The 62,389-nt window shown below is 37.3% G+C and overlaps 9 protein-coding genes, 1 non-coding gene and 1 pseudogene across 24 annotated transcripts; 5 read left to right on the top strand and 6 right to left on the bottom strand.

Moving 5' to 3' along the window:
* The first annotated feature begins 3,559 nt into the window (after nt 1-3,559).
* LOC103927210 (aluminum-activated malate transporter 10) lies at nt 3,560-6,210 on the top strand. The gene is made up of 6 exons (XM_048564946.1): nt 3,560-3,899; nt 4,315-4,455; nt 4,580-4,908; nt 5,178-5,231; nt 5,317-5,472; nt 5,556-6,210. The coding sequence occupies exons 1-6, from the start codon at nt 3,560-3,562 to the stop codon at nt 6,042-6,044; spliced, it is 1,509 nt and encodes a 502-aa protein (XP_048420903.1). The 3' UTR covers nt 6,045-6,210.
* A 70-nt stretch (nt 6,211-6,280) lies between these two features.
* LOC103927197 (protein LEAD-SENSITIVE 1) lies at nt 6,281-9,024 on the bottom strand. 2 transcript variants are annotated; one of them, XM_048564947.1, is made up of 3 exons: nt 8,840-9,024; nt 8,482-8,636; nt 6,281-7,155 (listed from the first exon to the last, which is right to left on the bottom strand). In XM_048564947.1, the coding sequence occupies exons 2-3, from the start codon at nt 8,573-8,575 to the stop codon at nt 6,470-6,472; spliced, it is 780 nt and encodes a 259-aa protein (XP_048420904.1). In that variant the 5' UTR covers nt 8,576-8,636; nt 8,840-9,024; the 3' UTR covers nt 6,281-6,469. The 2 variants fall into 2 exon arrangements, with proteins under 2 accessions (XP_048420904.1, XP_009334367.1); XM_009336092.3 differs by lacking the exon at nt 8,840-9,024 and having other exon boundaries at nt 8,482-8,833.
* A 658-nt stretch (nt 9,025-9,682) lies between these two features.
* LOC103927198 (bifunctional fucokinase/fucose pyrophosphorylase) lies at nt 9,683-14,897 on the bottom strand. Its single transcript, XM_009336094.3, has 7 exons — nt 14,417-14,897; nt 13,827-14,118; nt 13,087-13,451; nt 12,591-12,717; nt 11,467-12,480; nt 10,552-11,285; nt 9,683-10,251 (listed from the first exon to the last, which is right to left on the bottom strand). Exons 1-7 carry the CDS (start codon nt 14,741-14,743, stop codon nt 9,853-9,855), a joined length of 3,258 nt encoding a protein of 1,085 aa, XP_009334369.2. The 5' UTR covers nt 14,744-14,897; the 3' UTR covers nt 9,683-9,852.
* Nucleotides 14,898-15,012: 115 nt separating this feature from the next.
* TRNAV-AAC lies at nt 15,013-15,086 on the bottom strand. Its single transcript has one exon. It is a non-coding gene; the product is annotated as a tRNA-Val (tRNA).
* A 3,904-nt stretch (nt 15,087-18,990) lies between these two features.
* On the top strand, nt 18,991-21,982 carry LOC103927211 (annotated as a pseudogene).
* Nucleotides 21,983-24,827: 2,845 nt separating this feature from the next.
* Nucleotides 24,828-26,494, top strand: LOC103927199 (protein yippee-like At4g27745). Of its 4 annotated transcripts, none has more exons than XM_048565754.1 (4): nt 24,828-24,884; nt 25,114-25,200; nt 25,279-25,401; nt 26,124-26,494. In XM_048565754.1, exons 3-4 carry the CDS (start codon nt 25,294-25,296, stop codon nt 26,349-26,351), a joined length of 336 nt encoding a protein of 111 aa, XP_048421711.1. In that variant the 5' UTR covers nt 24,828-24,884; nt 25,114-25,200; nt 25,279-25,293; the 3' UTR covers nt 26,352-26,494. The 4 variants fall into 4 exon arrangements, with proteins under 4 accessions (XP_048421711.1, XP_048421713.1, XP_048421712.1 ...); XM_009336095.2 differs by having other exon boundaries at nt 24,835-24,884; nt 25,279-25,386; XM_048565756.1 differs by having other exon boundaries at nt 25,114-25,386.
* Nucleotides 26,495-34,686: 8,192 nt separating this feature from the next.
* LOC103927200 (calcium-binding protein KIC) lies at nt 34,687-35,331 on the top strand. Its single transcript, XM_009336096.3, has one exon. The coding sequence runs from the start codon at nt 34,838-34,840 to the stop codon at nt 35,222-35,224; it is 387 nt and encodes a 128-aa protein (XP_009334371.1). The 5' UTR covers nt 34,687-34,837; the 3' UTR covers nt 35,225-35,331.
* Nucleotides 35,332-36,161: 830 nt separating this feature from the next.
* Nucleotides 36,162-38,690, bottom strand: LOC103927204 (serine/arginine-rich splicing factor RS31). Of its 6 annotated transcripts, none has more exons than XM_048565620.1 (6): nt 38,321-38,689; nt 37,528-38,006; nt 37,289-37,401; nt 36,913-37,143; nt 36,534-36,830; nt 36,162-36,425 (listed from the first exon to the last, which is right to left on the bottom strand). In XM_048565620.1, exons 2-6 carry the CDS (start codon nt 37,531-37,533, stop codon nt 36,404-36,406), a joined length of 669 nt encoding a protein of 222 aa, XP_048421577.1. In that variant the 5' UTR covers nt 37,534-38,006; nt 38,321-38,689; the 3' UTR covers nt 36,162-36,403. The 6 variants fall into 6 exon arrangements, with proteins under 6 accessions (XP_048421577.1, XP_048421575.1, XP_048421578.1 ...); XM_048565618.1 differs by having other exon boundaries at nt 37,528-38,254; nt 38,510-38,689; XM_048565621.1 differs by having other exon boundaries at nt 37,528-38,243; nt 38,510-38,689.
* A 3,514-nt stretch (nt 38,691-42,204) lies between these two features.
* On the top strand, nt 42,205-46,976 carry LOC103927202 (calcium-transporting ATPase, endoplasmic reticulum-type). 3 transcript variants are annotated; one of them, XM_009336100.3, is made up of 8 exons: nt 42,205-42,496; nt 43,107-44,655; nt 44,745-44,866; nt 44,952-45,230; nt 45,316-45,699; nt 45,783-45,892; nt 45,979-46,207; nt 46,303-46,976. In XM_009336100.3, the coding sequence occupies exons 2-8, from the start codon at nt 43,188-43,190 to the stop codon at nt 46,861-46,863; spliced, it is 3,153 nt and encodes a 1,050-aa protein (XP_009334375.2). In that variant the 5' UTR covers nt 42,205-42,496; nt 43,107-43,187; the 3' UTR covers nt 46,864-46,976. The 3 variants fall into 3 exon arrangements, with proteins under 3 accessions (XP_009334375.2, XP_009334377.2, XP_009334376.2); XM_009336102.3 differs by lacking the exon at nt 42,205-42,496 and adding an exon at nt 42,587-42,609; XM_009336101.3 differs by lacking the exon at nt 42,205-42,496 and adding an exon at nt 42,816-42,976.
* A 58-nt stretch (nt 46,977-47,034) lies between these two features.
* On the bottom strand, nt 47,035-53,842 carry LOC103927201 (U-box domain-containing protein 44). Its single transcript, XM_009336098.3, is given in 7 exon segments — nt 47,035-48,608; nt 49,285-49,430; nt 49,433-49,774; nt 50,444-50,747; nt 50,942-52,316; nt 52,951-53,065; nt 53,361-53,842. Coding segments are annotated over 5 exon segments (3,030 nt in total). The 5' UTR covers nt 52,181-52,316; nt 52,951-53,065; nt 53,361-53,842; the 3' UTR covers nt 47,035-47,609.
* Nucleotides 48,641-61,221, bottom strand: LOC125468867 (U-box domain-containing protein 44-like). 4 transcript variants are annotated; one of them, XM_048565449.1, is made up of 7 exons: nt 61,121-61,139; nt 60,716-60,781; nt 60,290-60,420; nt 58,297-59,671; nt 57,799-58,102; nt 56,640-57,130; nt 48,641-49,284 (listed from the first exon to the last, which is right to left on the bottom strand). In XM_048565449.1, exons 4-7 carry the CDS (start codon nt 59,533-59,535, stop codon nt 49,255-49,257), a joined length of 2,064 nt encoding a protein of 687 aa, XP_048421406.1. In that variant the 5' UTR covers nt 59,536-59,671; nt 60,290-60,420; nt 60,716-60,781; nt 61,121-61,139; the 3' UTR covers nt 48,641-49,254. The 4 variants fall into 4 exon arrangements, with proteins under 4 accessions (XP_048421406.1, XP_048421405.1, XP_048421407.1 ...); XM_048565448.1 differs by having other exon boundaries at nt 60,306-60,420; nt 60,716-61,221; XM_048565451.1 differs by lacking the exon at nt 48,641-49,284 and adding an exon at nt 55,693-55,921 and having other exon boundaries at nt 60,716-61,221.
* Between the last annotated feature and the right edge of the window lie 1,168 nt (nt 61,222-62,389).

Here is a 62,389-nt window from a genome sequence, read left to right as displayed (position 1 = left end):
TTTAGTATGTTAAAGACGAGAAGATCACTGAATTTTTTTTTGTAGATTTGATTCTTTAGTTGCTAATAGCTGCCATGGTAACTCTTTTGGTTTGGTGTTCAATTTTATTTGGATGAAAATTAGCCCTTTAGGAAATTTCCAAACTTTTTTTCTTAACCCTATAAAATAAACTTTATTGTTAATGTAATTCACGTGAATTTCAAACATACAAGTGTACAATAGCGCTCAATAGCTAATCAATTAATATACTAATAAGACGCTACAACTACTCAATGTTTTTTCATGATCTAAACTGTTTCATTTGAAGTCCTCACATACAATCATCATTAAAAATCACTCAAGTTAAGGTATCTAACAAGTGGATTGTTCTCATGTTAGCGTCATTCTCTTCAACTTCATGTGTCTCAAGTTCAAACTCTTTTTTTTCTTTTCTTCCTCTTGATAGCAAGTGGTGAGTTGTTATCAAGTAATAATATTGCTTGTGATAAAAACAATAAACAATAATTTTGATAAAACAATGAATATTCAAGATGACACTTACTATGACAAAGTATCTTAGAGTTTAACACAACGACTTCAATTTTCTGAAAATGATGTCAAATTTGTTGAATCAAAGCAAAATACAACAATTTTCAAGAGAGTATTTTTGCTCACATTCATAACTACTATGTATGTTTATCATACATATTATCACTTAACATGTGTCCTTTCAACTAACTATGGTTAACTTTAAATGTTTATTTTCCAATTTTGAAAAAAAATAGCTATGGTTAAGTGAAATGACACATGTTAGATGATGAGGTGTACAGTGAGCATACACCATAGTTTGTGGTGATGAACAAAAAAATGCACCTAATTTTCAAGAAACACGCTTGGATAATATCAAACGGCTTTATAAGAATACACACTAAGTGAGTAATAAATCAACCACATTCATCATACACATCCAAGATCCCCATAACTTTCCAAATATGCCAATTACCAAATCAACACACTGAAACGATCTCCGATAACTTTCATAATCCGCAGAGTTGTTGGAAGTTAAGTTAATGAAAGAAATGGGAAGAAAAAGCCCTTCTTTTCTGGAAATCTAAGAAAACAAGAAATTAGTTGCAAGATTAAATACTTGGGTTCTGTGTCACAATCAAATCATGAAAGGTGGTGTCCAAATAAATTGTTGACAGTCCCATTATCAATAGTTTGATAAAGACAAGGGCCAAGGCTCGAGCCAATTAACTCAAAGTGGATATTAGGCATGGGTAGGTTGTGGTTGGCTCAACTTTTTGTCAATAAAGTTTATAATTTGCCTTTTATTTACTTTCTTTTGCTTGGCAATGATAATGTGTATTAAAAATAGCTTTTTAGTTAAAATGATTACAAGATTAGCATAACGCTTTATTTTAGTTTTTGAGATTTGAATTGGTAGAAGTGGTTTTGAGTTTGTACATCATCAATCATTCTGATCATTCTATAAAAATTCTACTAAGTAAGGACCCAAATGATAAAAATACAACAATTTAATAAACAATGGGCCAAAATGATTTGACAAAAATTGAGGGTATTTTTGTCATTCTATCTTATTTAATGGATATTTTTCAATGAATAACCAAAATGATTGATGGTGGACAAACTTAGGAACCACTTTTATTGATTTCAAATCTCAATTACCAAAGTGTAGAGTTATATCAATTTAAAAGATCATTTTGACTAAAAAAAAAAAAAAAAAAGAAGTGCATAGTATTACCAAGCAAAATGCAGCCCAAGATGACGGCCCATTTCAACCAAAGGGGTAATTTCTCCTATCCTAGGCTAGCAAATTCAGTACTTCGTAATTTCTTGTGGATCCTTCACTTCTCCACATGGACATCTTGAGTGCCTCACGACTACTTTGACTTCTTAACCTACAGCTAATTCCAAACCCTTTTCTTTACTTACATAAGGGACTTGCCTGTTTAAGGAATGAATAAGATGGAAAGGGGAATCTCATCAGGTTTGTGCTTGCCACTAGATATTATCTGAATGGACGCCTTCTGGTAATAGAAACCCCATTTCGGTCTTCGTGAGGCCGGCCATTTGGGTGGAGGTGGAATGCTGGAATGCTCCCATCCCTACCGGTATCCTCATGTACATAGTGCTGCAAACCAAAATGCATCAAGTTTAAGGCTATTCAACCAAGGTAGCCATAAAGCTCTCTGACACGAGGAGAAAAACTTGAGCATGAATTAGTTTAGGCCTCCCATTAGCCCGTGTGATGTAAGTACAACCCTCGGTGCACGACATCATATAGTTCCAGCCATTATCAGTTGGTCAGTTCAAGCATGAGTCATGACCAATTGATTGATTGAGATGTCGTAAGGAAGTTTTTCTCGTAACATAAGAAACATGACCTACCAAATCTCCAAGTTTGGTTAGCATGTCATTGGACAAACTATTTGAAGTAGTGGCAACCTCCTCAATGACTTTGACAAGTTCAAGCATATTTAAGCTGGTTTGTTATACTTTAATGTTGGTTTAAGTTCATCATGCCTCTTGTATAAATAGGTACGAACATTTTTGGGAGGAAATATATTTTTATGAGTTGACTTTTAGAAATGATTGTATTCCATTGATTAGTTTCTTAACCAACAAGTAATAAATTAACTTTCATTCCCTAACTTTCTTTGTTGCATGAATGAAATAGTTTCTTACCAGATGAAACGGAAGAGAGCGAAGTACTAAGCATGTTGAATGATACAGCTCGTGGAGAGATTGTGGCCACAAAAGTTAAATGCCACGACATTTTGGCACGTTGATGTAGCACTAGCAGTCTAGCACACAGAAAATCCTATATTTACAATTATTTATCAGATGGTGGAATTGAAGGTGAAACCTTTCTCTTTCAGTATGAAGAGCTAAAGTACTATTAAGCTAAGAGTTCGTCGATCAAAGACGATTCAGACATAAAAATAAAAAAATAAAAAATAAAGAAAAAAAAATTGCTATATAGGCACTTCGACATAATATTTCCAATGATCAAAGATGACATGGATTGCTCTTGGCCTCTATTTATTAAACAATCTAAAAGCTGAAGATATAAAAGTTCTAATATGTTCCTAATGCGTTTTATGGTGTAGTGGATCAACTAAAATATTAGCCCTGCAATAGTACGTGTAGAATTAGGTCATGCTTTTTAGGGATTTTAGGTTTATGATCCAAACCCTAATGGTTAAGTTCATGTCCTCAATTTAAAACCTTTTGAACAACTAGCGGTTTCTGTACTTAAACATATTATCCATTTAATTGTCTAACAAGATAAAAGCACCAAGACATTGTTAATTCAAAACCATTAAGTTAAGCTTAATGGAGATGACGATACTAGTAACTGCTTACCAAATTTAGGCCATGTATTTTCAGTGCTTTCTGTAAGACCATTAATCTGTGTGCTCAAGGAATTGAAAGTTCTGGTGAATAATATATAAGGCACATGAAGCTTAATGATCGTATACGAAGGCAAACCACTAAGCGCTTCAATTTAGTCCGAACCGCCCTAATTCCGTTGTTCTTGTGAGCCCTAGCCAACATGGTGAGTGAAAAGGATGTGTTAGGGAGTGTCGAATGGGGAATCAATGTTGCTGATGGGACAAACAATGCATCTGTTCCAGAATCCGAGCTAGTCGACAAGGCGTTGCTAGGGTTGAAGGGTGTGGTTGGAGGATTGGTGCTGAAAGTTTGGAGGTTTTTAGTGAAGGCATGGAAGTTAGGAGTTGCTGAGCCCAGAAAGGCGATCCATGCTCTCAAAGTAGGGTTGGCTATTTCAGTTGTGTTGCTTTTTTACTACATGAGGTCTTTGTATGAAGGTGTAGGTGGGAACGCAATGTGGGCGGTTATGACTGTCGTGGTAGTTTTCGAATCAACTGTTGGTGAGTAAAACTGGAAAAAAAAAAACCAATTTTTTTTAGAGAACTTTAATTAAAAGCTTTCGGTACTATTCACTTTAATGAAAAATCACATTTTTACACTAAAAAGTCAATCGATATCATAGTACTATTCAATTTACCCTTTATTTTGTCCTTATCGTTAGAACTCAAAGTTTTCAAATCTTTTTCATTAGTTTTTCTTTTTGTTATTACCAAATGGGGAGTAATTTCTGGTCAACTCTCTTTACTTATGTCCCTTGATTCACCCTTAATAAAAAATAAAATAAAAAAAACGCTGGAAAAAGAGAGCTGTGCAGCGCGAAAAAACAGATGTGTGGAAATCTCTTACCGTACAAAATTTGCCACAGCATCAAGTTAAAGTGAAAAAAAACGTAACCAATTGGCCATTTCATTGCAGGTGCTACACTATACAAAAGCATAAATAGAGCAGCAGGAACTTTTCTTGCAGGATCACTTGGCTTGGGTGTCCATTGGATTTCTTGCAAGGCAGGACAAAATTTTGAGGCCATAATTATTGGAACCTCAGTTTTCCTCCTAGGTATGTGCATCTGTTGTTCTAAATTTCGGGTTCATAATCATTTCGCTGGTGTGTCGCTCGAGTTAAATTTACATTTTAAGCAGGCTCTAGTGAAACAATACTTATGTGGTGCTCACTTTTGCAGCTTCGGCAGCCACCTTCTCTCGGTTCATCCCACCTGTCAAATCGCGATTCGATTATGGTGCTCTCATCTTCATCCTCACCTTCACCTTAGTTTCGATTTCCGGATATCGCGTGGAAGAGTTGTTCGAGTTGGCTTACGACAGACTGCTCACCGTTGGCATTGGGACCTTCTTTTGCATTCTAATTAGCATTCTCTTTTATCCCAATTGGGCTGGTCAGCAGCTCCACTGTGTGATCTATAATAACCTGGAGAAATTGGCTGATTCCTTGGATGGTATATATCTCAAATTACAATACTTAAATGGCCTGTTTCGGACTGCTTCTGAAAAGGCTAAAAACATCTTCTACCAGCTAAAAGTTCTTTTGACAGCATTTGGTAGAAAAACTTAAAACCGCTTCTTGGTCATGGAAGCATTTTGTGGACAAGCACCTGCTAGATGCTTCTTAAAGAAGCACTCCGAAGTGCTTTTACAAGCAATATTTGGATTTACAGAAGCAGTCCTAAACAAGCTCTAATTATCGTTTTCTTTACCCCCTGCAGAATTTAAAGTATTAGTAATGACAATATTTTGCAGGATATGTGTTGGAGTACTTTAAAGACAATGAATGGGTATAAATGTGTGCTCGATTCAAAGGCAACAGAAGACAATATGGTATGCGATCGTGTTAGATGGGATCGATAGGCAACGAGATTGATTTGCTGATTTTTCTTTCCCCTGGGGGCATTCGATTTTGCAGGCTAAATTTGCAAGATGGGAGCCTGCACATGGAAGTTTCAACTTCAAACATCCATGGAAACAGTACCTCAAGATTGGCGCATCGATGCGCAGTTGTGCTTACTGCGTCGAGGCTCTCAGCGCTTGTATGGAGTCGGAAATTAAGGTTGGCGTTTTACACCTAACAAATTATCTCTGTTAAGATTATGTAGTTTTAAGTTGCATATTGTTTATGGGCAGATGCCGCCTGGAATCGGAAACCTAAAGAAGCATTTCAGCAATGCCTGTAAGACAACAAACAAACATTCTTCAGACATCTTGAGAGAACTGGCGAAAACAATTAAAACCATGAAAAAATCATCTGAGATTGACTCATTGGTTTGGGAAATGAACAAAGCAGTGCAGGAGCTTCAAAAATCTTTGAAATCTGTGCCTATCTGGCTTGTTTTACCGACATCAGAAGCTACCGACGATGATGGCAAAGGAGAGCCCATCGTAGCACCACTGGTGGAGGTTCTTCCGGTGACCACATTGGTGTCTTTGCTTATTGAAAATGCAGCAAGAATCAGTGGAATTGTTGATGCAGTCAATGAGCTTGCAGTCCAGGCAGATATGAAGCCTGCACCCCAAGGAAATAAAACGCAACACCAGACCGGTGACAAGCCCTCCGCAGGAGAGAAACTCCCATTCAACGGGAATGTCACTGTGACAGTCCCCCATGCCAATTGCGCGTTGCCGTATGGTACCTAAGATTATGAAGCCAATGGAGGCCCTTCGAAAAATCTGTGTTACAGTGTGCTGCTTCTATTAACTTTGTATATGTACAGAAAACAAGTCTGTTTGAACAGTTGATTTTGCGATTGCGATTTACCAATAATGCACATCTAATTTGAAACGTTCTCGATTTGGTTGAAATTTATTTTCCAATTTTCTTTCTCAATTTTAGAAAACAACGGATGGAAGAGTGCAAGATGACCATTTTGGAGTGAAAAATCAAATAGTAGCATCGATTACAGACACCAGATAAGTACTGCTTTCATTCATTCCATGCATGAATTATAAGACACTATTATGTGAGTTTCAAATGAGTTGTAAAACCCACATCAGTAATTCAGTCATTAACATCGACAAATGCTTATTCAACGGCACTGGACTTGCACAAGAACCATGTTCAATCACCTGGTAATCTGTGTAAGAGAGGAATCAGAATCATCGTCCTCAGTGACTTCCCCCTCATGGTCACTGCCCCAACCCAAGTTAACGGCCAAATCCTCCACGGCAACCTTGATCACATCAGTTCGAACGCCAATATCAGTTGCATACCTGCTCATACAGTACATCCCAGCTGTTACAGTAGCCACACCAACCGGGCTTGGCATCAACAACTTCAGAGGAGAAGAAAGAATGGCTGCCAATGGGGCACCAATAATAGAAGAAGCTTGACCACTACTTCCCACACCTTGCTTGTCTATTATCAAGAGACCGGTTTTGCAATACATAGCAAAATCCTCGCAGTTGTTTTGAAAAATATCGTAGTTGCCAAATCCATTTTGAAGAAGATACATGGCACGGTGGACAACCGTTTCTGATGGGTCGGATGCTGCAGTGGTGCATGTGCCGCCCCGTACTTTTGCAAGGAAAACTGAAGGGCTAACCCCATATTCAAAGCAGTAAAGAGATCCATTTTTCAGGAAGCAGTCCAGGCACGAGAGGACAACACCACTGTTGGGTTGCCGGAATCCACAGTCAGGAGTGGTGGGACAGGACATTGAATCATAAACATCAGATGATGATTCAGTGCTGGAGTTCAAATTTCGTTTGGGTCTAAAATGGACCACCTTGCTTCCCCCAAGATAAATACCTGCATCATGTCATTTTCAACACAGCTTGTGGTTAAACTCGATCCAAACATGAGAGTAACACGAGAGAGAAATAAGTTCAAAAGAACCAAGCACTGTATGATTTGAGCAAGATTTGACATTCAAAAATTGGACTTTATCTGACAGAATGAACAAAACTGAAAATTGCAATGGGAAGAACAAAATCGGGGGAAATAAATCGTTTAGCAGGTGCTAAAGATAATGACGAGAGAAAACTTTATGTTGAAGTAGGCACCCATTTTTCTACAACATTCCGTTACACAGGTTAAATCAAACCACCCAAATGTGAAGTTCACGGCACAGATGCAGACGTATTCTTCATATAATACTCCCAAGTACATTTTGCAAATCCATAGCATGTTGCAACTTGTGATGAGACATCTTAGTTAAATCAGAAGAAAAACTGTGTTTATTCTAGCAATCGGGGAACTTATATGACAACATTGATTTAGGAATTCAGTTTTCAAGTCCAAGTTACGGTTGAATACTGCAAGTCAGCAATGTTAATAGGTTACGAACAACAGAAAAAAGGAAGGGCAAAACACATTCTACTCCCTCAAGTTCAACAAGAGAAGGAACAAATACTTCAGTCGATTTCTGTTTTCCTGTGTTGAGCCATACAAACCATCCAATGAACAATATCCGAAACAGAAGTTAGTGCTTAAAACGATTTCATAAGCGAATTTGATGACTCAACAAGGTTAAGAAAAAGTGGAAAATTAAAAGAAGTGAACTTTGAAGCTCCTGGTGGCTATGGAATCATGTCTTGTACGGGTAAGAGAAACTAGTCATCTTTAATCATCATGCCGAAACAATCAGTAGAAATCAAGGGCAGAAAAATTCAGTCACATCACATCACAGAACGATTATCCGTGTAATCGAACGATTTGAAGAACAACTCAACAAATTCAAACAAAAAGTTAATGGTGATCTAAGCAATCAATTAGAAGAAAATTACTACTATCTGAACGGTAACAATTTTTTTTTATTTTGACTGCAAGAAGTCAACAGGTATTTGCTTTTTGCACTGGGAAGAGGCTTTAATCAAGGAATCAACAACCATAAACTTGCAGGCAAAGAAACTTGAAATTCAAGGAAACAAGATGCAATAATTCAGCTGAGAATCGAACCCAGAAATTAGAATTAAACAAACAAATGGAAGAAATACAGGAAACCCAGAGATCCCATCACTCCACGAACCCACATTGTGTATTCTTCAAGAAGAAAATATATAACCAAGAATTAATTAAATACCCAGAAAACTAAATGAAATAAAAACAAGGAAAAGAGAGGGAGGGAGAGAGAACCATGGTGAGAGTAGGCGAATACAGCTCTGTACGTGTAGATGTGGTCTCCTGGCTTGACCTCATTTCTCTCAACTCTGTTCGTCAGCAAACCCATCTCTCTATAGACTGCTTCTGCTTCTGGCCTTCTGCTTCTGCTTCTGGCTTTCTGCGGCTTTCTGCAATTACACCATAAGCAAAGCAAACCGCTTGCAACGTAAAAATTGACTCCACAAAAAAATGTAGATAGATTGACTGACTGGACTGACCCACAAACGGTAAAGGATGAAACTTGAAGAGTCTATGACTCTATATAAAAGATTACATTAAATTAAAAATTAATACAAAAATTAATGGGTGCGGCACAAAAGGATTGGCTCACCAAAGAAGCAGTTCAACGACCTTTACCAATTTTTATATAATTTATACAACATTAACATGAAATATTTTCGGATTTTAATTTTCTGGGTCATGAATAATCATGACCAACTTTGATGATGAAATTGAAATGGAGGATGATGACCTCCTTTATTTCCTTCCCTTGTTTTTCTTCCAAGTGGAATTTGCAAGAGACTTAAGGGAGGCTCCACTTCATAATTTAGTTCCTGTCGTTCTCTTTTTCTTTTGTCACCTTTCACTAATCAATTTCTTGTAACTTTGTGGGGTTTTTTTTTTCTTTTTCGAATTTTTGATGCTACAGTCACACAATCACATGGTGTTGTAACTTTACCCTTTTTTTGTGAAACGATAGATTTGTTAGATTAGAAAACCGACGGAGTTCAAACTCATGTCGTGGTTCAAGATCAACATTTATCTTTACCTCTGTGATAGAGAGCCACTTGCTGTTGTGGCTTGACTTACGAGTGAAAATTATTTTTCTATATATATTTATATTTATTTAGGTTAAAACTCTCATTACTTTATCACAATATTACCGTTACACTCAACAGTTTCTTGTTTTTAATTTGTTCCTTTAGCAACGCAATTAATGGGAACAAAAAAAAAAAAAAGAAAGGAAGGCCGAATGCTTTGGATTCTTTGCCATGATTTCACGCTATGCGTGTTTCATGTTCATGATTCGTTTTTGCCACTTGGCTTTCTTTTTTTTTCTCCTTTTTTTTTTCCCCTTTTCTCTTTTGCCGCTTGATAATAAGCTTAAATTTTAAATAAAAAAATACAAAGCATTTACAATGATTAAATGCATTGTAATATTACGATTTTTAAATGAACCGAATCATGAATTTATTCTATATTTATTTCCATACAAATAAAAATTTGAATTATTTTCAAATTAATACAACAACCGAAACTTATATCCAGTAATTATCGTACGTAATTCTAAATTAATATTAATATACATTAAAGAATGTTACAAGAAGCTAAGAATCAACCTAATCAATTATCTAAGAAGATGTTCCAGTTGTATACTTTGACGTCAAAATTGGAATCTTGTTCCAGCAAGTGCCTTAGTTCCTTTGCCTGCTTGGCATCCTTGGCAAGCAACAAGGCAAAGCCTCCGCCTCCAGCACCCACGAGCTTGTAGCCGGAGCAGTACGGGTGTGCAAATCTGAAGAGTTGATCCACAAACCCGTTACTGCAGTAAGGGTCGAGTTCTTGATGCAGCCTCCAAGCCTCTAGCATTATCTCCCCAAGGTCGTCTATGTCACAGTTCATCAACGCTTCTCTCCCAATCTTGGCCAGTTCAGCGAGGCGCTTGATGCTGGATACAAGAAGGTTGTCCCTTCGGAGGTAGCGGGTTACCACCTTTTGCAAGACTTGGTGTGCAAGTCGAACCTACACAAATATCACAAGTACATTATTTCATATACATGCAAATACAGACGTGTTTTCTTTGAGAACATGAGATGCATGAGCTTGGACATGAAGAATAAAGCAACATCATATTAGGGTCCAGTAACTAAAGTGCGTGTGTGTAGAACAAGACTCTGCAATCGTTAACTTGACCAGCAAGCTTCTACGCTTTTCACGATTGAACACACAATTATGTAATGCCATGTTTAATTGTTATTTACTTATTGCAGGCAAGAAGAATTATGCATTATCTAAAGTTGAAATTGAAAGGATGCCACGTACTTGACCGGTAAAAACCACAAGCAAGCGTTGCTGCAACTCTGAAATTAACGGTGGGGAAGCCAAGAGTGGGACGACTTGTAGTCGCAATGGGATACCAGGAAAACTTGAAGTACATTTAACACCCGGGTAGAGACCCCCAATCTGATCCTGCCAACCACCACCTGTCCCCATGAGCTGCTCTAATACAAGAACAAGTCTCGCAACATTTTCATTACTTTCATCTCCATCGGTAATCTGAAGAAGTCCCTTCACAACTGCAGCTGCTAAGATGCTTGAAGTCCCCAAGCCACTTCCACGAGGTACGCAAGCCCATGTCCTGATCTGCAGACCCCTGGATGCAAGAGCATTTTCGTGAATAATGCCAGTCACAAGCAGTGCGGATTTGACAAGCCGAAATGGATCATTGTCATCAAATGGTGTGGCAATTGAGGTTAGGTCCTTAATGTGTAACTCATTTCCAGCATCATCACTAATACAGACACCAGTTTTTTTCGTTGTCTCAATGATGGTGCCAATTGGAAGAGAACCTTCCAAACTAATTGCCATATTCAGAACACAACCAGCGCGCTCCAAGCTCCATGGAGGAGTGTCACTCCAACCCCCAACAAAATCCACACGAACTGGTAATTCAACCTTCACCTTTCTGGGGTGGAATGAATGATCCACACAGCCGTCGAAATCATTGTTCTTATGGGACAGAATAGAGATATCACTGGGAGCCTCATAGAGATGTTCTACAGACCATAGATTAAAAAAAAAAAAAAAAAAACGTTTTGTAAGTTTCTGGTCCTTCAAAGACCACAGAACGATCAGACAAGAAACATGAGTTCCAAAATGAGTAGTATCTTGATTTTAAAATGTCGATAAGATTACTAAGAATTATGCCATTATTGAGATACGAATAATTGACTCTACCTTCAAAACCATATTTTACAGCTGAAGCTGTTTCATCAGCAACAGCATTCCAAACTTTGTGCTCCAACTTACGTGCCATTGTTTCATTACTGCATGCTCGAAGAAGATCAACTTGAACCTGGAATGCTCGGCTTTTGGGAATAATCTTAGAGTTCTGCTCCAGCAGTCCGGGACAAAGACTTAGAAATTCCTCACATACTTTGACTCCTAAATCTTCCTTTTGCAGAACTTCTTCACACAATTGATATAAATTGCGGCCCAGCACCCCATAATTAATGCATGCTTTAGCAATTCCAGCTGCAAGGTCTGCTTGATGATCAATTGAACCATGACACATCTTTGAAAAATCAATTGATCTATGCAACTCCTCTAAACTGACACGAGGTGAACTTCTCCACAGAGAAAGCAAATGCTCAGAATTTTCATCACTCAAGCCCATCAACCACGATGCCAAAGTTAGCATCTCAAAGTAAGAAAGAATGGGGAATATTTTTGAATTCCACAAACACTTTTCATGAGTACCCATTGAGCTCCATAGATCATTTTCTTGGATTCCTAAGTCTTGCACGACCTTCCTCCAGGGTTTCCCACAAAAAGTGCCATCCTTAGAGAGTGAAGCCTTGGGGTTATCATGGAGGCCACAATATACTATGACTCTTCCAGTGTGTCCGACTAGAGGAACCTCCCAAAGACAATGGCGATCCGGAAGTATGAATCTAAATGAATTTTCTGCAGCACTACTATTTACTTCTGGAACATTAACACCAACAACTATGGACAGAGAACCAACTTGCATTCCACTCGGAATGGTTGAATCATATATAAGAGAATCTTCCCCAATCGAGACAGCAGGTGCAATTTTGCTAGAAAGAAGAACAGCGGATGCTGCAATGTCAGATAGAGTGCTTGCTGGGATAGAACACTGGTGTCTTCGACCGACCAGTCCCGAGGCAGCTCCACTCAGATGATCCAAAACCTCACTTGAAGTTCCAAAATGTAAGAACGACAAATCATCTGCAGTTAAAATCAAGAAGCAGAAATCATATAGGAACTAATAATCATATAAAAGAAAAAAAAATTGAAAATGTTAAATATATGGATAATCGCATCAAGGTAACACATACAAGCACAGTAGCTAAACATCTTCTGTTTTCCTAATCTGCTGACCAGTTCTTCGCCTGAAGGGCGCAGTCGCAACCAATCATGCTTTGCAGGTACCCAAGCTGCTACAAGATCTTCATATAAGCTCATCTGTGAAAAATATAAGGACATTATTAAAAAGGGTAATGGGCCCATCTATTTAAACCATATTTTGTAGACCATATGATGTGGTTGTTGATGATTGGATTATTACTTAACTATTGATTAACGTGCTTATTTCCTATTGGTGGCACATCACACAATTTGTAAATTTGGTCTTAAAAGTTGGTTTACCCAGCATTACTCTATTAAAAATTTAAAACCTTCCCAAAATCACTGAGAATTTCAAACTTGGAGAAACCGGTCCTATACATAGGATTTTACTGCAAAGCCTACAATAAGAATCCAGTTGAATTTATATCATAAACTATACATTTGCAGGACAACATGCAATGAAAGCTCATCGAAATAGTAACTTACCTCCTTTCTGGTCTTCAGAAGTTCTGAAATCATTGGTTGGCAGGAACATGCAAGTGTAACAAGCTCCTCCCACCCCTTACCTCTAACCGCTATTATTCCAGTGTCAAGAAGTGTTCTACCATCATCAAGAATTGCATTGTTCTTAACAAGTTTGTCTACGCTAGGTTTCTGTAAGAGATTATCAACAAAGCTGACAGGATAACCTTTTTCTACATTTCTACTCTTAGATGCCACAACAACACCATGGTTAGACGCAATATCAAGGGTGATGGGAACAGTTATGATACAGGATGTGTCCTCTGGAAGCACCATGTTGGAGGCATCAAAACATGGAAGTACGTCTCCAGTCATAGTAAATATTCCACCTGCAAAGAATGAAACATCATTTACACATGATGCTTGGAGAGATGAACTCAGTGACATTAACCACAAGATACTGTTAATGTCATTCTAACATGACAGAACAAAATGCAAACCAAAATAAACAAATTAATTACAAATTCAACTTTCGAACTCTCAGATGGCAATATTATCTATATTTCTTTCATGGAATCAAATGACCTTAGACACATTTCTCAACCCTGCCTGCTAAAGCACTCCTAAAAGAATTGGCCCCATATGATATAGTTAACTAGTGTTAAAAGATAGAATGTGAAAAGTTCATTGGACACCGACTACAAATTCTCATAACAAAGAGATGGCCAAGTCTCACTTATATTGCAATAGACAGAACAACCAACCTTCATTTTTAAAAGCTTGTCTTGCACAAGAAGCAATTGCAAGTATATGATCAAAAAGCAGCGGGACTGGCCCGTCAGGGTCATCAGCTGCCAGATACGGAAGTGGCAGGAAAACTTTCCCCATGGGATTTGCCCAGGGGACCCTTTTCGAATCACCACCAGCATGAAGCAATAATATATGCCTCTTGGCAATGAAGCTAACCATTTCCGAGAGATCATCATCCATTTCATTGCCACTTGCATTTCGACTTGACTCCGAGAACCCAAAACCGCCATTGCTTGTAGCTGCCACCTGCTTTTGAAATGAAACAGCTTACAGATACAAACAAAAAAACTAGCCCACATCACAATTAGTGAAATTTAGCCACTTGCTGATGACATTTAAGAGTAAAGTGGCCACCTTTCTTTTTCAATTCGCTGTAAATATAACAGATTACATACCCTTTTGCCTGTTTAGTGAAAATTAAGCTACCCAAATCATAATTAGTGAAAATTTAAGCTAACCCACATGGCAATTTCACAAAATTTTCGTAAATTTAATCACACATATCTACAATGCAAGCCAATTACCAAACTCAGAACAGTGTTACCTTTGAGTGTAGGCCCAACGTACGGTAATGCTTGGCGAGGGCGTGAATGGCGTGGAGAGTGGCGGCGCCGGAGCCGATGCGCTGGCCATGGGGGTCAGGCACAGCGAGTGTGATCGTGGAGGCGGCTATGCGGCCCACCCGCTTGGCGCGAGTGAGCTGCCACTCGTAGAGCTCGGCCTGCTCGGGGCTAGCCGCCGTCAATACGATGGCGTCCCAAGTGGGAACCCGGGTCGGGTGCCTTACCGACAGCCTGAGGTGGAACCATGATTTCCGGAGCACAGCTGCCGCGTCAGCCTTCTGTTTGGATCGCGAGAATTTGGTATCCATTTTCCGGGAATCTGAGAATCTGAGAGAAAGCTTGAGTGGTGAGACTTTCAGATGTTGAATCTCTCAGTACGCTGATACTGATGGACCAATCATTTAACAGAAAAGCCGAACAGGTGGTGTGATAATGTCGGGTCATCCGGCGGTGGGTCGTCGTCGATTTTTGTCGGTAAAACAGCTGATAGAACGTCGTTTTTGTTTGTCAGTGTACGACACGTCGTATAACGAATATTAAAAAGGGCAAAAATGTTGGATGAGGTGTAAAAAGGAAATGGCTTCGCCCGGGTTCGAACCGGAGACCTTCAGTGTGTTAGACTGACGTGATAACCAACTACACCACGAAACCCTTTTGTTAGTTTTGGTCAATTTATTAATTATAAACTGACATAAAATTATCAGTAACATTTAGGTTATGGGAAAGCACCAAAGTTCTATAACCATATATTTATTTAAGGAGTCTGAATTGCATGCTTGTTTTTCCAATAATGCTACCGTTGTTTTAGATCTTCATTTAATTATATTTCCATATCTTAATTTTCTAGTCATAACCTAAAATGTTTAATCTACTCCTCTCTCTATTCTCGAGTTTGAATTCTTTATTTGTAACTTAAACAAATTTATTAATGTGAAATATCAATTTGTCCCAAAAAAAAAAAAGAAAAAAAAAACTTTTGACCAATTAATTTTTATGTAAGTTTGAATAAAACATAGTATCAACATCGAAAAAAAAATTTAGTCACACAGTTAATTTTTTTATTTTTTTACCAAACAATATTAATTACATTAAGAGATGGAGGAGTAAGTCAAACCTCATAATAATATGATTTAAATTTACCTTTGGTTTCTGTTAATTTTTCATTATCTTCTATATCGTGTGTTGTTTAGAAGATAAATTGTAGATGGTTTTCATTATGAGATGTACCCTCTAGATGATGTCATTGGTCACTGCTATCAATTTTTTTTCTGTGGTACTATTCATACACAATTTTTACGTCTTACACATCCTTATTAATTTTCGAGTATCAGATCAAATAAATTCAAAAATCTCTCTATTAATTAATGAAATCATGTTTGTCAACCTAAAGAGAGTGAAAAGACTACTTAGTCTTCTATCACACAAAAAAAAAAAAATTGATGGGCAATAATGTAATTTCATAAGTCCAAATTTTACTGTTTTTTATTGAAGCCCCATCTACAGGTTGACACACCCCGACCGAAATCAAAGCGTGCTGGCCGTCACGTGAGAGTGATGTAGGCATGTGCACAGTGCGGAAGCAAAAGATAATAATAAAAGTACGAATGAATAAAAACCAAACTACTAAATAAACTAGTTAAAGTAACATACTAGTGTGAGGCTAAGTGGGATAAACATAATCAGAGCACAAAAAACCTAAGTGCAGTCCAGAAGAACGAATACTAATTACACAACACCTAAAGGTGATCCTACATTTGTGATGTCTATCAGAACCACCGTCAAGTCCTCGTGAACCACCAAAGCTGCTTTTAATTAGAACCTGGAGGAGTGCAAAACAGAAAGTGTGAGTGGGCAAAAACAAAGCTTTTCAAAATCATTTCATTATCAAAAGTTCTAACCCCTCGCCGTAAGACCTGTATAGTTTCCCAGAAAATAGAGTATACACATCAGAAATATGCCATGTCGAATGCCTCCACATAAACTGTAAGTAACTCAGGTAATGTCAATCAATGCAAGTAACATGTTAGCTGGAGTCACCTAACGTGACCTATACGGCTGAATCTAGAGCTCAAATCCCCAACTCGCTAACTATACCTGCACACGAGTCGGAACCACCTAAAGTGGTCTGTACGACAGGACTGGGTGTAAATAAATACGCTCAAGTGCTACGATCACGTGAAGACTAGACGAATAATCACGGGTCACCTACGAGTCGGAACCACCTATAATGGTCTGTATAACAGGACTGTGCACCTAACTTGGATCCAAGATGAGTGTGTAGTGCGGGAGGTGAACATCATGTGAAAGATTGTGCCCTACTCTGGGTGGGAGCACTAACACCGAGAGTGTAGGTTATGAGCTCTCTATGCATCTCACATAACCACTAATTCACAATCATAAACCATAAACTTACCTGGCACTTACCTGTGCGTCCGCAGCACTAAACATACATATATGCAACTACTAATGCATAAATAAATAGGCAAACGCTATGCATGGCATTTAAAACATATAAACATTCCATATCATTTTCTGGGAAAAAACCACAAGTATATAGGTATATACGGAAAACCAAAAGCCTACTCACTGGTATGTGGAAGGGTTGTAACCCCCTTGCCTCGAGTGACTGCGCTTGTCCTCAAGATGGGTCTCACCTATATGCGAAACAACTATAAAATCGTCAATTTAAACAACATAACCAAAACTAGGTAATAACTTCTTATACAATGCTCAAATGGGGTGTGTGAATACACCAACGTGATCTACTCAATCTCACGAACAACCCCATATTTTTAAAATAATTTTTCGAGGCTCCACGCGCCGGCGAGGGCACGGCCTTACGCGCCCCACGTGCGGCCAAAACTGACGGATTCCCTAACCACCGTTAGGGAATATTCAGTGAAAACTAACAGATTTCGTTAAAACTAACCTGATTGGTTAAAAATATTTCGTTAACTTAACGGAATATTCCCTTGTCTTCTCTGGCACTCCTCTGGTATCGTCGCCGTTGCCGAAAAATTGAAAAATTTTCAAATCTTAATATCTCACTCGTTTTTCAACCAAATTTCATGAAACCAGTACCAAATTGAAGCTCTTAACTTGTAGAACATTTCCTACCTGTTTAAAGCCCCAAAGATCACGAGATGTCGTCGGAGAAATTCAAGAAAAATCGGCTAAACTTGCAACTCACGATCCCGACGTCCAATTCCACCCAACGAACCACCCCGAGCTTCCTAAGGACCTCACTAAGCTTCCTAAAAGCTTAAATTTCCCTGAAAAATAATATTTCACGTGTGCATGAACAGTGACCAAATCGGAGATTCTTGGTTCGCCGTGAAATCAAAGGATTCCTTACCTGAATTTGGTATGGTTGAACTCGTATGATCCTCACGAACACAAGGGTACCATTCTCCATTTCAATCCATCACGTTAGCAAGGGTTTTGAGTCCCGTCCGTACAAGTGAGAAAGAGAGAGAGAGAGAGAGAGATACATGGGAGAAGATGATGTGGATGTGGGTGTGTGTGTGGTCTAGATGCAACCAACAAAACCACAATACAATCACCCCAAAATGGCAAATAACTACCAAGGGTAAAATCATCATTTCACACCTACGGTACAAATAATTGGGGACGGGCTGTCACACAGGTGATGTTAAAATACCTCTAATATTAAAAAAAAAAAAAAAAAAAAAACCCTCCCACTCCCCCCCCAAGTTCTCTCTCTCTCTCATTCTCATTTTCTAAAAAAATATGTTCATACACATAAAGTGTGTTGACAAATACTAATATTAATAGACAAAAGTTAAAAATACAGTGTGAATAGCACAAACTATTTTTCTACACAAATCTATTTATTTTATTTTTCTTAAAAAAAAAAGATATAAAACAGCAAAAAATGAACCATCCACACACGTGTGTGTTTTGAGCTTGAATTTCGCGCGTCCCCAAAAATGAGAATCCCCCGTCCCCGCTCTCTCTCTCTCTCTCTCTCAAATTCCAACCCCATTTTCTTCTCGCTTTTTTCTCCCATTTTTCCTCGGTTCAGATTTTACGGTCCCTCCATCTCTCAACCCCTCGCCCAACGATCGAGTTTTGCTCTGCCACCACCTTCGTCTTCTCCTTCTGGTCAATCCTAATGTCCGATCTCCACCGCCGCTTCTGACACCCTCTCCGCCACTTGGGTTCACTTCAGGGATGGCTTTCGCCAAGTGGGTCGCGATGATATTCGCGTAGAGAATGACAAAGCCGTGTTGCATGGAACTTGGGGTTTTGAACTCAGCCGGTTCATTGGTTCCATCCGCCGCCGTCGAATGCCGATTCTGCTTCCAGTCGGCATTCGATTTCTTCTGCATCGCTTCTGAAGCCTTCTATGAGCTGTTGCTGCGTCGTCGTTTTTTTTTTTTTTTTGACCCAATCAACGGCGTTTACTTTCTTTAGCTGAATGAGAGAAGAATACATTTTCCAAATTAGAAAATTTGACCCACTAAATTATTTGCTAGAAGAAAAAAATATATAAAAAAGAAAAGGTCCTTGTCTTTCTGGTGCGGTAGCTGTTTGGTTCTTGGCAGGAAATGAATTCAGGGGTCGGATTGGTATCGCCAGCAAGTAATGGGACGTTTCCAGTGGCGAAGCTCCTCGATGAAGAGGTCGATTTTGTAGAGAAGGACCCAAGCAATCGATATGTTCGGGTAAATATCACAACTTGCACATTTTGGATTGTGGAATAAGGATTGTGTTCAAGCTGCAATTTTTATATGGTTTCGATATGTTGAATTTCGTGTAGTAATGGATCACATTTTGATGGAAAGGTTCAATTTTGTTGAATAGATTGTACATTTTGTAACTTTGTTGCTTTTGTTTTAGTGACTGATTAATTTTGTTGTTTCAAATGAATTGGTATCAGATTGTATATGTGAGTGCAAGATTGTTCATCAGATTAAGCAGCTAGCTTTCGAGCCGATTTAGATAGGAAACAAATGAATTGTTATTTTTTGTTAGAACTGAGAAGATTGTGTTTCCCCTTCCGTTCAGTCTTTTATTTCTCCTTTAATTCATTTTTTTTTCTTATTTTCTGGTAACAGTACAATGAAATCTTGGGCAAGGGTGCCTTCAAGACTGTGTACGGTTCTGAGACCTTTCTCTTTGTAGTTTTTTTTTTTTTTTCCTTCACTTTTGTTTTCTGGATTTCGTTATTTTTAGGAACAAAAGTTTCGTTAAATTTAAGAATTATCATTAATTTTTTAAATTTTGGGTATCTCATTCATTATTTGCAGCTACAAGGCATTCGATGAAGTTGATGGAATAGAAGTGGCTTGGAGCCGGGTGAAGATTGATGCTGTCTTTCGATCACCAGAAGATTTGGAAAAATTGTATTCTGAAGTTCATCTTCTGAAATCACTGAAACATGAAAATATTATTAAGTTGTATAATTCATGGGTGGATGATCAGAAAAATACGATTAACATGATTACGGAGCTCTTCACATCTGGAAGCCTAAGGCAGTATGTTCTATTGATTCCTTCTCATTCTGTCTTTGTATCGTTTAACTGCATTATCTGAAATCAAACTAACTGCGCACGTTTTGGTTATTAGATATCGTAAGAAGCATAAAAATGTGGATACAAAGGCCATAAGGAACTGGGCAAGGCAGATTCTCCGAGGTTTAGCCTTTCTCCACAGTCATAGCCCCCCTATCATTCATAGAGACTTAAAATGTGACAATATTTTCATTAATGGAAATCATGGAGAAGTTAAAATCGGAGACCTTGGATTGGCAACTGTTATGCAGCAGCCTACTGCTCGCAGTGTGATTGGTAAGAAATCTATAACATCAGATGTTATCTCTTGGTTAAACCGTCTAAACAAGTACTGAAACTTTTTCTTTTCTCTACGTAAGGGACTCCCGAGTTTATGGCTCCAGAGCTCTATGAAGAGGAATATAATGAACTCGTTGACATATACTCCTTCGGAATGTGCATGTTAGAGATGATTACTTTTGAGTATCCATATAGTGAATGCAAAAGTCCTGCTCAAATATTTAAGAAGGTTACCTCTGTAAGTTGAGGAATCATCGGAATATCATCATTCCTTCTGCTGGCTGTTTAAAGTAGAATCACTTGGTTCCACAGGAATCTTATTTCTGGTATGTTCTTTTGCAGGGCATTAAACCTGCAGCCCTTGGGAAGGTGAATGACCCCCAAATCAAAGAGTTCATTGAAAAATGTCTGGTTCCAGCATCTGAGAGGGTATCAGCGAAAGAGTTGCTCAGAGATGCATTCCTTCAAGTTGACAATCCAAAGGAACCAATCCATGATCCCTTACGGTTGCCTAACCAGAGTCTAAAAGCAACAAATTTACCGAAGTCTGGGCCTTTATCCATGGACATAGATATTGACTACAAGCAGCTATCTATAACCACATGTACAGGAAGCAACAATGGGAGTCCACTGGTTCTGGAATTTCAAAGGACACATAAGAACAACGAGTTCAGGTTAAGTGGGATAAAAAATGACGACGATTCAGTATCATTGACCTTGCGTATAGCTGATGCATGTGGTAAGTATGCAAACTGGGAAATTGGATATACAATTATGTCTAGTATTGTTATTCCTGTCAGGAATGTAATAGCATGACTTTTCTGTATCTTACAGGTAAGGTGAGGAATATACATTTCTCTTTTACATTGCTAGTGATACTGCAGTGTCTGTGGCGAGCGAGATGGTTGAACAACTGGAATTAGCAGATCATGATGTGGCTTTCATTGCTGAGTTTATCGATTACTTGATAATGAAACTTCTACCTGGTTGGAAGCCCTCATCCGATTATCCATCAAGTGGACCAGCGAGTCTTTGTGGCGGATCCTTAGTCCGTAAAAATGGAAAACCATCATTGTCAAGCCTGTGGGGTTCAGTGCCATCTGGTGCTCCTGATGGTTTGATGGTAGAGCAAGGTGGCCGCTCCTGTGATAACCCTGATACCATCAATTTTAATGGTGGAATTACCTCTTATCCAAGCTTTGCTGATTTTGCCGATGAATCTGTTAATTGCAATACTTCTGAACTAGAGCCGAGGTATTCATATTTCGATGACAGCAAGTTACAGAGCGATTATGCTAGCAATGAAGGAGGAGGCTTCCCAGTGAATGGAATCATAAAGAAGTTGCAGTTTCAGTTGCATGGACACGATTCATCAAAAGATACGAGCTTGGCAAGCAGCTGTTATTCTCCATCTTTGGTAGATAATGATCTGGATGCCGATTCAAAGTTGGAACTCGAAATGATTGAGTCACAGTACCAGCGGTGGTTCCAGGAACTTTCAAGGATGAGGGAGAAAGCATTGGAAATGACCAGAAAGAGATGGTTAGAAAAGAAGAAAGTGGCTGTTGGCTAATTTAGAGCCCTACTGAACCCAATTTTTTTCCATAACTCGTTTCCCTTGTATATTGTTGACTGGTAACTCTATCTAAGCGTCGACGTGATGTTTAACCCTTGGATCGGATGCGGCTCACTTTTTTCAGCAGTCGCGATCATTCTCGGGACTAAATTTTATGCTGATATCCTGTTACTTTTGTTTGTTGAGTATGAATAGATTACCGGATTTGCTAATGCATCCTCAGCTTCTTTTTGCAGATCGATGATCACAGCTGATAACATAATGCTTCGGTTTTGGGCGCATTCTTGTAGTCGTCCAGGGTAAAAGATGGGCTGTATCATCTCTTTTTTAATCTTAACCTGCGAGCGCAAAACGAAAATCAGCTCTCACATTACGCATACCCTTCAAAACCTCGGCAAAAACTCCATTTCCTAAAGCCTCTAACCACAAATCTCCCCCGCTCTCTGCAATTATTTTCGATTTCGAGGTGTCATCACATTGTGTGTGCTTATAAACAACCACCAACAATTCACACTGGTTATTCAATGTGGATTTCAGAGGTTTTTAAAAAACTTTTTAAGTGACAGATTTCAAGGGATTGTATAATCCTTGCAACTTTTTAACGATTCTTATGGATTTTGTTTAAAGATTTGAAAGGATTCTTATGGACTTTGATTAATTATTTGAATAGATTTTGAGACTCTCTTCTCATTTAAAAATTATTCTTTAAATAAAAAATAAGTAAATTTTTTTTTTAGTACATCGATATTTTTACACTAAGGGGAGAGAGAGTTTGGTTAAATCACACAATGGGTAGCCTAATTTGGTATCAAATTCCCCATCCGCGAGATTCGAACCTAAAGCCTCTCACTTCCAAGTGAAGAAGAAGATTCAAAACAATTCTAAGGGTAGATAAAATGGTTGGGTTGAGGGCTTCTTGTGTATATTCAAGTCAACATAATGAACTGACATGTTTGGAATTGAGACCATGATATATCATATAATAATACCAAGTAAAAAGAAGAGAAGAGGACAATTGAGTAGTTAAGAAATTGTATAATGGTCAAATTGAATCGAATTCTATAAACCAAAAGAATAATTTGATTAAAAGAGAATAGAAAGCAGGCCAGGTGAGAGATCTCATTCAGGTCACCTTGGTGGCGTTGGGTGGGTGGGGGGCTGAGATGCCAGAAGGAAGAAAGGATGGATTTCTCAAAGAAAATTGAGAGTAATAAAGAAAGCTCGAGTTGCAGAGTAAAGAGAGAGAAAGAAAGTGAGGGGGTTGAAAAGAAATCCTACGGGTGGAGATAGGATTTTGTTATGCTTACCATCCATTCTCAAATCTTACAAAATCTCTCATTGAATGAAATTTATCAAAATCTATGAATATTTGAATACTTATAATGAAACAAATCAAAAGGGTACCCACTTTTCATCATAAATCCAAACAAAATAAAAATTGAGAGAAGGAAAGAAGCTCATTTACATAACTAGGAAGACCGAAGACCCACTGAATCAGATAGTGAGAGAACCCAATTTTAGGGCTCAAAACCCTAAGAAAATAAAAAAAAATTAAACTAAATATTACAAAATTAACATAGGAGAAACAATGAGATTAGGGTTTGGAGACGAACAGTTAAGGGAGAAGCTTAAAGAAACCACTTTGCAAGCGAGACGCTAGGGTTAAGGTTTAAAGGTGTTGTTCTGTAAGACAGAAAGAGTGGCAGAGTAAGGTAAATATGGAAGTGCATGAGAGCAATTTGGTACGAAGGCGCCTCCCCATTTTTTAAAAAATTGACTGACCCAATACCCGATCTCATGTGAATTAAATTTTTTAGCTACTAGGGCTAGTGCGTGGGCGTGCGTTCCGACTAAAATAAAAAATAATGTTAGAAATCTTACCGTTGGCCGTGTGCCCATTTTTGAGCTATTGGATTTCAATTTTTTTGAAATCCAACGGTCCAGATTAATTAATTTAATAAAAATTTATAAAAATTATAAAAGTTGTTTAAAAATACAGAAAAAATAAAACGAAATATTTTTTTTTATATAAATACCTATCCATCTTTCACAAAAATTGTACTTTCAGATAATGACACGTGATGTGACAAGATTGACTAAAAATCCTATCCAAAATTTAAAATTAAATTATTTTTTATTATTTTATAAAAAAAATTAATAGTATTTAAATACATATTGACTAGGTTATTCAGTTTAGAGGTGGAGATGCACTTAGGCAGTTACTATTCACTGCACTCAATTAGTATTCATTTGGGTGAATTGAATTGACTCTTGACTAGGGGTTTTTAGAGGTGGAGTTGCTCTTATACAATATCACTTTTCTTATACAATACTAGTATATGTCCACACACAAAGAGGGTATGAATTTTTTTTTATTATTTATTATTTTTAAAATTGAAAGAGAAAGGAAGAGAGTGAGAGAGAACGGTAGGTAAAGACTTGAATAAAAAATAAGCAAAATTTTGTTTTATGAAATTATATTACTTGCCCTTAACTTTTTGTTGTGATAGACGACTAAATGGTCTTTTTCACCCTCTTTTAGTTGATAATGAGAGTTTTATTAATATGTAGTTTAGATACTGAATAATTAAATAATAAACGGCCTATTTAGTCTCTAAATTATATTTGAATACAAATTAAGTTCCTAAAAAAATTGTCAATCCCTTCGTACTATAAGAATCAATGCTCTAATATCTAATTTTTCATTAATTGAAGTCACTTTAACAATCAATAACATTATTTTGTTGCCCAAAACCTAACATTGCATATACAGGGTTAACACCCTCATATATACAACGTTACCTTGGGCATAAAGGAACAAAGGCCTGGAGTACAGGTAAAAGAATTACACATATTTCAGCCTGGCCGCCCTTTTTTAACTTATGGCCTCATCAGATTTCTTTAGCTACCAAAATGTGGCGTGTCTCATGAGAATCGTGACTGCATCACTAAAAAATTAAAACCCCAAAACCCTACCTACCTATATATATTGTCTGGAGGAGAAAATTGAAATAGTCTTGCTTTTTGCTGTTTTTCTTTTGGTGGGTGGGCATTCAGGTAAGAAACAACAATGCTTGACCGGTATCATTATTTCTTCCAGATTCTTCATTTTAATTAAGGATGGATTGGGACGCAACAGATATTAAAAGCCTACTTAATTAACAATCCTGTCTTAATCATCGCATTTGTTTATCCAATATATCTTGTTTGGATTCCCTCCTCATTTGATAATTCTATATTATATATTTCATCTCAATAATTGATGTCTGCTTCAATGGTTTTGTAGTAGTTCAATTGGGTGATTGCTTGGAGAAGATGATCAGCTTTGGCTTGGTGCCGGTGGTTAATATCAAGCTTAATTAGCAGTTAATTGGTATGTGACTTTAATTTCTTCCTGTTTTTGTAATTTTCTTGCAGCAATTAAATTAAAGTGATATATATTGCTGTTAAGCAAATCCTCCAATCAATGGCTGATTTAGCTGGGCCAAGGCTGTATGGCTGCTACAAGTGCCAGAATCATGTTTGCTGTCATGATGATATTGTCTCTAAAGCTTTTCAGGTGATCCAAGCACATGTGATTTCTCCTCCATATCTCTATTTACTATTATGCAGTTTACAGCAATTGTTCTGGCAATTGGGTCATTGCATCAGATTTAATAGTGTGTCATTGCATTGAAAATCTGGTCTGGAGTGTTATATTTGATTATACAGAACATGAAGTTTCAGTTATGGAAATGTTTTTATTTGCCATAATAGTATACTATGTTATGTTATCCGACTATTAATTGATTAGACGGATTCAATAGTACATAATTGATATGTCATGTCTTCAGGCTACCAATGAGCAGATGCATTATTAGTTAAATGCCTTTCGTTGATTCGTGAATTCTTGTTTAAATATACAGTTCAAAGAGAGAAACTTATCTACAACAGAGAAGTCATTGTGACGGTATCTCAAATCAATCACGTATGTACTAGACTGTGGTAAAGTTAAAACGCATGACAGTACCCAAATGATGTATATACCACAATGATTTCCATATTGTAGGCAAGTCCTAATAGCCGGATAAGGCAACACAAATGATAAGAGTGGGTGGAGAAATGAGTCATGATTAGGTTAGGTCTGGAGTATAATTCTTCATGTTGTGAAAAAAATAGAAAAAGATAAAAACAATAGTGTGACAAGAAAGCATCATCTCATATAATTTAAACACTATATATGGAGTACTTTGCAAATATTTGAAGATCTTTGTGCCATATATGTATACATATATATGATATGCTTTGCTTTGTTAGGCAAGCCGTGGCAGGGCCTTTCTGTTCTCCCATGCAACGAACGTGGTCGTAGGGCCTAAAGAGGATCGGCATCTGATCACAGGTCTCCACACAGTTGCTGATGTACACTGCTGTGATTGTGGGGAGGTGTTAGGCTGGAAATATGTCAAGGCTTATGAGGAATTGCAGAAGTACAAAGAAGGAAAATTCGTTCTTGAAAAATTTAAGATTGTTAAGATCAATTGGTAGCATATGTACTCATCAGTTCGGGTTGTGGAATTTGTTGTGATTGATTGTTCATAAGTTTCTATTCGTCTTGTACAAAGAAACTCTTAATTTCCAATTCGGATATGGTGGTATCCTTTTGTGAATAATAATAATGTTGACCTTTATTCATGAACGAAAATTTTATTTGTCAGACGATTTGATATATAAGTCAATTTGTAATCATGTTGACTTTTTATTCAAATCTGGTGTCGCCAACCCTAGCTTCGACCATGGTTGGTTATACATTCTCCTTTTCCTCTCTATCTCCACTTCCTCTCTGTCTCCTCTTCCTTCTTTCGGTTGTGTTTTCCCATGCTCTCCATATCGATTTGTCCTTTTCTTCTTATTCCACTAGCGTCCCTCTTCCTTGTTCATCCATACTCTGATCTGCAATCATGCTTTACTGAGATAAACCGTAGAGCTTCGGTGCTTGCACAGATTTGATGTTCTGAACACCACCACCTTCTTTCTAATTGCCTTTGCTGGCAGTGTTGCTTGTGGGTTTCCACATGCCAAACCGACTATCGAGGTGATCAAGCTCGGGTCAGGTAATATTAATAGTGCTCAAACTCAGAAAAAGCTCATAACCGCAAGCTCAAGCTCGAATCAAATAATTGTTTCAAGTTCTAGTTGGGCTCGACTCTAACTTTCAAGTTCAAACTCGGCTTGGCTTGTAAAACTAAATTTGAACTTTTATATGGCTTTGCTCAACTCAGTTCTCTGAACAAGCTTGAACAGTTCGACTTAATTTTTATTAACACCTAAAATAATAAACTTCATTTTCAGAATTTAGCCCAATGATATTTTCTTTTTTTCTTTCAGTTTCGGATTCATCAAATCGGTCCTTTATCTATTGACTGACTCATCAATGCTGCCTCTACCATCCAATTTCGTTAAGAATTTCATTAATTGGCTGACTTGTCATGCATATGGGCCAACAAGCCAATAGTGTTGTGTCATGTGGGTGTATATAAAATATCCATTCCTTCAATAATTTTTTTTGAAGAAAGTACAATATTTATTGAACATTGAAATACGTACAAATCAAGGATATGATGCTTACAGGGGGCAATAAAAACCTTACCGGAGCTTTCAATAAAGACCTAAAATCACAGTGGTTAAAAGAATTATCAAAACAAATTCAAATAAAAGAAAAAAAAATCGGTTGATAAATGAATTTCAATTTGTTTACTACTACTTATCAAATCTTGCTCTATAATCATATAGAGAGCTTAGGCAAAAACACAAAATACATTTCATATAACTTCATTTAAAAATTCAGCCATGATCCTAATAAACTTGTTACTTAACCAAGTTAAAAACAACACTGCCATCAACTATAAAAACTATAAACTGATTTAAGATCAGTAAAGACTAATTTTTGATTATGTAATATCAGTTTCACAGTTTATGCACTTCTACAAGATCAATTTTAAATTTTTTTTGTACTTCTGTAAGATCAGTTTTAAAATTTTCTTGCACTTCTACAAGATCAGTTTCATAGTTCATGCACTTCTACAAGATCATTTTTAAAATTTATTGTACTTCAACAAGATCAGTTTCAAAATTTATGCACTTTTGCAAGATCAATTCCAAAACTCTAACAATTATGCAAGATTAGTTTAAAAATTCTTGCACTTCTACAAAATCAGTTTTAAAATTTTAGCAATTTTGCAAATTCAGTTTTAAAATTCAAGCAATTCTACGAAATCAATTTCAAAATTCTTGTACTTATTCAAGATAAGTTTCAAAATTTTAGCAATTCTGCAATATCAATTTCAAAATTCAGTAATTTTGTAAGATTAATTTTCAAAATTCATGCATTTTTGTAAGATTTAGTTTCAAATTTTCAACCCTTCTGCAAGATCAATTCAAAATTCATGCATCCAAATCATCAAAACCTCAAAATCAAATACGTGCACAAATACTAAAATCAAAAGGAAAAAAACACTCATAAATCTAGGAAAGAACACTCATAAATCTAGGGAACATAATAAAGAAGAAGATGAGAGAGAAGTATGAAAAGAGGAAGAGGGGAGAGATAGAAGTGAGAGGTAGGAGGGAGGAAGAGGGGAAAAAGAGAGAGAGAGAGAGAGAGAGAGAAGTGCCGAAGAAAAAAAGGAGAGAGATAGGTAAACACTAATCTTTCAAACATAGTGAGATATAATTGTAAATACAAAGACATTAGAAAAACAACCATAACATTACCTGCCACATGGATATGTTTTGTCCCTCTATGAAGTAAATCAAAAGCTTTATCTCTCCAAAATATAGTCTTGCAAGTTGGTTCTATGTATAATTTCTCATAAAATGGAAGAAATATAAGATTAATTACATAAAAATTAAACACTGTATTATCAACAAGAAGTAGAAAATTTTCTGATTTGAATTTTTGTGAAATCCCTTTTTTTCTTAGCAAACCTCCTCATGACACTCACCTTGGTGCTCTATTATCAGTGACCCTGTAACTTCGGGTGAAAGGGGTGTTCTCTTATCTTATGACAATATCATCACCTTGCCTCCTGCCCCACCTGCATCGACCTCGAGTCCCATCACCACCACCCACCATGACAAAATTCCACTCCTTTATCTCTCTCGATCAAAAGCCTAAGATTGCGAAAGGGCATGGGTACTGGCCTGGTAGGGCAATGGGGATTTAGATAGGGGAAGACCCATCGCTCTACGACAACGACATTCTCGAGGTTGGCTAAGTTGAGGTTGGTACTTAGGTTGATTTGGCAGTCAATTACCAGAAGAGAAGTGTTACAACGGTGTGAGACGTGGGACGTGGTAGGTGGTAGACTAGTAATGGTGGGACTTGAGGTTTACACTGACGGTGAGGTTTGTGGCTAAGATGGTTTATTTTGTTGAAGATGATGCATTTGGTTTTTACATTAAAGGGTTGTATTCAATTAAGAATTTAAAGGATTTTGAAGGGGTTATAAATTCTTTGAGTTTAATAGAGTTTCATAGACTCCATGTGAATTTTTAGTGAAATCATTCAAAAGCTTATGGAAAAAGACCTGATTTCCTAGAGCCTAAAATGCACTATAAAATCCCTCCAAATCAATTAATATCTTTTAAAATACTTTAAAATCAAATTTTAATTAAATACATATGGAGTTTTATAAACTACTTTAAAATCCGAAATGAATACAATCGGATGCTTAGCTACTAGTAGTATCCGAGCCAAATCTTAACCAAGTAGATCTTGCAACTTTCTTGTGTTCCCTATTTTGGCATTAGAATGTTTTGACCCTTGAATGGATTTCTTGATTCGACATTGAGCCGACCCCACTTTCCTCTCCCATGACAAAAACTTGTTTCCCAAGTTCGAACTCCCATTTTATCATTGATGACGACTCTATTCAACGCTAGCAACCGCATTTAATTCTTTCCGCCATTTTTTTCAATTTTCTTACATTCTAGCTGAAGGATAGACTTTACCTTTACTTAAGGAAGGACAACAATACTACTACACACTTCCGTGCTCGTAGGTTAACTTCCCTTATGCATCTAGTCACTTCACTAATGTGAATAGGTTAGGTTATAAAGGGGGGTGGGTTGGTTATATCTCTTATTTGCGTTCTTCTTCAAACCTTTTGGCAAGATAGTTGGAATTCACGCTGATATAGCGTGTGTGCCACCAGTGCTTTGTCTTTGAAAAGGCAGAATATTGTTATATAATTCGCTGTTTCAAAATATGTTGTCTGTCCTAACTAGATGTCGTGGGGCAATAAGGGGTACTTTATCTAAACTAGGCAGGATAATTTCGCTAACTTTCCTGCTCTGATAACAATGTTTCTATTCAACGGGAGTGGTTATTGGAAATAATTTATTGTGTCCATCGTTTGGGCTTATAATAAATTAAAAGTTGCTTTTGCTACTCAGCCTAGGACCTTTAGTATTGTTCAAGGACGTGTCGTAGGATAATGACTAGGAGGATTTAAAAGGCATTATGGCGTTAAGATTGCGAAGGTTTAGCTAAGACTTAGCTCAGGTCCCCACTACCACCCCCCATCCGAAGGAAAATGTCATTTGGTGCCAAAACTTATTTGTTTCTAAATGGATTTGTTTCAACAACATATCTTAAGCGTTTGGACATAGGATTTATGGCCTTTAGTTGCGCGTGCTCTACCTCTGTCTGTAGTAAGCGCTCTCAACTTCTGTTCATGGTGGGGGTGGATGGCCTTCATCATTTCTAGGGAGGCTAGGTCGGTCATGACTTCGTTGAATGACCTTTTAATTAGGTTGTAGTCGGCCCTTTGGAGTAGGGTGGGTTGTGCTATCTAAAAGCTTTCCATGCAAATAGTTCTCTTTGGAAGAATCGGGATGAGGCAGAGTCCGTTTGAAAAAAAAAAAAAAAAGTGCATGTACATTCGCAAGGCTTGGCTTACTGTAGAATTTTATAATCTACTTTGAAATCTTGATTGAATAGTGAATAACCTTGGATTTCTATGGATTCATATAAAATCTTGATTGAATGCATATGCATTCGTAAACTCTTTTAAAATCATTTAAATTCCTAATTGAATACCCTTCTAAGTTATTTCATCTTATTTTTCAATTATTATTTATTTTTGGTGAACCAATGGGGCACTATATTATTGACTTTGTGGCCCATATGCATGACAAGTCAGCTAACTAATGAAATTCTTAACAGAATTGGATTGTAGGGACAACATTAATGATTAAGTCAATAGATAAAAGATCAATTTGATGAGTTTAAAACTTAAATGACCAAATTGATGACTTTGCAATATATAAGACTTTATTTGTGATAAAAACCCTTAGAAAGAATGAAGCTTCTATAAAAAGGGTTTGAGCCAACCTTTTTTTAACACAAAACCACAGGACCAAAATACTCGTATACCAACCTTATAAACATTAAAAACACGGGCTACTAAGCCCAACCCGCAATAAAATACTTTTAGCCATAATTACCCGAACGGTATATGTGAGCAACTGGAAGGAAATAAAACACGTCCTTTCATATCTGTTCGGCAGCTTATTAGAAGCTCTTATCAGCCATTTCCAAGAGAGAAGGTAGGAGTCTGCAATTTATCAACTCATATGAGGAAGTGGAAAGTGTTGAAGGGACTGGCTTAAGCATCGGTCACAATACTTACGGTTTTACTTGCGCCGATGTAGGCTGTGGTGCCAAATGTGGTGCTTGATCATCAACTTCCACATGACACGCGACTGAAACTAAGCTTCCAAGAACCACACTTGCGGATGGTGAGATAGCAGCAAAATACAACTTCGAAACAAACAAATTGGCTGGGGAATAGGAAATTGTAAATTTCTACTTTCTACTTTTTATTACCTGATTTTGATTGAATTGTTTATTTCGAAGATATAAGTGGCCTTTGTACTACTGTTTTACGAGATATTTTTTAATGTACGGAACACGAAGTCATACGTCATGTGTTATTATACAAGTGAAGAATTTTTTTTTTTCAAGTATGACGCATGTATTTGTATTCCAGAAATATTGAAACTTTTTTTTTTTGTTTTTTTCAATGGTTTTTATTAAACAAAAATAGGTGGATACATGACATTATTTAACTGGAGAGGAACTCCAGCTCAGTTAATGTACCTGTGACCTAGAAAAATTTCTAGGAAAGTGGATGGACCACTTTCGAGATAAGTGGACCCGGTTTTACAAGAGGAAGATGGAGTCCGACCCTTGACGCATTTTAGCCACTGGACAATGTATTTTAAGCCCTTCATAGGTTTTTTTTTTAGTCTTGGATAAATTACTTTGTTTGGGCTTGTTTTATTGGGTTGGTTTGATAATATGTTTTGTCTTAACTATTAAATAAAGTTATTACATGATTTTTGGTTAAAATTCAAAGTTTTAAAGTATTTTTCATTAGTTTTCTTAGAAAAAGAATAATAAACATGCACAAATAAAATAGAGAATGAAATCCTTAGAATGGTAAACATGCAAAAAATATGTCAACTATAAGCATATTTTATGTGGCTCCAAATGATGTTCTTGTGGATCATTTCATACTCTATTGTTCGTCAATTAGCATTAGAAGTCCACAACGTTAGCAGGTACATGGTGCGTTTGTTACATAGGATTATCTCAGACTGGATTAGTTACAGGGATTAAGCTGGACTGGCTTAGACTAGACTAAACTTGACTAACTTAGTGAAACGTTTGATGCAGTGTCGAACTAAAAAACTGGATAAAATAACAAATTATATTATTATATTATTTAATATATATATATATATATATCTAATAATATTTTATTATTAATTCAACTTTTTTGGGAGTTTTAACGAAAAGCCCACGGTACTGTTCACTTTAACGAAAAACCATATTTTTACACTAAAAAGTCAATCCTGATACTATTCACTTTACCCTTTATTTTGTCCTTATCATTAAAACTCAAAGTTTTCAAGCCCTTTTCATTAGTTTTCCTCTTTTTTTTTTCCCTAAAAATTCGAACACACACTTCTACCTCTCTCTAGAGAGTTCTTTACTTTTGTTCCTCTTTGGTTCCGTCCCCAATACTTCCTTTCCTCCCATCTTTTTCCTACAAAAAAGCTTCAAAACCAAGTTTCCTGCAAAATCGTCCCCAAAGCTACCTTCTCCTCCCTCTCTGTCTCTTAATCTCTCTTCGTCCCCAACTCTCTCCCCTTCTCTATCCATTTCTCTTTGGAATTTTCTAGAGAAAAGGGAACCTTTATGGGAATTTTCGAAAATAAGGTAGAATTTTTCTATTGAGATTGTTGATGTTCATTTTTTTTTTTTCGGATTTTGGTGGTTGGATTTTGAGATTTAGGTTGTGAGTGGGTTTGGGTTTCAAATCTGGGCATAGGAGGGCAAATGGAGTTGCCCAGAAGCATGCTTGCAGACTTGCAACTTTCATACAACATGCAGACAGTTTTGAAAACGCGACTAGCAATCCCATAGTTTTTGAGGGGTTTCGCTAAGACCAGCTAATCCCATGGTTAGTCAAGGTGAGTGAAGATTAGTGCCATTAAAGTTAGTCCAACGGGTATTAAACACTGGGACTGGACTAACTCTTAGTCCAGTTCAATCCAGTAAGAGTTAGCGAGGGATAACAAACGCCCCCACAATGTTTTATCTTACGTTCACAATTAGAGATCAACTCTTGCCATTTCATTTTCTAAATCGACATGCTCATCTCTTTCAAAATTAGAGTTCGACTTTCGCACTCTTCTTCGATAAATAAATAAATAAATAAATAAATAAAACCTGCTCACGTCCCACCTTCCCACGTTTATCATTCTTACCGCCCTACAGCTGTGGGTTGTGCTAAATGCTTATTCTCTCAATTGGCTTACTAGTGGGGAAAAATAAATAAATAAATAAAATCGGACGGCAGATATTTTTTATTGACAGATCAAACAAAGTCGAAGAATCCAAACAAATCAAATTGATAAGAGAGAAAAGGAAGCTTCGTAGAAGCCAAGCTCACGGACAATTTAAGCTATTCTCTCATTTTTCAAGATTACGTTTTAGCCACATAGGTCCCCTCTTCCCCCCACAACAAAGAACCTTCCTAGAAAGTTCGAATAAAAAAAATATATTTAAACCTCATAAAATTAAAATTTACAAATAGAAATCAAGATCAGTGATCACGTTGTAGATCAAATTGTTGCACCACATCTGACTTTGGAATTTCAAACACTTTTAGGCCGTTCACATGTCTTGTTCCTTGATAAATCAACCGTCCATTTGATCTACTTTCAACATCAAGGTTGCAAACATTTTTGTGTGTGATCGGTACATTGTCATGTGGTGTTATTGTTTACTCATATTTTTAAATATTTTTTTCTTAACCTTGTGATGTTTTTCATTCTGTTTTACAAATTTACACCTTTAGGTCCGGTTTTATAAGAGTTAGGTTTCATGTCCCCCCTAGTTTCTTTGTATCTTTGTCATTTTTGTTTATAAACGGCTAAGGTTTATGCCTTCATTCTTTTTCATGTATTTTTTAATTTGTTTTTGTTGTATTATGAGATATTAGGTTTATGTTTTCCTAACTAAATATACATTTTTTTCGATATCAATAAAATTCTCTCATACCGTTAAGGTTTTCTGAAAAAACAAAACTCATATTTTTAAATATAACATATTTTCATTCATATTATAACGTATAAATTAGTAACATCACGTGACAGTGTTACAATTAGACGAAGACATTTTTTTTCCAATTTGGGTGGATAGGGCATCATCAAGGCAATAACTAACCAAATGGGTGGCTAAGATTGAGATAGAGTCGTAGCCTAGGCATCTTGCAAATTAATATCAATAAATTTCACACACCAATGATGCATTTTGTATTGATTGTAAACTCCCACAAAACAAAAGAGGCCTTAAGCCAAAACATTATATATATTCTTCCAATCCCCATAGCTCTGCAAAAGTCCTCTTGTTATGTGTTGTTGTATCGCATTTTCCACTACACATTAAAATACAAACCATGGAAAACAAGGGCACCACCTCAAGGAAGTCCACAGAACCAACTGAATACCAAGACTTGCTGCCAGTCATGGCGGAGAAGCTGGACGTGGAGACGTTTGTGTCCGAGTTATGTGGAGGTTTCCGGCTTCTGGCGGACCCCGAACGGGGGCTGATCACGTCGGAGAGCCTGAAGAAGAATTCAGCGCTTCTCGGGATGGAGGGGATGAGCAAGGAGGATGCTGAAGGAATGGTTAGGGAAGGAGATCTTGATGGAGATGGTGCACTGGGTGAGACTGAGTTTTGTATACTGATGGTGAGGCTTAGTCCTGGGATTATGGAAGATGCTGAGACATGGCTTGAGAAAGCACTTGATCAAGAACTCAACAAGTCTTCTGATCATCTTTGATGTTGTAGAATTCCAGTGCTTTTTATATCTCAATTGCAGAATGACATGTTTTTCCAATATATGTCCTGGATATTTGATCACTTATGTCGATTGGTGTATTGTTTAAATTTAATTTCGATCCGTTAAACGATTGGAAATTAATGTCTCATCATTTTAGCTAATTTCTGTTATTTATTTATTTTTTATTTTTTTATGAAACTTGGCAAGGCTGCAGGGCACTGTTAATAATGTTTTATTAAAATTGTTAGATTGGATTACATAGTGTAATTAAGAGGACAAGATCATGATTAAGGGATAGTTGTCCCATTTGCCATCTCATAATTTATAATCTAATGAGACCAATGGACCGGTCATTGCAACTTGGGATGCTTGGCTGGATCACAAGGAGCAAACAGTGACAAAATAATTTCTTATACTTGTCTTGATGCTTATGAATCGATGTATTTGTTCTTATGTAAAATTAATAGATCCGAGTGGTTACGAGCACTTGTTCATGCACATTAAGTTATGTATTCGATTTTCACATACTCTGATATTCATTTGTCTGTTACAATTTATATACAGTTTATTATCGCTTTCGTTTGTCCAGCGTACGAATCTCTTGAGTGCAAAAGGCGCAGGGTTGGCATAGGGGTCCAGAGGGAAAAGCCGAAGTTATGACTTGTGTGGCATTTGCGCGCGATTCTTTTGTGTATGCAGAGACATCACGTGGCAAATATCTATTGAACTGTTGGTATAACACATGACAAGCATTTGCTGGAACTAGAGACGCCATCGGGGCTACATATTAGCTGCAAAAGAGAATCACTCCATTTGCACATGGTGGAAGAAGTGCTCAGAATGCAACGAAGCTTCCTACCAGTTACTGAGTCACGTCCATCAAATATCTGATTTGGTACAGACAACCTAGTTCAACTTTCCAAAACTGAACTAGATATTGCCCAAATCCAAACATTTCTCCATACGAGGGGATAAATTACAGATGCGAGATGAGTCAAGACAATGTGTTCGAGCAGAAATCTAACCAAATTCTTATTATTTCAACCCTAGAGATCAACTTGAACTTCATAATAACATGAGCTTGAACGAAGTACTATCGTTTCATCCTCTACAGATGTACCTAAAAGCTATATAGCGAAACTAATGATAAGCCCACTACTGCATCAGATGACTTCAAGTTCATCTTTGGATAGGCGAACAACTGCAAACAGTAAATGATAAATCACAAACTGAAATGGTATAACATCAACCTCACAAGCAATTGAAATCTCTGCATATAGAGAATGAACAGCGTGGTATGAAAGCATACCTGCAGTATCTGCCGTATTCAGTACTCGCATTCCTTCCATGTTCAGGACTCCTGCGCCTGTCATACACTGGACCGTTGTACCTGTCATAAACTGGGCTGCGAGGATGGCCATAATCAGGACTTGGACGCCTGCGATAACCATGACTTGGTGATTTCCAATAAGGACTATCACCATGTATACCATAGCTGCCCCCTCTAGGAGGGCTATCACAGTAGCGATCACCTCTCTCGACATCATCTCTCTCACTATCGTCTCTCAGAGCGTACTCCACACCGACAACCCTGTCTAGTATCTTGCTGCAAAAATGATATAATTTTGCCTCAGTTTCTCAGCGTTCTAGTCAAATGAGTTGAGTAAGAAAACAAACATATTACTAACCTCAAGTTTGTAGCCTGAAGAGCTTCAGTAGCTTCTTCCTGTGTGTCAAACTGCACAAATGCAAAGTTCCAACGAATTCTGACATGAAGCACCTTCCCATAAGGCTCAAAGTGCCTTTCAATATCACGAACTTTGGTGTAGGACGGGATCACAGATGATAACAAACAAACTTTTAGTCGGGCTCTGGTTTGCCAGTGATTTAGACCCATCATGATGGCGACCACGTTCACCCTGATAAATTAAATTGTTAATACGTTATAGGTTAAGATCTTAAGACCCGATACATATACTACCAAAAAATACACTGTATGACTTGTGAGTTGATATAGAAAAAAATACAATGAGAGAGATTATAAAAAATAAAAGATAATCGTACCTTAGCCCATTCCACAGATAGCCTGCACCTGTCATATCCAAGTGGCCTATTATCGAGGTGAAAGATAGCTTCTTCAGCATCCTGTTCATCCTCAAATTAGACAAAAGCAAAACCTGAAACAGAGGAAAAAATCAGACGCAGAAAAGAACAAAGGAAGCATCAGCATATAACTCACTCATAAGCGAGTACATCAACCTCATATATCTTTACCCTGGCACAAACTAAAGTAAATACAACACCTCCATTTACGCGAGGGACTTGACGGATATAAGGTGGTAGAGGCGTTGCTTGAAGAACTAAATCATGATGGTAGCATACTAAAGGTTTTAATCCAAAGTTTCAGGTCTGAATCATTGCTAAGAATGCTTCGCCATTCAGAGAGCACAAATTCCGTAATGGAAGGCATGGCACGACAGAATCAAAGATCCCCATTATCAGTGATTGAAGGCATGGCCAGATTTCATTAATCCCCTATGAATAGTGGTGGACTTGTGGTAGGCATGGCAAAAGAAATGATCCCACTCGGACAATTCTTGTGAAATGGCAACGTTATGCGACGAAGTGGGTGAGTGACGGATGATCGAGTGAAGAAAACGCAGAATGTTGCTATCTGTGAATGGAGTGTAGAGAAGCAGGCAACCAGGACGGTTTCCTCAATTGAAATCTGGAAGTGATGTTGGCAAGAAGCACAGTTCATTTTCCTTTAGTATACAAGTTCCTGCGCCAAAAGCAACACTTCAAAACCTGGTCCAAGAAATTGCAAACTCGCGGCTGCCACTTCCTTTCCTCCAGGAAAAGAAGCACTGGATATCCAAACTACAAAAGTAGCCATACATCCATAACCAACAAGCTCAAGTTTTACACCAAACTCTACTCTTCTGTTTATCAGAACAAATGATTAGATACAACCATGCCAGGCAAACGGAGCGGCCGGTCCCGAATCAAACAGACACACCTGAACGTTCTCTGAATCGATGAATCATAGGAAGAAACAAAAAGGGTAAATGCAGATAAAATAAAAATCAAACACACCCGTAAAACCACAACAGGAGCAATTCATTACATGAAATCTTGAATGATCCATAGCCAGCAGACACACAATCCCATAGGACAAAATCACTAACTCGACAAATCAAACCCAACAAAAAGATATTGAATCTTTAACATAAATCATCAAATTCTACCCTATAAACAAGTCAAAACAAGTCAATGGTGGCGTACCAGACTTCATATCGACACGCTCGACCCTCCCGTATTTAGAGAACAACCGGTCCAGCTCCGATTGCCGAGTTTGCCGACGAAAACTGGCCTCATTGTTGCCATTTTCGTGCAAATTGCACCGAAACAAACAGTCCAAAAAATCCCCAATTGATACAGGAATAGTCAGAAGATAGAGAGGGTAAGGTTGGGCTTTCATTTTCAAACGAATCCCATCTAACCGAGGACCGTTTAATCGCATATACCGTCCGATTGTCCGACTTTTCGTGCTAAGTGAATTGGGTTGCTGACTAATCACTGGGCTACTCAACTTTTATTTTGGTGGCCTGCTGACTGCTGAGGCTTCATTTGGGCTACTAGCCTACTACTATCAAATAAATAATGTTATTAGGAGTTTTCTTCTCTCGGTCACTTTGTGATGAAGAATTTATGATACCCACCGTTAGATTATATAGTGGTTGGAATTATAACATCAAAACACATTAATTTATTGTCCACTTTTGATATAAAATTTAAGGGGGATAGGAACATCTCTGAATGAAATGTTAAAAGGTCCTCATCAATACTAACAGTAAAAAAAAAACAACATTAGTGTTTTCTAATCGAAATACCAATTTTTATGTGGCAATGACGTGGGTTGACAGCAAAGGTGGTTGGGATTATAACATTAAAAATACATTAATTTATCGTCCCTTTTGATATCAAATATAAGGATGGATAATATTACATTTCCTGGTTACACTGATGATCAATAGAATATTTAAGATGTTATTAAGCTTTTAATAGTGGCTTAGGTGAATTTGATTTTTATATACACAAAAAGTTCGTATACAAGATGTAGGCTATTTGATTTTGATTTGTAATACCATAGTTGTTGTGGTGTGAGTTTAATAAATATATATATTTTTTTTTGTTCAAATTGTTATTATTCAATTGATGGATACAAGTTGAGAATACAATATAAATATAATTGCAAGAGTAGTTTGAACTTAAAAAAAAAAGTTTCAAAATCAAATGTACCGATGAACTTTGTCTTCGTCGCTTCGATATATATTGCCAAAATTTAGCCACCAAATCAACAAATCATGCAACTCTAGTCCTACTCGCTGTTTGGGATGTAGTTCAAGATATCCCATGCATACATATATACATACATATATACATATATACATATATATATATATATATGAAAACTAATTAACTCCTAAGACTAACTCTAACCCATGGCCTAAAACCTATAATTTCCCTTCTATTTCCCCTAATCCATTCCAACCCTAGTTCTAATTGAAGTTAGAACCTAAAACTTGAAAAAATGCCAGATTCTGGCCAGTATTGAACCCAAAAAATGGTGTGGGCCCCACTAGCGAGAGTGAAACTTAGTGCTTGAACGCCAGACGAGGGGTTGCAACATACGCACGAGAGCGATGCGCCAAACGGACATACCGGCATTGTGACATCCCACATCGCCCAGGGGAGTGATCCTTAAATGTATATTTCCATCCCTACCTAGCACGAGGCCTTTTGGGAGCTCACTGGCTTCGGGTTCCGTAGGAACTTCGACGTTAAGCGAGATCGAATATAATCAAATCTAACGGTAAAAAAAAAGATCTAACGGTCCAAATTTAAATCCAATGGCTAAAACAATTAAAAAAAATTATTTAACTCAAAATTCACCCAAAAACTCTATAAATATCTATGTATTTGTTCAAACATCCACACGAAACTCTATCATGTGTTTTGTATGTGATTCATATGTATAATGTGTGTCTTGTGTGTATCATGTATTTTGTGTTTATACATCTCTATCAAGATTTTCATATTCTTCCATAGTGTTTCATGAGTTTTATGTATCGATTTAGTGATTTTTGAATATTTATCGGAATTTAAATACTTTTAGGTTAAAATGTTCATAAAATTAATTTAGGGTAGTCTACATAATTTTTTTTTAAAAAAATAGCCTAAATTCATTCTTTAATAATATGAGGCTAAAATGTTATGCCAAAAGGGTTGAAACAAAAATTGTTTATAAGTTAAAACCTAAATTTTCCGGGCTAAAGATGTTTGGTTTCAAGCCAAGGGTTGACGATGATCTAAGTTGTATTTGTGACATATTTACTTCAAGACTCTTGGTTCTAGTCGCATCTTGTGGTGGCCGTATTGGAGTTTAAAATCTTTTGCATTCGGTGCGAATCATCTCTAGATCAAGAAATTAATGATCACCAGAGAATATATACCCATCTGACAACTCTTGTACTTAGTTGTTCTTTTTAACAATAAAAGATTGAGCACAATTTCCTTAATTATTTTAAACCTTCAAATCAACTCAGCTCTAAAAAATAATTGAAATGGTTACCAGAATGACTGATAGATAGGTACTGAAACTTCGAAGGATACTTTGGCGATTCCAACAATTAACAAAACCTCACCATAAAAGACAGATGTGCTAACCCTAAGCACCCCAAAAGAGAAACAAAACAATATTGTGATCGTGGAAGCAGCCACACCAATGCATGCATGCACCTACCAACAAATGACTAACAAAACAAGTTCATGTATATTAGCTTGCTTGGGCAACACACTTCCTTATGTTTACTACTCAAGGCAAAATGTCTTAATCTTGCTTAAAACCAAATTAAAATAAAATAAAAATAATTATGATGATAAATTGACTAACAGAGGTAGTGGATGAAGCAGGTGAAGGGAGGAAGTTTCCAGGAAGAACTTTTGTTTGAATCAATGGGTTTACTTTCCTTTGCTTTCCACAACACAAACATTAAACAATTGGAAACGATATGATTAAATATAAAAGGCAGTTGCAGAACAAGCAAAGCAAATGCGATCATTGATTTGTACATCGCATGGTCTTCTTTAACTCTTTACCAGCCTAGCACCCCTGTCCCCATAACACACCAGACACCTTCGAAATTCTCTTCTTTTTTTACAACTTGTCCCTTTTTTTCTTTTTAATTAGTGGGCACCAATGAAACTTGAACAACATTTGAATGTAGTCATTGAATATCATATGTTTCTACCACCTCTAACTATAAATCCGTACATGTTTTGTACGTATATAAGTTAGTGTTTTTGGTCAAAATGGTTACTGAGATTGACATAATTTTTCACATTGGTTCTTGATACTGAAAATCGATAGACGGATCCAGTTGGAGAAACGGTATTGCATATGACTAGTCTAACAAAAATAATGACAGATTCAATTGGAGATAGTTTTTTTAACATTCTGCCTTCAACTTAACTTTATGAACTATCTTGACAATAAATCGTTTCAGTTATCAAGAGTTTCAATTGCCTCGTAAACGATTGGATCACAAAAATTGCAAACAGGAAATAAAACATAATCCCATAAAAAGGGACACCGTTCATCAAGATTAGTTAAGAGATTAACTAAAAACAAAACTATCCTGCTTTGAATTAACAGTTGAACTTTGTTTGTTTCTTGATTTTTTTTTTTTTTTTTTTCTTCCTTTAGAAAACACAAAAGCAAAAAGAAATGTAAGGACATATTCTTCTACGGCTGTACGCGTACGGCAAACAAAGTTAGCCACAAGTCACAAATCACCAATAAAATATGAGGGCAAAAAAGTCAAACTAAGTGGGTCCCAGGCGTAAATAGTCCCAACCCACAAGGGTATAATCGTAAACAACGGTTCATATTCGGGAGCACTACCTCTCCTGTTCCGAAAATTCAGAAAACTTAACAGTTAAACTGACCAAAGACCAACTTGAGCGAAAGCAAAAGATTCCAAAATTCTTTCCAAAAAGGCAGAGAGAGACCAGACCAGTCCACTTATCCCAAAATTCAAAAGACCATTGAATCTCCCTTGGTTTGTTTGACAAGTTTAATTTAGTTTTCTGTTGTGCACTTGGGGCCTTGCATTGCTTTGTGCCCAAGTCAGAAGCCAGAAGCCAGAAGCCAGAAGCAGCCGACAGCTTTTGGTGTTTTCATGTCTTCTACATGTTCTTCTTTAAAGGGTCAGTTCTTTTTTACTTCAATTATGCTCCATTCAGTTCAAATTTTACTTCTTTTTGTTGGTTTTTTTTTCATTCTATACAAGTAAAATTGAACTCGGACCTCGGATGCAAGGGTGAATGCTCTTAACTAAGGTAGCTATAGCTTTTAAGTCTGTTGCAGTTTTTTTAAATTCGAGTACGCTCCAGAGTTCAAATAATTCATCTTTTTGTTGTTTTGTGTTGTGGGTTTTGGAGATAATTGGCAGATGTTCTGTGGTTTATAAGTTTGTAACTGCTTTTTTCTTGTGTTTTTTGGTTATCTTTTTGTTTTTATCTCTCTCTCTCTCTCTCTCTCTAAACTTCTCTCTCTCTAAACTGCTACTTTGAGTCATTTCTACCCTTCATTTGAAGAATTAGTAAAATAGAAAGACATATTTGGGCTTGTAGCAGAGAAAAAGAGTGTACAAGTTCTCAATTCCTTCTCAAAGTTCAATTTTCTTGGTAACTTCATTTTTCAAAATCTGATTCATGACATCATATATGTTTGAATTTTGAATTGATGGCCTGTTGAAATTTACCGTTTTTCTTTTTCTGGTAAAAATTTCTTACATGTTTTCGAATTGCTCTGCAGGTGTCTGACATGGGTTTAGGAGACTTTTAACCAAGATTTTTCGTCTGGAGGTGAAATTCGAGCTCCGAAATTGAAGCATCAATGGAAGAAAAGCCGTTCCCGGCATGGTCATGGTCAATTGAGCAGTGCTTGAAGGAGTTACATGTGAAGCTAGATAAGGGTCTGAGCACTTATGAGGTTGAGAAGCGGCGCGAAAGGCATGGCTGGAATGAGCTTGCCAAAGAGAAGGGGAAGCCGTTATGGCGGCTTGTACTCGAGCAGTTCGACGACACATTAGTGAAAATACTTCTGGTTGCGGCCTTCATATCTTTTGTTTTGGCTTTCATGGGTGGAGGTGAGTCAGGGGACTCCGGGTTCGAAGCCTATGTGGAACCGTTTGTGATAGTTTTAATTCTAGTCCTCAATGCCATTGTTGGAGTTTGGCAAGAGAGTAATGCTGAAAAAGCGCTCGAAGCGCTTAAGCAGATGCAGAGCGTGTCCGCTAAGGTTTTGAGAGACGGGTATTTGGTGCCGGATTTACCTGCAAGGGAACTTGTTCCGGGTGACATTGTTGAGTTGCGCGTTGGAGACAAAGTCCCTGCTGATATGAGAGTGGTGGTTTTAAAGACTTCGACTTTGAGAGTTGAGCAGAGTTCATTGACTGGAGAGGCCATGCCGGTGTTGAAAAACACTGATCCGATATCCATGGATGACTGTGACTTGCAGGCTAAAGAGAATATGGTTTTTTCGGGCACAACAGTCGTCAATGGAAGCTGTCTTTGTGTTGTGATTAGCACTGGCATGAACACTGAGATTGGGAAAATCCAGAAGCAAATACATGAGGCTTCTTTGGAAGAAGATGACACCCCTTTGAAGAAGAAGCTGGATGAATTTGGAAGCCGGTTCACGACTGCAATTGGGTTTGTTTGCCTCATTGTTTGGGTTATGAACTACAAAAACTTCCTATCTTGGGATCTCGTCGATGGATGGCCAACGAATGTTAGGTTTTCGTTCGAGAGATGCACGTACTATTTCAAGATCGCTGTTGCACTTGCTGTGGCTGCAATCCCAGAAGGTCTTCCTGCTGTTATCACAACTTGCTTAGCTCTTGGGACAAGGAAAATGGCACAAAAGAATGCGATTGTGAGGAAGCTTCCGAGCGTAGAAACCTTAGGATGCACAACTGTGATTTGTTCGGACAAAACGGGGACCTTGACAACAAACCAGATGTCTGTGACAGAGTTCTTCACTTTGGGTGGAAAAACCACTGCTTCGCGAACAATTCGTGTTGAAGGCACAACTTATGATCCCAAGGATGGCGGAATTGTTGATTGGAGTTGCTTTAACATGGATGTTAACATGCAGGCCATGGCAGAAATATGTGCTGTTTGCAATGATGCTGGCATTTATTTTGATGGCCAGCTCTTCAGGTCTACAGGTTTGCCTACTGAGGCAGCTCTCAAGGTTTTGGTCGAAAAGATGGGAGTTCCAGACGCCAAAGCGAGGAACAAAATTCGTGACATGCAGCTCGCTGCAAGCTACTTAATTGACAGCACGGCAGCGAAATTAGGTTAGCAGAAAGCCATATATTCTTATGTTCTTCCTATGATCTTAGCTGCTGTCAATGGATTAGGTTTTTAACTGTCAATTTTTCTACAGGGTGTTGCGAGTGGTGGACAAAAAGATCGAAAAGGGTTGCCACGCTAGAATTTGATCGTGTCCGAAAGTCTATGAGTGTTATTGTCCGGGAGCCAACTGGGCGTAATCGACTTCTTGTCAAGGTACATGTCATTGCTGTCTGCAACTTGATTTGAGTTTGCTGTTGCAGCATGTTTTCATGCTTGATGTATCTGGTGCGATTGGCAGGGTGCCGTTGAGAGCTTACTGGAGCGCACATTCCATGTGCAACTTGCTGATGGATCCCTCGTTCCAATCGACGAAACCTGTAAACAGCTATTGCTCTCGAGACTCCAAGAGATGAGCTCGAAGGGATTGCGGTGCTTGGGATTTGCATACAAGGAGGAGTTGGGAGAGTTCTCAGATTATTCTTCCGCAAGTCATCCTGCTCACAAGAAGTTGTTTGATCCGGCCTGCTACTCCTCCATCGAAAGTGACTTAATTTTTGTAGGCATTGTTGGGTTAAGAGTACGTATACCGCACAAACCTTTCGCTGATTGATTTCTAAAGTTGAAATTTTCTAAGATTTCCATTTGTAACTGTGTTTGTACAGGACCCGCCTCGCGATGAAGTTGGCAAAGCGATCGAAGATTGTAGAGAAGCTGGAATTAAAGTTATGGTGATAACTGGAGATAATAAGTCCACGGCTGAGGCAATCTGTCAAGAAATCAGATTGTTCTCTAAAGACGAGGATCTGAAAGGGAGAAGCTTTACAGGAAAAGATTTCATGGTTCTTCCGAAATCACAACAAATGGAAGTTTTATCGAAACCAGGAGGGAAGGTTTTCTCTCGTGCCGAGCCTAGGCATAAGCAAGAAATAGTAAGGATGCTGAAAGAGATGGGGGAGATTGTTGCAATGACCGGAGATGGAGTGAACGATGCACCAGCACTCAAACTCGCTGACATTGGAATCGCCATGGGAATTACGGGGACTGAGGTAACAGAGACTCTCTCTTAACCAACTGCCGCTTATACCTCTTGCTAACTTAAAGGCCTAAGCTTTCATGTTTTATAACTCAGGTGGCGAAAGAAGCTTCGGATATGGTTTTGGCAGATGATAATTTCAGTACTATTGTTTCCGCTGTTGCAGAAGGCCGGGCCATTTACACTAATATGAAAGCTTTCATCAGGTACATCTCCTTGTTCAAAATCCTTCCTCCCACGTTTACCGTTTTCTTCCCTTGAGTAAGCACTTTATCAATATGTCAATTTGCAGGTACATGATATCTTCAAACGTCGGAGAAGTTATATCCATATTCTTGACCGCTGCGTTGGGAATACCAGAATGTATGATACCTGTGCAGCTTCTGTGGGTAAATCTGGTTACCGATGGACCGCCAGCAACAGCTCTCGGTTTTAACCCAGCTGACATTCATATTATGAAGAAACCACCTCGGAAAAGCAATGATCCTCTTATGAGTTCTTGGGTTCTCTTCCGTTACTTGGTAAGTATGAACGGAATGGTAATCTGTCTTACTTCAAATTCGAACTTCAACATGCCACTCATATGCTTAAGTACTAACCTGTTCAAAAAATGCAGGTAATTGGATCCTACGTAGGCATCGCAACCGTTGGCATCTTTGTCTTGTGGTATACTCAGGCTTCCTTCATGGGCATCACTCTTGTGAGTGACGGACACACACTCGTTGAAGTGTCTCAACTTCGCAACTGGGGCGACTGCCCCTCATGGTCAAACTTCACAGCGGCTCCATTCACGGTTAGTGGGGGTCGGACAATCACTTTTTCCGACCCCTGTGACTATTTCTCTGTTGGGAAAGTGAAGGCAATGACTCTGTCCCTCTCTGTACTGGTGGCCATTGAGATGTTCAATTCCCTCAATGCTCTCTCTGAAGACATCAGCTTGGTGAAAATGCCACCTTGGAGGAACCCTTGGCTTCTGGTTGCCATGTCGGTCTCATTTGGGCTTCACTGCCTCATCCTCTACATCCCGTTTCTGGCAGATGTCTTCGGTGTTGTTCCGTTGAGCCTGAATGAGTGGCTTCTCGTAATTTTGATCTCCGCGCCAGTGATACTTATCGACGAGGTTCTTAAATTAGTAGGGAGGAGGAGATGGAGAGCAAAGAAGGAGAAGACAGCATGATAGAACGAGTCAATTCACTGTTGATTAGAATTCTCTGATGATTATATTTGTGTACCTAAGGTTTGTTTTATGTCAAACTAAAGGCATTAATCACCATTTATTCATTAATCAAATTAGAAATTAGAAATCAAATTCGAAAAAACGAAAACAGAAATGAAACAAGAACTTAAATGGATTCAAAGGGCACAATTTACTCGAAAATTTTACTGCAAATTTTTTTAACATTTCCTATGTATACACAAGAAAGAATCCACATCCTATAGTAGAAAAAAGAATTCAATTTTTTGTCCAAAAAAATGACCTCAGCTTCCCTTACCAGGCAACCGGTGGTGCCTTGCAATGATCTCTCTTCTCCCTACGCCAACATACAAAGCAAGCTTCAAATACACAAGCGGAAACCAACTTCCGGCAGTACCTTATGTATGACAGAAACGAACTTCCTACTGCTCCAACAGCTTAGTTTCTATGCAAGAGCAGCTGAATTTTAATTGTCATTTCGCATCTTGAGACTGCAACCCCACGTCAAGACAAATTAAATTGCATCCCTCCGATCACACGTCACTGAAAGTTAGATAATGGCATACTGACCAGAGAGCCATGCTCTGCACTCTAATATGAAGGGCCCCATGTCTAGCTATGCATGGCCAGCCCCGTGTTTTTAGTAGTCATTGTGAAGTTGAAGCATAAGGGTGAGTTAATGCTTGATCTTCAAATCAATGACACGTAGCTGAAACCACGAAGCTCCTTCAGAAATAAGAAGACTGATCATGAAGCACGTTCAGGTGAGCAAGTATTCTGGCTGCCATAGATTTCACACTACCACTTCCACGCTGAGTTAAGTCGACTAAAGGCATCTGAGCTGAGCCTCCAAACTTCTGTTTAAACTCCAGCAACCGGAACATTCTTTCTAGAGCATATAAGGCTTTCTCTTGCAATCTAGGGTTTGGGTGAACAAGAAATTTTATTATAGGTGGGATGGCATTTGCATCTGTAAGCACCTTACTACCCATCTGCAGTCTCTCACCTTCGATTAAAGTTAATAGTGCATCTAAAGAAGCCTCACAAGCTCCGGGATCAGGTTCCCCAAGAATCCTAACCAGTGGCCCCACTGCACCAGCCTCCACAAGGCAAAATGATGAAACAATGCCACAGATTCCTCCATGAACAGGGCATCCAGTTTCTGGTGGGGCCGAGAAGCAGCAGAATCCTTTGCGGTTAGGTAAAGACCGGCTCAAACGTGGTGAACTCTTTGAAAATCGAGAAAGAGATATGGCTGCACGTTCCTTTGTCAATGAAGTTCCAGACTCCAGCAAATGTACGAACAACGGTATAATGCCAGTTTCAGCTGCACTCTTTTGCCATTCCAAGTTTGTTGGAGCAGTGAACCGACAAATGGCTCCAACAGCATTCTCTGTCAACTGATTTCTATGGGGACCATTCTCCTTGCTATTCTGGAGAAAACTGAGTATGACAGGTAGTGCCCCAGCATCCATAAGCCACTGTGTGATCTCGGTGTTTTCGGGAAGGTTAGAGATAATGCCCATTGCATAAGCGACCTCCTCTTCGTCATCAGAAGTTTTGATGATCTTGATTATAGTCTCAATGCACTTCTGATTCACATGCTCCAGGATGGTGGTGACTTCACTGTTGCCTTCTACTAAGCAAGAGAACAGCTTTACAGCACTTGCTCGTAGGTTTAGGTCATCATGCTCGCACAACTGAACCAATACTTGTACAGCTGAGGACTGTAAAGGTAACCACATCAGTGAAAAGCTTATATAACGCTTGTGAAGCAGAAGCTGTGTAAATCAAGTTAGCATCTGCTAAAGATTATTATGTCTGGTTATGAGATAAATTGTGGAAACGAAACTTGGAATTAAAACTCTGAAATTCAAGGAAGGACACATCTGACTAAACATTTCCTAACTTCACATTTCAATAACCAGAAAAACATGGTATAGCCATAAAGGAGGCGATGACTAAAAATATATCGATAAATTATAAAAACAAAACCTTCTCTTAACAAAGCTTCAATTAACTTCTGTTTCTTTATATCTATATTATTGTATGGGAATTTGGATGTGCATCATTAGTCCAAATTGCGCATACGCTACCCCAGTCGTTAATGTTTTCAGGAGGGTGATGGAGGAAAGTCAAATGATGATGACTACTAATTGCAAAACATGATAAATCCCATTGCAGTTTCTTAGAAGAAAAGAAAAGGGCCTGTCAGTTGAAGCTTAGACTTCATAATTTCAGTTGATATCCGTTTGAACCTTCGCCTACCTCCCAAGTTCTTATGAGACTAGCCACATTTCTATTTGAACTTCTAAATCCCGTTAATATTCTACTGGTAGATTTGTGTATGCAGGAAACCAATTTTTATTGAAATTAAAACCTCTTGTAAAATAAGATGCACACCTGTATCAACTTGGTCTTGATACTTGTAGCGGAGGGGGATTGACATAAGGCGTGGAAGGTCCGAATGATGCTTTGCTGTACATTGGGCCCCATCACGCTAATCAAAGAGAAAAGCTTGATAATATCTTCATCTGATTCCAAAATGAAATGGGTGTCTGGTTGGATTCTTGAGACGCCATTGAAATGGAGAGTTGCATAATTGTGGCTGCTATGTATTCACGCAAACTTGACAATGACGAACTAAGATTGAAAAGAAGGTCAAGTAATGGGCGTTCAGCACCTTCTCGAATCATCTGTATACCATTTTTAGGCAAGCTTGAGAGGTTTCTAAGAGCTCTAACAGCCACCATTTTAATTGGAATGTCACCATGTGCGACCATGTAAAGAAGCGGACCCATTACTCCTCCTTGAACCAAAGATTCTTTATTGTGGTCGGTCAATTCCATCTCCGCCAAATTTGATGCCATAATCATTTTTACATCTTCCGGTCCTGAATGAAGAAACGACAAACTTTATAGCAAAAATAACGTTATTTACTCATATGATGAACCCTTAAGACACATAAATGTAGCAAACACATAAATTGAAAATCATTGCATACCTATACAATAGTTTAAGCTTTCATAAACTATATCTTATCATAATCATATCCAAGTATGCACAAATATAAACTAATGGAATTCAATTCGATACGCTGAAAATTTAAATCGCTGAAGAATAAATTGTACCGATAAAATTTAGGGAGTTTTAACGAAACACTCCCGATACTGTTCACTTTTAACGAAAAACCACATTTTTACCTTTTCCTGGTACAATTCATTACACCTTTATTTGTCCTTTTTCATTAAAACTAAAGTTGTTTTGAACTTTTCGTTGGTTTTCCTTAAAATTTAAGATTGATAAACTTTTGACTACAAACAATATAAAAAATCAGAAGGAACCGTTACATATATTACTAAAGGTTGCAAAAAATAAAAATTGAAAATTGAACCCCACACTTGTAGGTTTATTTTACAAAAGGTTGCAACTTTAGCTTAAAAATTATCTATTTTGGTATTTTACTGTTTTACAATCTGTATGAGCATAAAACCAGAAAACAAAAGAAAAGATCCTGTATGAGGCATTTATGAGAAATCAAGACGAAAGAATATAAGAGAACCTGTAGTGAGACGCTGCAGCAAATGTTTAAAATAGTTTGCCTTCGCCATCTGTACAACATTCTCATTAGAGAATGACAGATTCTCCAGTAGCTCTCGTGCATCTCTGGCAGCCCAATTATCGTCACTGTTGGACATGGTAACTAATAAGAGTATACAACCTTGAACCTTCCCAATACATTCTCTTATCAAATTATTTTTTGATAACTCCAAAAGTAGTGCAACTGCTAACTTCCTTTCCTCAACACGGCGCCCAAGTGAACGAACAATAGATTCAATACCGTTATCAACTTTGGCGATTCTTTCCTGCAATATTAATTATAAGGTTTTAGCCATACAGGAAGGATTTAAGAAAATATAACACAAGAAAATCAAATGTATAAGAAAATGAAGTGCATTATTGTTCATCAAAAGAATATCACAGCAGAGAAGTTGAATGAGAATCATCACTATCCTTCACCAAAATGCAAAGGATATCACAACAGTAAACAAAGTATTACCTTCGCATCATCCCTATCCTTCACCAAAATGCAAAGGATGACAAGAGCATTGTTCCTTATCTCGGGATTTTTAACACCAAGAAGTTGAATGAGAATCGGTATGTAGTTCTCTAGTATGACCCATTCCTTATGCAATTCTCTTTGTTTACAGAGATCTAGTAAATCACCCAGGCAATGAAGCACTTCTTCTTCTTCTTCTTCAGATTGGAGTTTTGATTTCAAGGAACCAATCGTAATAATCGAATTTCTGTCCTTCCATTCTTCTATGGATTGCCGAAGAGTTTTATTGGGCCGCAAAATTGATGTGTCCAAAGAAGTCATGGTCAGGGGGCACAATTTGTTCCCATCAGCAAACCACTTTTCTATAGCACTTCTCTCAAATGTCTGTCCAGAAGAAGTTTCCACAGGGTCCACCATAACGTCCCTGGTGATTGGACAATAAAATGACTGAAGCGGTTCCAATAGTTGAAACCCCAACGATTTCCGCTTCATCATATATTTCATTTCTTTCTCCTTAGAAGATGAAGTTGCATCAGCTCTTTCTAATAAAGCAATTATTTGCTCCATTTGTATAGCTTCAGCCTGGTCTTTCCTCAGCCGAGCATTTTCTATCTCACTCCTGAAGTCTTCTAATTCCTTCTTTAACACTGACCTCTCAGTTGAGATTCCGATTGCCTGTGCTATAAGAACCAGCAAATTATTTGCATAAGAACGATCAACGTTTCTCTCCTGTATTCCAGACTCGATCTTGTTCAAAATCTCTTCTTCTGCTATTGCTGCCCTGAACTCAGCTCGCTGCATATTATCACAAAGCTTTTCAATTTCTTCAACTATGCCAGATGAAAGATCTAGAGAAGTCAGGGGAAGAAGACCTAAAGCCCGACTGATCTCTTTCATAGTATCTTCTAGGCGCTTAACTATTGTTCGGCAATGGATTAAGAGATACACTTTGTTTCTCTTCCTGCACTCAAGGGTCAGTTGCTTTGCGGCTCTGATTTCTCGGTTAAGAATCACCATAACATTGTTTAAGCTCTCAGAATGAAGAATAGATTTCTTGTTCAACTCCCTTAAGATGGGGACTATCCTTTCCACATAAGTTGAAACCTCTTTAAATGTATCCTTCTTAACAAGGACATCCCCAGCAGCAGCTGCAATTTCAAAAATGGCCTCTACTGTTTGAGAAATTATTTCTGAAGCCGGAGCAGACGCAACACTGGAAACCAAGTCTACTGCGAACATTTTGATTCTCACCAACACTAGGAAGTGAGATCCTCATTTACCATTTGACTACTCAACTGATAAAAACAGCAGTTGCCCTGTTGCAGGACAACAACCTCAAGCTTCTGATCTCTATATGCCTGCTTTCAGCTTCAATCTGAAATATCACAGTATTTTCTGTTTTGGTCATGCTAGTAAATTGATTATATTTGGAATGTATTTACCCTATATACATGGACCAACTTCTTATTCAGAGCACCGGGCAGAAATGAAAATCACACAATTATAAACTGGTTATAAATTCTCCATTTGGTTGCTGAGAATTAAGTCTTTTATTCTTTAATTCGAATGTCATGAATCTACTCACTAGTCTTCCATTACCCATTTTCCAGATATCAAAACAACATGCAGTAAGTAAACCCTTCATTTTCCTCTGCAATGGAAAGGAAGGTGGTTTTGGTTTGTTTATCACAAATTAAATGACTGAAAGCTCATCCATAAATTTGTAATCCCATAACTGTGTCAAAAGTTCCCTTCTTTCATTAACAAAAAAATGAAACTTTTGTAAGTTCACTAAAACTAATTATTCTTTCCTGCTTTCTCCTCTACGCAGAGAAAAAAATATACTTCCATTTTCCGGTCAGAGAGCTTTTTTTTTAACAAACAATATTATCTACAGTATGGGGTGGGGAGTGGATTAAGTCTCACAATGGGCTAGCAATAATGTGATTCAAATCACCTTTGACGAGAATCAAACCTACAACCTCTTACTTATAAGTGAAGGAGAATACCACTAGCAATAATAGGGCCTTCCTCTTCAACCCGCTGCACTCCGGCTTCAAACCCTCCCCCTTCGCCTTCCCTTAGTGTATTTTAGAGCAATAATATCGTTTGTAATAAAAAAACCTGCTTCATGAAAACCCAAAGCAACCAAAATCATGCACTTGAAAGTTGAAACAAAGAAGATTCTAGTCCTAAAACAAGGATCTGAAATCATCAATATTGCTTCATTTTCCAAAGATCTGAAATCATCAATAATGCTTCATTTTCCAGCTCCTTTCCACAATTTTGGGCTCAAATTGCAATTCATTAGGACCCCATTAAACATCAAACAGGTAAATAACCCAGAATCCAAAAACCCAGTTCATGGCCAACACAAAAGTCTTCGCTAAATGAATAAGAGAAAGTTCAGGAGACATACCTGACAAAGAGTTCATGCCCAGCCCACCAAAACTCACAGCACCATCACTCTTCTCACCACAATTTTCTAGGAAAATGCACCCAATTTTCCCGGGAAAATTAGCAATCAGTCCACCACAGAACCCTTTCAGAAATAGAAAAAATAAATTTCAAAAGTAGGACTAAATGGAATTTCCTTTCTACTTTTTCTCTTCTTTTTTTCTCCTGGGTAATCAATTTGGAAAGTTGTAACCTGAAAAATTTTGTCTTTGAGTTTGTAGGGAGGATGAAGACTCCTCTCCCAAGTCCCAAGTCTTGACCCTTTCTTTGAAGGGCCTGACAACAAAAAGACCTCTTCTTTGAAGACTTAATTTCTGCAAAAGGTAAATTTTTACAGGAGTGAAACAGAAAATGGGAGGAAGAGAACCTTCTTTCCTTTCCGGGTCTTTGCTTTAATCCTTGTGGAGCTTTCAACTCAGCAAGGCAGCTGCAGCTCCGTTGACTCCAATGCATCAAAACTCTGGATGCAAAGAAACAACAAATATTATATATTATCGAATTTAAAGTTAAACAAGGGTTAACATGGGTGTGACTTTATTGCTGTGATGTAATATTCACACATCTCATTTTACTTTTTACATATCTTTTTCATTTTTGATTGTTGAATCGGATGAATTAAAGAAGATTAACGGACATAAATTATGAAGAGGTGTGTGAGAAGTAAAATGAGGTGTATCGATAGTACGCCTCTTTATTATTACGTAACACTTAGTGTTGCGAGTATTTTAATTTAATTTTTACCATTATTAGATTTTTTTTATTTTTAATTTTAGCCCCTTTTTTTTTTTCAAATGAATTGATAAAAGGATAATGTTATCCACATACTCATTTTTACTTCTAGGTTTTGATTTTCTTCAATTCATTCTATCCAACGGTTGAAAATGAAAAAAATGTGTGAGAAATAAAATTAAGTGTGTGGATAGCACATCCCTTGATAAAATTGTGAGTGTTGTGCTCTTGTATGGTTAATGTGAGTCGCATTTACACTATATTAGCAACAAACAAAAAGGCATCAAATTAATTGAGCATTACACTTTCAAACCTCAAGCAGACAGAAAATATAAATTTATACAATTAAAATATCAAAGTGTAACGTGAAAAAATTAAGGGAAGTTAGCTACGATTTACATATTTTGGCATTTGATTTTTTGTAACGATGACATGTTGATAATGTATCACTGATACAACAATGATATGATAACAACATAATTGTATAATGACACCATAATAAGCACTTATTATTTTTTTTCAAATAATGTTGAAATATATTACTGTAACTAATTGCCCAAAATTTTAAAATGTTAGTTCGTTACTAAACAATAAAAAAACAAAGGTAGAAAAATAGAAGCTCATCGAAGCCTTAGGATCAAATTTTAAAATGTAATTACTCTATATGTATTGCCAAGTTGCCATGAGAGCCATCAACCATCCGTCTTTGAAAAGTATTAAGTTCTTAAACACGTATTGGTAGCGGGGGTCCACTGCTGCCTCACTGGTCAACCACGTTTTTCTTCTTCCACACAAAAAACAGAAATTTGATCTCCATGATTGCATATTATACACATTGAGATATTTGCTAATTTTTGTAATTTTCTTTTAAATTTGTATGAAGCTGCTAGAACTTTAATTTTAGTTGATTACTCTTGAACTTTTATCAGTAGATAATTTTCCTCTTAAATTTTAATTTTAACCAATTATCCCCTAATCTTTTATAATTAGTCAATTTCTCATTGAACTTTGATTTTAGCCAGTTACGTGCTTGAATGTTTATAATTGGTTGATTGAATTTGGATCATGACCTGAAATTGGTGAATTGAGACGGTCATGTAAATTAAGTCACAAGGTCAGCAAGATCATGAAGAAGATTCACAGTTGTCCACATTAGGAATAAAATCTAAACAAAAAGTTTAGAGAGTGAGATAGAGGAAGAGAAGAAGAAGAAGAAAAACAATATGTTGTCTTTATTAGGGATAAAATTTCCTATTTTCTCTCACACAATTTTACATGTGGCGTGCACATGACCAAGATGAATGAAAATTTGGATGAAAATTTTCTAATCTAACACCAAGGAAAATTGGCCAGTTATAAAAGTTTAAGAGGTAATTGGTTAAAATTAAAGTTCAAGGGGAAAATTGACAGCTCCTTACAAGTTCCTGGGAGAAATCGCCAAATAAAATTTTTCATATTTGTGGGGTTACTTAACAATGTTTAAGTTTTGTTTAAACTAATAAGAATTTATTGAGCAATCATCACAAACCTACATAGAACATACATGCCGGAGGTAATGTCACACATGCCAAAAAAACATCACATTTACAATTTCATAATGAGTATAATACAATTTCTCAACAACCACTCAGACTCACATCAAACCAACAAAAAAATAACAACCTTGCAAGTCGTAGAACCACCATAACGGCTTCATGAGGAAAAGACCACACCATACTGATATTTTTGCCACTGTCAGCAAAAAAAAAAATACACTACTATGAGTCACCTTCAACGAACGATGAGCTTCCTCCTCTGCTTTGTCGTGGCACAAACCAAAAGAAAAACAAAAATTAAACATTAGCTCTAAACAATAGATGCCATAAAAGTTCTCATTGATAAAGCTAGAAAGCGACTACAACTATGAAAATTATTCTCGCTACAATGAAAGAGTGCCAACAACAACATAAAAAATAAAAAAACACATAAGGGAAAAAGGGAAGAAATCTAGAGAGATTATTGCCCCCGATCAACGGTTGGGGTCGCAGCTAAGGGTGTTTTTCTTTCTATTTTCTCTCCAGATTGGGGCTAACAACGTTTTAATTGATAAAGAGCTAATAATGTCTTTAATGACAATTCTGTAAATTGGTAATCCTAAAAGCACTTATGTTGGTATTGGCTATGAAAAAGGTGAAAGATAATATTTATTCTTATCTGAAAGCATCCTTCCTTCTCAATGCCCCGATATCTATGCAATGTATTTTCGATCTTGTACCCACAAAGCGGTACACTGATCCAAAAAAGTATGCTTAGGCAGTTCCTTCACTAAACACAGCAATAACTTCCCCTTTCCCGAACACAGCTTACAACTTTTATCGTACTTTGCTCTCTAAAGAGAAACTCTTTTCAAAATCCAAATTCTCTAAAAATGAGAACCGCAAATATGCCTTATAGATAAAATAAAGCCCGAATTTACTCCGTTGTTCAACAATGTTATGCACTAAAGTTGAACCAAACACAAGAAGATGCACACCTGTATCAACTTGGTCTTGATACTTGTAGCGGAGGGGGATTGACATAAGGCGTGGAAGGTCCGAATGATGCTTTGCTGTACATTGGGCCCCATCACGCTAATCAAAGAGAAAAGCTTGATAATATCTTCATCTGATTCCAAAAATGAAATGGGTGTCTGGTTGGATTCTTGAGACGCCATTGAAATGGAGAGTTGCATAATTGTGGCTGCTATGTATTCACGCACACTTGACAATGACGAACTAAGATTGAAAAGAAGGTCAAGTAATGGGCGTTCAGCACCTTCTCGAATCATCTGTATACCATTTTTAGGCAAGCTTGAGAGGTTTCTAAGAGCTCTAACAGCCGCCATTTTAATTGGAATGTCACCATGTGCGACCATGAAAAGAAGCGGACCCATTACTCCTCCTTGAACCAAAGATTCTTTATTGTGGTCGGTCAATTCCATCTCCGCCAAATTTGATGCCATAATCATTTTTACATCTTCCGGTCCTGAATGAAGAAACGACAAACTTTATAGCAAAAATAACGTTATTTACTCATATGATGAACCCTTAAGACACATAAATGTAGCAAACACATAAATTGAAAATCATTGCATACCTATACAATAGTTTAAGCTTTCATAAACTATATCTTATCATAATCATATCCAAGTATGCACAAATATAAACTAATGGAATTCAATTCGATACGCTGAAAATTTAAATCGCTGAAGAATAAATTGTACCGATAAAATTTAGGGAGTTTTAACGAAACACTCCCGATACTGTTCACTTTTAACGAAAAACCACATTTTTACCTTTTCCTGGTACAATTCATTACACCTTTATTTGTCCTTTTTCATTAAAACTAAAGTTGTTTTGAACTTTTTGTAGGTTTTCCTTAAATTTAAGATTGATAAACTTTTGACTACAAACAATATAAAAAATCAGAAGGAACCGTTACATATATTACTAAAGGTTGCAAAAAATAAAAATTGAAAATTGAACCCCACACTTGTAGGTTTATTTTACAAAAGGTTGCAACTTTAGCTTAAAAATTATCTATTTTGGTATTTTACTGTTTTACAATCTGTATGAGCATAAAACCAGAAAACAAAAGAAAAGATCCTGTATGAGGCATTTATGAGAAATCAAGACGAAAGAATATAAGAGAACCTGTAGTGAGACGCTGCAGCAAATGTTTAAAATAGTTTGCCTTCGCCATCTGTACAACATTCTCATTAGAGAATGACAGATTCTCCAGTAGCTCTCGTGCATCTCTGGCAGCCCAATTATCGTCACTGTTGGACATGGTAACTAATAAGAGTATGCAACCTTGAACCTTCCCAATACATTCTCTTATCAAATTATTTTTTGATAACTCCAAAAGTAATGCAACTGCTAACTTCCTTTCCTCAACACGGCGCCCAAGTGAACGAACAATAGATTCAATACCGTTATCAACTTTGGCGATTCTTTCCTGCAATATTAATTATAAGGTTTTAGCCATACAGGAAGGATTTAAGAAAATATAACACAAGAAAATCAAATGTATAAGAAAATGAAGTGCATTATTGTTCATCAAAAGAATATCACAGCAGAGAAGTTGAATGAGAATCATCACTATCCTTCGCCAAAATGCAAAGGATATCACAACAGTAAACAAAGTATTACCTTCGCATCATCCCTATCCTTCACCAAAATGCAAAGGATGACAAGAGCATTGTTCCTTATCTCGGGATTTTTAACACCAAGAAGTTGAATGAGAATCGGTATGTAGTTCTCTAGTATGACCCATTCCTTATGCAATTCTCTTTGTTTACAGAGATCTAGTAAATCACCCAGGCAATGAAGCACTTCTTCTTCTTCTTCTTCAGATTGGAGTTTTGATTTCAAGGAACCAATCGTAATAATCGAATTTCTGTCCTTCCATTCTTCTATGGATTGCCGAAGAGTTTTATTGGGCCGCAAAATTGATGTGTCCAAAGAAGTCATGGTCAGGGGGCACAATTTGTTCCCATCAGCAAACCACTTTTCTATAGCACTTCTCTCAAATGTCTGTCCAGAAGAAGTTTCCACAGGGTCCACCATAACGTCCCTGGTGATTGGACAATAAAATGACTGAAGCGGTTCCAATAGTTGAAACCCCAAAGATTTCCGCTTCATCATATATTTCATTTCTTTCTCCTTAGAAGATGAAGTTGCATCAGCTCTTTCTAATAAAGCAATTATTTGCTCCATTTGTATAGCTTCAGCCTGGTCTTTCCTCAGCCGAGCATTTTCTATCTCACTCCTGAAGTCTTCTAATTCCTTCTTTAACACTGACCTCTCAGTTGAGATTCCGATTGCCTCTGCTATAAGAACCAGCAAATTATTTGCATAAGAACGATCAACGTTTCTCTCCTGGATTCCAGACTCGATCTTGTTCAAAATCTCTTCTTCTGCTATTGCTGCCCTGAACTCAGCTCGCTGCATATTATCACAAAGCTTTTCAATTTCTTCAACTATGCCAGATGAAAGATCTAGAGAAGTCAGGGGAAGAAGACCTAAAGCCCGACTGATCTCTTTCATAGTATCTTCTAGGCGCTTAACTATTGTTCGGCAATGGATTAAGAGATACACTTTGTTTCTCTTCCTGCACTCAAGGGTCAGTTGCTTTGCGGCTCTGATTTCTCGGTTAAGAATCACCATAACATTGTTTAAGCTCTCAGAATGAAGAATAGATTTCTTGTTCAACTCCCTTAAGATGGGGACTATCCTTTCCACATAAGTTGAAACCTCTTTAAATGTATCCTTCTTAACAAGGACATCCCCAGCAGCAGCTGCAATTTCAAAAATGGCCTCTACTGTTTGAGAAATTATTTCTGAAGCCGGAGCAGACGCAACACTGGAAACCAAGTCTACTGCGAACATTTTGATTCTCACCAACACTAGGAAGTGAGATCCTCATTTACCATTTGACTACTCAACTGATAAAAACAGCAGTTGCCCTGTTGCAGGACAACAACCTCAAGCTTCTGATCTCTATATGCCTGCTTTCAGCTTCAATCTGAAATATCACAGTATTTTCTGTTTTGGTCATGCTAGTAAATTGATTATATTTGGAATGTATTTACCCTATATACATGGACCAACTTCTTATTCAGAGCACCGGGCAGAAATGAAAATCACACAATTATAAACTGGTTATAAATTCTCCATTTGGTTGCTGAGAATTAAGTCTTTTATTCTTTAATTCGAATGTCATGAATCTACTCACTAGTCTTCCATTACCCATTTTCCAGATATCAAAACAACATGCAGTAAGTAAACCCTTCATTTTCCTCCGCAATGGAAAGGAAGGTGGTTTTGGTTTGTTTATCACAAATTAAATGACTGAAAGCTCATCCATAAATTTGTAATCCCATAACTGTGTCAAAAGTTCCCTTCTTTCATTAACAAAAAAATGAAACTTTTGTAAGTTCACTAAAACTAATTATTCTTTCCAGCTTTCTCCTCTACGCAGAGAAAAAAATATACTTCCATTTTCCGGTCAGAGAGCTTTTTTTTTAACAAACAATATTATCTACAGTATGGGGTGGGGAGTGGATTAAGTCTCACAATGGGCTAGCAATAATGTGATTCAAATCATCTTTGACGAGAATCAAACCTACAACCTCTTACTTACAAGTGAAGGAGAATACCACTAGCAATAATAGGGCCTTCCTCTTCAACCCGCTGCACTCCGGCTTCAAACCCTCCCCCTTCGCCTTCCCTTAGTGTATTTTAGAGCAATAATATCGTTTGTAATAAAAAAACCTGCTTCATGAAAACCCAAAGCAACCAAAATCATGCACTTGAAAGTTGAAACAAAGAAGATTCTAGTCCTAAAACAAGGATCTGAAATCATCAATATTGCTTCATTTTCCAAAGATCTGAAATCATCAATAATGCTTCATTTTCCAGCTCCTTTCCACAATTTTGGGCTCAAATTGCAATTCATTAGGACCCCATTAAACATCAAACAGGTAAATAACCCAGAATCCAAAAACCCAGTTCATGGCCAACACAAAAGTCTTCGCTAAATGAATAAGAGAAAGTTCAGGAGACATACCTGACAAAGAGTTCATGCCCAGCCCACCAAAACTCACAGCACCATCACTCTTCTCACCACAATTTTCTACGAAAATCCACCCAATTTTCCCGGGAAAATTAGCAATCAGTCTACCACAGAACCCTTTCAGAAATAGAAAAAATAAATTTCAAAAGTAGGACTAAAAGGAATTTCCTTTCTACTTTTTCTCTTCTTTTTGTCTCCTGGGTAATCAATTTGGAAAGTTGTAACCTGAAAAATTTTGTCTTTGAGTTTGTAGGGAGGATGAAGACTCCTCTCCCAAGTCCCAAGTCTTGACCCTTTCTTTGAAGGGCCTGACAACAAAAAGACCTCTTCTTTGAAGACTTAATTTCTGCAAAAGGTAAATTTTTACAGGAGTGAAACAGAAAATGGGAGGAAGAGAACCTTCTTTCCTTTCCGGGTCTTTGCTTTAATCCTTGTGGAGCTTTCAACTCAGCAAGGCAGCTGCAGCTCCGTTGACTCAAATGCATCAAAACTCTGGATGCAAAGAAACAACAAATATTATATATTATCGAATTTAAAGTTAAACAAGGGTTAACATGGGTGTGACTTTATTGCTGTGATGTGATATTCACACATCTCATTTTACTTTTTATATATCTTTTTCATTTTTGATCATTGAATCGGATGAATTAAAGAAGATTAACGGACATAAATTATGAAGAGGTGTGTGAGAAGTAAAATGAGGTGTATCGATAGTACGCCTCTTTATTATTACGTAACACTTAGTGTTGCGAGTATTTTAATTTAATTTTTACCATTATTAGATTTTTTTTATTTTTAATTTTAGCCCCTTTTTTTTTTTCAAATGAATTGATAAAAGGATAATGTTATCCACATACTCATTTTTACTTCTAGGTTTTGATTTTCTTCAATTCATTCTATCCAACGGTTGAAAATGAAAAAAATGTGTGAGAAGTAAAATTAAGTGTGTGGATAGCACATCCCTTGATAAAATTGTGAGTGTTGTGCTCTTGTATGGTTAATGTGAGTCGCATTTACACTATATTAGCAACAAACAAAAAGGCATCAAATTAATTGAGCATTACACTTTCAAACCTCAAGCAGACAGAAAATATAAATTTATACAATTAAAATTTCAAAGTGTAACGTGAAAAAATTAAGGGAAGTTAGCTACGATTTACATATTTTGGCATTTGATTTTTTGTAACGATGACATGTTGATAATGTATCACTGATACAACAATGATATGATAACAACATAATTGTATAATGACACCATAATAAGCACTTATTATTTTTTTTCAAATAATGTTGAAATATATTACTGTAACTAATTGCCCAAAATTTTAAAATGTTAGTTTGTCACTAAACAATTAAAAAACAAAGGTAGAAAAATAGAAGCTCATCGAAGCCTTAGGATCAAATTTTAAAATGTAATTACTCTATGGGGGCGTTTGTTTGCCCTCACTAAGTTGGACTGGACTGGACTGGACTAGCTATTAGTCCAATACTATGTTTGTTCCATGCTGGTACTAACATTAATGAGACTAAAGGGGACTAGCATGGACAAAACCCTTCACTAAGGGGTCTTAGCGAGACCCCCCAATAACCATGGGACTAGCTAAGACTATCCTCTTTTTCTCGTCCTCGTCATGCTCAACAACCACTCCCAACAGAATCTTCGTCATC

Source organism: the organism of the source record quoted next, unplaced genomic scaffold (assembly GCF_019419815.1).
Source record: "Pyrus x bretschneideri cultivar Hongxiangsu unplaced genomic scaffold, Pyrus_bretschneideri_v1 Contig4, whole genome shotgun sequence".
NCBI classification, from domain to species: Eukaryota; Viridiplantae; Streptophyta; class Magnoliopsida; order Rosales; family Rosaceae; genus Pyrus; species Pyrus x bretschneideri.
Note: the sequence above shows the minus strand (reverse complement) of the source record. Positions and strands in the feature narration are given on the sequence as shown.

Coding starts and splice junctions, on each gene's coding strand:
- LOC103927197 (XM_048564947.1), bottom strand. CDS start 8,575: ATGGGTTTGCTGACGAACAGAGTTGAGAGAAATGAGGTCAAGCCAGGA. Junction 7,156..8,481: donor ATTCGCCTACTCTCACCATG/GTTCTCTCTCCC, acceptor GACATGATGCAG/GTATTTATCTTGGGGGAAGC.
- LOC125468867 (XM_048565448.1), bottom strand. CDS start 59,535: ATGTTCGCAGTAGACTTGGTTTCCAGTGTTGCGTCTGCTCCGGCTTCA. Junction 57,131..57,798: donor GCTGCAGCGTCTCACTACAG/GTTCTCTTATAT, acceptor TTCTTCATTCAG/GACCGGAAGATGTAAAAATG. Junction 49,285..56,639: donor TCAAGACCAAGTTGATACAG/GTGTGCATCTTC, acceptor AAGTTGATACAG/GTGTGCATCTTATTTTACAA.
- LOC103927202 (XM_009336100.3), top strand. CDS start 43,188: ATGGAAGAAAAGCCGTTCCCGGCATGGTCATGGTCAATTGAGCAGTGC. Junction 44,867..44,951: donor GTAATCGACTTCTTGTCAAG/GTACATGTCATT, acceptor TGCGATTGGCAG/GGTGCCGTTGAGAGCTTACT. Junction 45,231..45,315: donor TAGGCATTGTTGGGTTAAGA/GTACGTATACCG, acceptor GTGTTTGTACAG/GACCCGCCTCGCGATGAAGT.
- LOC103927198 (XM_009336094.3), bottom strand. CDS start 14,743: ATGGATACCAAATTCTCGCGATCCAAACAGAAGGCTGACGCGGCAGCT. Junction 14,119..14,416: donor CGTTGGGCCTACACTCAAAG/GTAACACTGTTC, acceptor TTTCAAAAGCAG/GTGGCAGCTACAAGCAATGG. Junction 11,286..11,466: donor TGTAAAATATGGTTTTGAAG/GTAGAGTCAATT, acceptor TATGGTCTGTAG/AACATCTCTATGAGGCTCCC.
- LOC103927204 (XM_048565616.1), bottom strand. Junction 36,831..36,912: donor CTTCAGGCTACAAACTTGAG/GTTAGTAATATG, acceptor TCATTTTTGCAG/CAAGATACTAGACAGGGTTG. Junction 36,426..36,533: donor GAATACGGCAGATACTGCAG/GTATGCTTTCAT, acceptor TACTGTTTGCAG/TTGTTCGCCTATCCAAAGAT.
- LOC103927210 (XM_048564946.1), top strand. CDS start 3,560: ATGGTGAGTGAAAAGGATGTGTTAGGGAGTGTCGAATGGGGAATCAAT. Junction 4,456..4,579: donor AACCTCAGTTTTCCTCCTAG/GTATGTGCATCT, acceptor TCACTTTTGCAG/CTTCGGCAGCCACCTTCTCT. Junction 4,909..5,177: donor TTCGGACTGCTTCTGAAAAG/GCTAAAAACATC, acceptor AGTACTTTAAAG/ACAATGAATGGGTATAAATG.
- LOC103927200 (XM_009336096.3), top strand. CDS start 34,838: ATGGAAAACAAGGGCACCACCTCAAGGAAGTCCACAGAACCAACTGAA.
- LOC103927199 (XM_048565754.1), top strand. CDS start 25,294: ATGGCTGATTTAGCTGGGCCAAGGCTGTATGGCTGCTACAAGTGCCAG. Junction 25,402..26,123: donor TTCAGGTGATCCAAGCACAT/GTGATTTCTCCT, acceptor TTGCTTTGTTAG/GCAAGCCGTGGCAGGGCCTT.